This window comes from Chiloscyllium punctatum, chromosome 12, assembly GCF_047496795.1.
Source record: "Chiloscyllium punctatum isolate Juve2018m chromosome 12, sChiPun1.3, whole genome shotgun sequence".
In the NCBI taxonomy this organism is placed as follows: Eukaryota; Metazoa; Chordata; class Chondrichthyes; order Orectolobiformes; family Hemiscylliidae; genus Chiloscyllium; species Chiloscyllium punctatum.
The window spans coordinates 25,089,653-25,161,741 of NC_092750.1; positions in this window are offsets into that span (position 1 = coordinate 25,089,653).

The window sequence follows — 72,089 nt, forward strand, 5'->3', positions numbered from 1 at the left end:
ATATATCAAAGCCTATTGCTAGGTAGTAAATAGGAGACTGGTTACAGAGTAGGAAAGTCTAAGGAGTCTTCAGAAAAGGAAGCATTAAGAAACGAGAACTTCAGCAGTGGGACAAAAAAATGTTTCCTTTAAATGTGTTAAGATGGGAGAGAGGCTCAGGACAGTCATGAACATTCTTTTTCAAAAGGAACATCAAGCCATTGGAGATTCTAAGTATTACATAAGAACCTAACAATTAGGAGCACAGGCAGGCAATTCAGCCTCACAAACAATCCTAACTGATCTCATTTTGGCCTTAGCTCCACTTTCCTGACTGTTGCTTAAAACCTTTTAACCCGCTAATTAAAAGTCTATGTATCTCCTTCATAAATTTACTCTGTGTCCTGGGGTCCTCTGTGGTAGCGAGTTATATATATTCATGACTTTATCTTGATTTGGGAGATGTTTCCTGATGCTTTGCGGTAAGGAGGTAGATTAGTAAAATTATTGGGAGACTCTTGAGCAGGTCAGCCATTGATGCTGGCTCATAATGCAAATTGCCTTCCAGAGGTTTTGATTAAGGGGAGAAAAGATCATTTGAGATTACATGGAGGTTACAAACCAGACCAATTGTACACAATTGGATTAAAGGTTGATTTGGTAAACAGAGAAATGATGTTTGGAGTGAAACAAAATCCTATGGAAGGAATTGACAATTTTTCAAAATGATGCTTCAGCAAGGGTGATGGAAAACCAATGAAGGTGAAAGAAACTGAGATGCTCCATAAGGAATATCCAATGTTGTTTTCTGAGTGTGTTTGTGACTAAATCCCAGTCCAGTAAAATCAGCCAGGAAGAAAAGGAATCTATGAAACAGGTGGCTGATTTGGGAGTTCAGTTACTGGATATAATGTTTAAACATTTAATAAAAAGAACAAAAGCATAAAAAATGAGACCGAGTTGTTTAGCCCACCTTCATTAGTAGAAATACAACAAACAAATTTGGAATTGAAAGAGTTGTGTGAAACAGTCTACTCAGAAACAGAATCAAAATGAATACCTGAGCAACATTGTTTAAAAAACAAAATATTAATGAGGATATAGAGACCATAACTAGCAGCAATGGTAAAATCAAAATAAAACAAAATATGAGCAATCAAATCAAATTTTAGTTTGGGATCCAATAATATCATCAGCTGGGATGATAATAATGAAGAAGGTTGCAAAACATTTTCCCATAAATTTATTGTCCAGGTCTGATTTTAAATCCATGATTTCTGAAAGAGTGCATCAATTTACCCAATGTCCATCATTGGACTTACACCTTCAGAATTTGTAGTGCTTCTCAAAGCTATTATTATGTGCCTGGGCAAAAATACATCATTTATTTCAAGAAGACTTACCTTTCAAATTAATATGGTTCTATATTTATATTTTTCATCCAGCTTTAACCAGTTGCTGCTCAATTAGTTAATGAAATTATTAGGAATACGGAACATAGGAGCAGGATTATGCAGTTGGCTGTTCAAATCTGCTCCTGCAGCAAAGGATAATGTATCTGAAGGAGTTAATGTTGGAGACCATGTTAGGCTCTATCGGTTCTGATGGCATCATATGTCCTTGGATGGACAAGAGAGTCCAGCTTTTGTTGCTATTGTTATTATGTAATAATCTACATCTCATTGTTCAGACAAGGTAACTCTTTTTGAGCCTGATGACAGTCATGCTGTCCACTTAGCCAAACAGTCCCTCAGATACATACAAAATGGAGGTTTGGAGGCAGCATTTTACCTTAACCACAAGCTGTTAGTCATTGGTTTTGTGGATATATGACAACTCCACCATTCTATTTGTCCCTCAATAACCTTTGACTCCTTTGTCTATCAAAAATCTATCTAATTCTACCTGAAATATATTCAGTGACATAAACTCTATTATTCCCTGGGGAAGAGAATTCCTCACAAACTAGTGACTTTGTGAGTGAAAACAAGTTTTTTCCTAATCTCCATCTTAAAAGAGCAAACTATTTTTATTAAACTGTGTCCCCTGGTTCTAGTCTCCCCCACAAAAGGGAAAATCCTTCCAGTATACCCCAGCTTTTCCCAATGCTGCGTGTTCTATAAAGGAGAAAGAGGAGTAGGAAAATAACAAGCAACCCGTGTTAAATTCCACACAAAATATGGTTGTCAGCTTTAAAATGTCCAATTAAATTCAGCTCAAATTTCAGAACTGCATTGCATTTCTTTTTAGCAAGGATGTTATCATCAAAAAGGTTAAAACTATTAGCAGAGATTAAACAATTTGAATTTTTTTCACTGGACCAACTAAGGCTGAGGTGTGACCTGATTGAGATTTTTACAATTCTTCAGCTAATTAGTAGGATGGACATTGAAAAACAACATTTCTCTTTGTAGAGCAGTCATAAAGTAGGGAACATAAATATGATAGGCACTAAGAAATGCAACAATATACTTTGGAGAAATCTCAATACCTGGAGTGATAAGAACGTGGTGCTTGTTATCATCTAGAGTAGTTGCGATGGAAAACTTGGATATATTTAAGTCAAGCTAGATACGTATATGAGGAGAGAACTAGAATGAATAACTGATAGAGTGAAATGTTACGAAGTTCATAACGAACATAAACATCATAGAAACCAGTTGAACCAACCAGTCTCTTTCTGTTCTATATATCCTAAGTAATTTATTTTCAACAATGGAACCAGAATGGCTCCATTCTTCATTGTGTCTGCTTTGTTCACTCTTAATTTACCTGTGGCACAATTGATAAACTGGTGAGCTTTTTTTATTGTGAATATTCCCTGGTATGTTAAAATGAATGACATTTTGCTTTGTGCATGCATCATTTTCACAGCTGCTTCTATTTATTAATGGCACATGGTACAATAAAAGATGCCGAGGACTGTTTTTCTCATCACCTCAACTTTACATCCGGCGCAGTACCAAGATTAGAGAGATATAAAGGAGCACTACTGTTTGGTGACTGCACCTCCCCACATCAATAACAGTGAGTGTTGCTGAGAGCGATGAGAGTTAGGAAAGGATCCTTCCTGCTTTTAATTGCTGCTAATGTACATGTGCTTTGAAACAGATGACTCACATTAATGTACTTCTACACAGGGATTAACAGGACAATGGAAACAGTTTAATTCTGTTTGCAACTGAAGCTGGTGGAGAGAGTTCAAATAATATTACTCATCTTGTGTCTAATATGCATGCTTTAGACTTTTACTGGTTTCAGTGGATAAACAAGGTACATTATGCTCGAGATTACAACACTTTATCTTTTAAATCCCAGTTAATTGCTCTTCTGTTTGTTATGACAACTGTACTTTACCATTCACAGTTGTGTCCATCCCTGCTAAAAGTCATCTACTAAAGACTTTTTGCTTTCGACCTTTTCCTATTTTAGGGAATGCTTGCCAGTAAAAGCCCCCTCCCATCTATAATAGATTTCGTTGTTAGCCCTACTAAGATATGTGGGGTGCCTTGTCAAGTGAATAATTTCTGTTATCATTTTTCAATCGCCCATTGTTTTCTAAAAGTAGTGGCAGGCCAATTTAATTCAAGTGTACACTTTCTTATATTTACCAATCATTTTCCACAGTGATTTTAATTATAGTGAAGTCTTTTCATGTTGCCAGGTTTAGCACGACTGACTTTCGGTATTGTAACATGTTTCAACAATCGTGCCGTTAATAAATCTAGACTGGAGCCAGGCTATTATATTTACTGTACATTTTCCATGTCGTTTCAGCACGTCGTGACTGAATTCACTAAGCTGTAGTGTTGTGTGGGTGTACAATGAGGAGGAAATAAATGGAAAATTGGCATTTGTTCTAGTGAATGTGTTGGCGGATGGCAGACTGCAAGGGTGATGCTGAAGCAGGATAAATAACATAAAAGGAATCTCTTACTTATCTTCTTGGACATGTTAAAGATGGAATTGCAAAATCTGTAGCTGGCATACATAAACAGGGAAATCTCGTGCTCTCCTTACACAAATATCACCAATCTTGTGATAATTGTGTTAATTTTTCATTGACGTAGAATAACATTAACATTTTTAAAAAGTAATCCAATTTTAAAGATAAAAGCATACTCAAAGTCTGTAGTAGTTAACATGTATACTATTTTCAATAGGTCCTTGGATACACCATCAATTTGTGACACTGAAAAACTAGATGGTTTCTCTTCTTCTGTAAGTAAAGATATCCTTTTGTATCCATCAGTATAGTCTGTCACAAGCTTTTAGAGACAGGCAGCCTAATATCTTGCTGCTCTTAATTACATAGATACAAATTATTCACGTATTCTGCAGTGCTAATAGCAAAGCATGATTTACAAGTGGAAAAATACAGATTTATTTATTGCTGCTGAGCATGAATTAATGTGGTTAATTCTGGTATGACCTAAAAATGCTTTAAAACAAATCAGTGGAATTGTGACAGTGCCAAGAGCAATGATACATTATAGATTAAACAATGGAAAGAGTTGGATATTATATCTGCAGAAATATCTTAACAACATTGCTGATCGACGAGAGGGTGCTACATTGTTCAGTTCACATTAACCTTTTCCAGCTCCACATATTAATACAAAATATGAAACCTGTCGATGCCACAGTACCAGCTGTTGTGATATTTAATGCCCTGCGCTTTGGATGGTTTATTAATGGAGTTCCTTTGCCAAGGCTTGACTGAGGTCAGGCGCATCTGTGGTCTGCGAAGGCTTTCAGGGCACTTCAGGTCAGCCACAGTGGTTGGTTTGCCTGGCATTACTGACCTGGCTGTGCTAGCTGTACTGCATCTGGCTTCTCTCCAGTGTTGCCTGTTTTAGGTTTGATGACTGGTTTCCCTGCTGTTTGAACAAAGCTGGAGACTATTAATAGGAACATGCTTGTGGGCAGATTGTTCAATCACTACCGTTGTGTTTCCCTTGTTGCTGTGCCCATAGATTTTCTGATCTAATCTTTGGACAGATTTCACTTTTGATCCAGGTCTCAGGGTTTTCTTGTGTTAAATGGTCTCCTGCGTGCATTGAGTACTTTTATTCCAGAAAAGATGTAAGCAGTGTGTGATCTCCCAGATAGCTTTTGGGCAGAACTTGAATTTTATGTGATCTGGTTGACAAGGATCATAGTGTAATAATCACCTTTGAGCATGGAATCTTTTTATTTGTAGAATCACTTCTTCATGTAGCAAGTGTCCAAGTACTGGATTAGAAGCAGGAAATCAAATTAGCTTTGGAAAAGTAGACCCAACCCAACACATGACTCCGCATAGAGAATGTGACAAGACAGAACTTGAACTGAAATCAGAAATCTCTCCCAGGCTTAATGTGGTGCTTTGCCCTGTAGCTGATTACCCATTTCTTTGATGTCAACACAGTGAAGGAAGCCCTCCTGAAATTTAGCATTCTAATGTTTGATGACCATTGAAGTCAGAATCGCAATTTAGAGTCAGAAAGTTGCACTCACAAAGTGAACTTTTACATTCCAGAATCCTAACTTATAGGTTTGGGCAATTATACCTGTTTTTGTAAGCTGCCAAATTCAACGACCTGCAAAGTTTCCCTATTTTTGAAGATGTCACAAAGCAAGTGCATGAACTCCAGTGCGCCTCTTCACCCATCTGCCTCTTCACCCATTTGCATCTTCACCCATCTGCCTCTTCACCCATCTGTGTCTTCACCCATCTGTGTCTTCACCCACCTGCGTCTTCATCCACCTGCGTCTTCATCCATCTGCCTCTTTATCAACCTGCGTCTTCACCAATCTGCCTCTTCACCCACCTGCCTCTTCATCCATCTGCCTCTTCACCCATTTGCCTCTTCACCCATCTAGGTCCGCTATTCCAGAATCCTCTCCTTCATCCCTTCCAAATCTCTACTATTCTGTACTCCTTTAAGATCTCTATTGAAAATTAGCTCCCAAACATTGGCCACCCTCCTGAATAACTGCATCACTGGTCCAGGGACCTTTGCTTCCCCTTTTGTAAAGCACATTGAGACATGTTATTGACGATGCAATTGCAAATTTTTCTTTAATCAACTACTTGTGGACTTGTTTCATCTGTCCCTTCTTTCAGTGTTATTCATCCAATTAAAAGATGTACCACTGGAGTTTCCTATTATAGCATGATACTGAAAGATCTGATCAACATTCTACTGTTGTGGCTCAAGTTGATTCTCCAATCACGTTATCTGCACTATCTTTAGCGAACTGTCTGATGTGTTTTCTTTCCAGTTGGTGAACTGTTTCGATGCTGTGTATGTGCACTGCATCATTCTTTGTTCAGATATCTTGTCCTGTAAGACCTGATGGCTTCTCCCCAATATGCACTGGGAATTTTGGCAGACAGTCTAACAACAGCAATGGGTATGCTCTGGCAAGTGGAATCCAGTCAAAGGGAAAAGGAAGAGCAACTCAGGCATTGGCTACAATTTATTCTCATTCCAGGAGCTCAGTCTTCAATTCTAGGCGTGGCTGTCTATCCCTTGACAAATTCAGCTGTCTAAGATTTATGACATTTTCTCAAGTGAAGACATAAGTAATAGCCCCGCCTGTGGTATGGTTAACTTCAGAGTCATCACTGATATTTGTCACATTATAAGACATAAGGACTAGGAGCAGGAGCAATCCTTCTGGCCCGTTGAGCCTGCTTCACCATTCAATAAGATCATGGCTGATCTTTTTATGGACTCAGCTCCACTTACCTGTCCAACATAGAACATAGAACATAGAACATAGAAAAATACAGCGCAGTACAGGCCTTTCGGCCCTCGATGTTGCGCCGACCGAAGCCTACCGAACCTACACTAGCCCAATAACCTCCATGTGCTTATCCAATGCCCGCTTGAATGACCATAAAGGGGGAGAGTCCACCACTGATACTGGCAGGGCATTCCATGAACTCACAACCCGCTGAGTAAAGACTCTACCCCTAACATCTGTCCTATACCAACCTCCCCTTAATTTAAAGCTGTGTCCCCTAGTAACAGCTGACTCCATACGCGGAAAAAGGTTCTCACTGTCAACCCTATCTAAACCCCTAATCATCTTGTACACCTCTATCAAATCTCCCCAAAACCTTCTTTTCTCCAATGAGAACAGCCCCAAGTGCCTCAGCTTTTCCTCATACGATCTTCCTACCATGCCAGGCAACATCCTGGTAAACCTCCTCTGCACCCGTTCCAGTGCCTCCACATCCTTCCTATAATATGGCGACCAAAACTGTACACAATACTCCAGATAAGGCCGCACCAGAGTCTTATACAACTGCAGGACCTCAGGACTCCGGAACTCAATTCCTCTACCAATAAAGCCCAGTAACCCATATGCCTTCTTCACAGCACTATTTACCTGGGTGGCAACTTTCAGAGATCTGTGTACATGGACACCAAGATCCCTCTGCTCATCCACACTACCAAGTAGCCTACCATTAGCCCAGTAATCCATCTTCTTGTTACTTCTATCAAAGTGAATGACTTCACACTTAGCTACATTGAACTCCATTTGCCACCTTTCTGCCCAGCTCTGCAATTTATCTATATCCCGCTGTAACCTGCCACATCCTTCTTCGCTGTCCACCACTCCACCGACTTTCGTATCATCCGCAAACTTGCTCACCCAGCCTTCAAGCCCCTCCTCCAGGTCATTTATAAAAATGACAAACAGCAATGGTCCCAAAACAGATCCTTGTGGAACACCACTAGTAACTGCACTCCAAGATGAACCTTTACCATCAACTACTACCTTGTGTCTCCTTCCAGCCAGTCAATTCCTAATCCAAACCTCTAATGCACCCTCAATGCCATACCTCCGTAATTTTTGCAGTAGCCTACCATGGGGTCCAGTCACCTTAACCCTTAATTCTTTCACTGTTTAATATCTATCTATTTTTGGTCATCAGTTTTGGGAAAACATTCTCACTGTTTTCTTCGTAGAGGTGAGGTGATAGGTGCACCACATTCTCATCCTACACCAGGAAGCCAACTTTCTAAAGATACAGCACCACATTGATGACACAATCCCAGGATATTTTTGAATGGGAAAGGGTTTCACTCCCTAACAATAACTCTGAACCCACTTACAGTGCGCTTCTGCAGTTCAATGCTACAGCTTGGGTTGCACTAGCAACTATCACTGTAACACTGCAGCAAAGACACTTTGCCCTCAATAGGGTCCACCTATTGTATTCTTGGCTACATTCTCCCCAGCCCCACCCCCTTTCCCATTTATCTCCCCACCTCAGCCCGAAACATTGATTCTCCTGCACCTTGGATATTACCTGACCTGCTGTGCTTTTCCAGCAACACACTCTCAATTTTTTTCCCTCTTAGCCAATGATACCAAGCAGATAGTGTGGCTGTATTGCTATGCTATTTAGCACAAATACGAAGCCAGGGAGCGTGTTACAGTTATTAGCATCCTCAGACAAATCAAGGGAGATCACCTTCACCTTCAATATTATTCCAGGGGCTTGGAAATGGTCAGTCAGCTGCTCAGGAGCCAGGATCCTCTCCACGTAATAGTTGAGGAGCCAATTACTGGACAATTCGCCATCCATCTGGACTCACCCTGCCTGGTCCTGGGATGTTTACCTCCTGAGATAATTCTGAGGCAGGTATTATGGGAGATGAAAGTGGGTGGCACAGCTGTTGCTGTTGGCACAAGTGGGGATGGGTCCCAACCGAGTGATTTGGCAGCAGGGATGGCATGTAAGGTTAGTAGTATCATGGGTTCAGGGTCAGCGAGAATCAGTGAGGGATGTGTCTCCACTCAATACTGAAGGAGTTGTAGGGCATGAGCCTTGGTGGGACGTTGGCACAGTAGCAGACAAACAGTGAGCGTGGCATTGGTAAGAAAAGTGTGGCACTTACCCTGGCAAAGTGAAGAAGAACATTGACTTTTTCCTCCATTGTTGTGCATTTCCCCAGACAGCATTGACCTGGATAGCAACCTTGGTCCAGGCTGGCACGGCATGGCCTGGTGTCATGGTTATGGGGCATGATTTGATAAGTCACCTTTGCACCAGTACGTCTGCCACGTCTGGAGCAGATGTCAGGGACAAGGCATGGCAGCCCCAGACTGACAGTAAAAGCAAAACACTGCGACAATTGGAAATTTGAACTGAAAATAGTAAATATGGGAGATATTCAAATTCAAATTTTATTTCTGTTTTCAATAATGCTGATGAGCTTCTCCAGCACTTGCTGTTTTTATTTCAGACTGACAGTGCTTGGCTGAGTGAGCATAGACTTTTAATGATAGTACTGGCAGCTAGGCTGCCAGTCAATATGGGAATATCTGCTGTATTGTGAATCGTTCCTGGAATGGTGCAGAGTAAGGTGGGGCTAGAGTTGGAAGAGAATTAGATCCATTGGGATGAGGTAGGTAGTTCATGAGGCACATTTAATAAAATGCTGTGAAAAATCTTGCTAAGCTTCGCAGTGAAGAACCTCCCAAAAACTCAATGCAACAGCCAAATAATGTAATTTTCAGCCCCTTCATTTCTGTTTCTAATTAACTGTGAAATTCCTACGGTCATCCTGATACCTTTGACCTTGAAATGCTTGATGCTGTGCGGTGCCATTTTTGATGGTCAATATCTAGGAGAATGGAACAGAAAGGGGATTCACATTATGCTATTGTTATACAAAGCCATGGTTCATGACATTTACACCTTCTGCTTAGGGAGAATACATTAGATTTTGAGGGCAGTTTTGAGGGGATGCATCGTTGATTTATCAGAATGATAATGGGGATGTAAAGGTTAAAACACAAGGAGTGAGTACATAAATCCAATTGTACTCTGTGAAATTTGGTCAAAGTTTTCAACATAGTAAAGGATTTGGTGGAACTATACTTGCTCTTTGAAGCACAAGGACTAAAGAACACAAATAATAAAAAAAAACATTTTTTTTCAGGAGCGAACACTTCACCAGTGACACAGCAAAAGTGATAGAAGTTTGAAAGTCTGGTCTGCAAATTGATACTAGCTCAATTGCTAATGTTAAACCTGAAATTGATAGAGTTTGGTAAACCGAAAATACAAGGGATATGGGGCAAAGAGTTCTGTTAGGTATCACACAACACCAGATTATTGTCCAACAGATTTATTTGGAAGCACTAAGGTTTGGAGCACTGCTCCGTCACAACCATCTAATGAAGGAGGAGTGCTCCAAAAGCTAGTGCTTCCAAATAAACCTAGTTACAAATCACACAACACCAGGTGATAGTCCAACAGGTTTAATTGGAAGCACTAGCTTTCGGAGTATCGCTTCTTCATCAGGTGGTTGTGGCGGACACAATTGTAAGACACAGAATTTATAGCAAAATTCTATAAATTCTGTGTCTTACAATGGTGTATTCCACAACCACCTGATGAAGAAGCGACACTCCAAAAGCTAGTGCTTCCAATTAAACCTGTTGGACTATAACCTGGTGTTGTGTGATTTGTAACTTTGTACACCCCAGTGCAACACCGGCATCTCCAAATCATGCCAAATAAACCTGTTGGACTATACCTGATGTTGTGTGATTTTTACCCCAGTCCAATTCCCCCACATCAGGTTAGGTATGTTAGGTTGCAGATCAACTGAATTCTGCATCAGGTTTGGGGGGTTAAATAACTCACTCTTGTTCTGATTTATCTGTGTTCCATTAGCTTTTAAGGTCTTTGGTGTCAAATTGAATGAGAATGGCCAAACTCAGTATGTTTTGATCTGAAACTGGAAAAACAGGTAGGACTTGCTGACTAGTTATTAGAGACAGCCAGCAAGGACACAATGAACTGAAAGCCTTTCCTTCTGTAATTCTGTGTGCTGACTCTATGGCTTTCACTAAAGAAAATTTATGAATCCTTTTAACGGCATTTAGATAGTGGGCAGTCAAACAAATGGGAATAAATATTTAATGCAATGGGTTCAAGAATTTTACTGCATCACTATGAATTTGGTTTGATGACAGCTGAATAGTCAGTATTTTCAGCTGAATGAAAAAGATAAACTGGTTATGAAGTTGTGTAATAGTTTGACTAAAGACAACAGTGTGTAAATACATTTAAGGTGAAGTGTTCAGGATATTGTTATGCCTGACCTCAGAATAACTGTTTCCTCATTGTGCCAGTTGGCTGATTTTTATTTGTTCAGTAAGCACTGTACCACCCATTTACAGCAGAAAAGAAATTTGGCCAAAGATTTTTAGGCAAGAAAGATAAGGATTGTTTGCAGTTTATTTAACTATCCTTAACTATAAGGCACATGACAGGCATTTATTTCGATCAATTTTTCACTTTGTCATGCAAGATATTAATTATAATTTTGTACCAATTTTTCCCTGAGTACTCATTGTATACTCGACCCCTATGAGGGATGTTGCTTAACTGTCCAAAGGGGTAGGACGGGGAAAAGAAAACACTAATACACATAAGACTTACAATTTAAGCATCATAATTATTAATTTTGGTACATGTAATAAAAATTCATACCTTAATTGCTTTCATGGCCCTTAGGGAATTATATTGATTGGATTTCAATGGATTAAATAATAAATATTGAAGCAAGCTCTGTCAATTTCTTTTTATAATTGTGTGTATTAACAAATGAGTGGAATTTATCATTGCTAATTTGAAGTCAAAATGCACGACATCTGTTAATTCTGCACAACACTCTGCATATGGAAAGAATGATGTGAATAAAAGCATAGTGTTACTTTTCATATTAGTGTTGATAACACCCAATCCTATCTTAGCACCACCTCTCTCACAACTGTTACCATATCATCAATCTGTTTATCCAATATCCTGTACGAGGTGAGCAGAAATATCCTCCAATTAAATATTGGGAAAACTAAAGCTATTATTTTAAGGTCCCTTTTCTAAATTCTGTTTCTTAGCTTCTCACGCTATTCCTGGTTCTGTTCATAATCTTGGTATCACAATTGATTCCAAGGTGAACTTGTAACCTCAAAGTTGTGAAAACACCTCTGTGACATTGCCCAACTTCACCCCTGTCTGCGCTCATCTCTCTCATTTAGGCCTGTAGTTACCACTAGACTCGACTGTGCTAACATATTCCTGGCTGTTCTCCACATCCTTCACTCCATAAACTTGAGGTGATCCAAAACTTTGCTGGCAGTGTCTTAACCCACAGTAAATCATGTTCCCATATTACTCTTGCACTCATTTAGGTGATAGGTCAAGCATTGCCTATATTTTAAAATTCTCATCCTTCTTTTCAAATCACTCCAAAGCCTTGCCCTTCCTTATAACTGTAACTTCCTTCAGCTTTGTGACTCTCTGAAATATTATTGCTCATCTAACTATAGCATCTTAAGAATCCCTAGTACTTATTCTTCCACCATTAATGGCAGTGCCTTTAATTGCTTTGGCTCAACACTCTAGAGTACCCTGCATGCACCTCCCTGCCTTGCTTTCATGAAAACGGTAACATGAGTACGCAATTCGGCCTCTTGCCCCTGCCCCAATATGATCATGATTGATCTTGTCTTTGCCTCAACTCCATATTGCTGCATGCTCACCATTACCCTTCAACCCATTGTTAATTAAAACCCTGTCTGTGTGTTTCCACCAAACTCTGGGTAGTGAATTCCTTAGATTCATGACCTTTTGAGAAAAGTAATTTCTCCTAATCTCTGTTTTAAATCTGTTACTCCTTATCCTAAAACTATGATCTCTTATTCTAGATTGCTCCACAAGTGGAACATCCTCTCTAAATCTATTTTGTTAATCCTCTTTAACATCTTGCATGTCTTAATTAAATTTCTTCTCATTCTTCTAAACTGTAGAGAGTATGCGCCGAAACTGCTCAATCGCTTTTCATAAGACAAACTTCTGATCTCTGGAATCAATCTAATGAACCTCCTCTGAACTGCCTCCAAAGCAACTACATCCCTTTTCAAGTAAGGATATCAAAACTGCATGTAATACTTCAGGTGTTGTCTCACTAATGCATTGTACAGTTGCAGAAACAGGTCCCTAATTTTATACTCTTTTCCTTTAGCAATAAGTGCCAAAACTTCATTTACCCTCCTTATTATCTGCTGTATCTGCATACTAATTTTGTGTAATCCATGCATGAGGACACCTTGATCTCTCTGCACTGAAGCATTCCAAAGCTTCTCTTCATCAACATAATATGTTGCCTTTCTATTCATCTGATCAAAACAGATAAACTAACATCTCACCACATTAAATTTCATCTGCTAAACTTTGACTATTCACCTAACCTATCCATATCCATTTGTTTTTATTTCATTATTGCAACTTACTTTCCCACCTATTTTAGTGTTTTCTGCAAATTTAGCCATAGTACATTGTATTCCCACACCCAAGTCATTAACTAGATTGTAAATAGTTAGGTCCTGAGCAACAAACCATATGTCATCCATTAGTTACATCATGCCAATCCAGAAAAAGACCAATTTATCCCAAATCTCTATTTTCTGTTGGTTAGCCAATCCTCCGTTTAAGTTAGTAAATTACTCCTAATCCTATGTGATCTTACCTTGTGCATTAATCTTTTGTGCAGCACTGTGTCAAATACTTCCTGGAAGTCCAGATATACTACATTTATATGATAAAGTGAGGACTGCAGATGCTGGGGATCAGAGCTTAAAAATGTGTTGCTGGAAAAGCGCAGCAGGTCAGGCAGCATCAAAGGAGTAGGGGAATCGATGTTTCGGGCATAAGCCCTTCTTCAGGAATGAGGAGGGTGTGCCAAGCAGGCTAAGATAAAAGGTAGGGAGGAGGGACTTGGGGGAGGGGTGTTGGGAATACGATAGGTGGAAGGAGGTTAAGGAGATGCTGGAGGAGAAAGTAAGGACTGCAGATGCTGGAGATCTCAACACATTTTTAAGCTCTGATCTCCAGCATCTGCAGTCCTTACTTTCTCCTACCGCAATTTCCCCTCAGATGTGGTTGACGATACTCTCCACCACTTCCTGCTCCACCGCCCTTGAACCCCACCCCTCCAATCGCCACCAGGTCAGAACCCCACTGGTCCTCACTTACCACCCCACCAACCTCCAGATACATCGTATCATCCTTCATTGTTTCCGCCACCTCAAAACAGACCCCACCACCAAGGATATATTTCCCTCCCCTCCCCTATCAGCATTCTGGAAAGACCACTCCCTCTGCGACTCCCTCGTCAAATCCACACCCCCCACCAACCCAACCTCCACTCCCGGCACCTTCCCCTGCAACCGCAAGAAATGCAAAACTTGCGCCCACACCCCCCCCTCACTTCTCTCCAAGGCCCCAAGGGATACTTCAATATCCAATCAGAAATTCACCTGCAACTCCACACACATCATTTACTGCATCCGCTGCACCCGATGTGGCCTCCTATACATTGGGGAGACAGGCCGCCTACTTGCGAACCATTTCAGAGAACACCTCTGGGACAGTCGCACCAACCAACCCAACCGCCCCATGGCTGAACACTTTAACTCCCCCTCCCACTCCACCAAGGACATACAGATCCTTGGCCTCCTCCATCGCCAGACCATAGCAACACGACGCCTGGAGGTGGAGCGCCTCATCTTCTGCCTAGGAACCCTCCAACCACAAGGGATGAATGCAGATTTCTCCACCTTCCTCATTCCCCCCCCCCCCCCCCCACCTTATCTCAGTCCCAACCCTCAGACTCAGCACCGCCTTCTTGACCTGCAATCTTCTTCCCGACCTCTCCGTCCCCACCCCCTCTCCGGCCTATCACCCTCACCTTAACCTCCTTCCACCTATCGTATTCCCAACGCCCCTCCCCCAAATCCCTCCTCCCTACCTTTTATCTTAGCCTGCTTGGCACACCCTCCTCATTCCTGAAGAAGGGCTTATGTCCGAAACGTCGATTCTCCTACTCCTTTGATGCTGCCTGACCTGCTGCGCTTTTCCAGCAAGATATTTTTAAGCTACATTTATATGATCCCCATTATTCACTTGTTCCATCTTCAAAGAGCTCTCACAAATTAGTCAAACATGATTTACCCTTCATAAAACTATGCTGATTCTGATGGTTGTGTTCTGACTTTCCAAATGTCCTGTTATTACTTTCTTAATAGTAGGTTCTAACGATATCTCAATGACAAATGTTAAGCTAAATGGTCTATAGTTTCCTACCTTCTGTCTCCCCCCTTGTTTGAATAAGTGCATTATATTAGCATTTTTCCAATTCACTGGAATCTTTCCTACATGAGGAAATTTTGGAATATTATAACCAATAAATCTAGAATCTGCTGTCACTTCCTTTAAGATCCAAGGATGCTCCTTTGAGGCACTTTACAGAACCTGTCTCTTAGATCAAGATTTTGATCATATGACATAATCTCTCCTTCTGTGGCTCGGTTAGTTCTTAGTTTTAAATACTTTGTTTTAAAAGACTCTTCATTTTGTTAGCGGCATGACACAAATATAAGTTATTATTGTCTTCAAACCTGGACAGAGTCAGGGGCTATGCTTTTAAAATAAAATGACTTGTAGCATGTTTATTAAGATGCTAGCTTTACACAGACCTATTTGAAGGTAACCATGTTTTAACATTGAACCTGGCACGGTTTCACTTTACCATAGCTAGAGGTTCACGAATGAGGGACCTCTTGCTTCAGGGAAAAAAAACTCACTCGTCTGTCAAAATTAATAGCTAAAGCATTTCCTTTTTCTGGTGATTCACTGGCATCTCCTCAAGTCAGAGTCAAATGTGAACCATTAAACTTGCTGTTCCCAACAGCAAAGTGAAAACTTGGCTCAGCTCCAAGCTTGATTTAACCATTCATTATTTTCACCATTTTATTCCATGACATCTGTGGAATGTAACTGCATTTATTAATGTTAACGTTGATATCTTGGAGGTGTTTTACTTTGTTGGCATGGATCACTAAGAACTTCAGCTATCTATATTTGGATTTGATATCTATAGCTAATTATCTTTACTGTGAGGTGGACAAATTTAGAAATATCCATTCCCATATCAGTTGTATTTATCTGAGCAGGAATACAGGAATGTTAAGGCCATTGTGCTTCTTCTCGACAATTCAAAATTTCAAAACATATTGCAGCATACACTGAGTATGGGATTGGATATGGGCTGGAATGCAACTGGTAACATATCAACTGCCTGTCCCTGACTCTGCCTGACATTTGGTTACTTAGACTTCAATCACACTCAATATTGGGGATGTTGCAAAATTGTCAGCCAATGCAGCTCTGTCTGTTTTATAAATGCAGCCATATCCAATTTCAGCTTCACTGTCTCATACTGCTCTAACTCCTTGCAATGAAAAGCAATTCTGCTTTAAAATTTTCACCAATGAACTCTTTAATTTATCAAGATTCAGTGTTCTCCTCAATTGTTCTACACACCCTTCATTCACTTCAGGCAAAGCTTTGCGTGATAAAACCTTAGCCTCCTCTTTCTAATGTTCTCAATCAGTTAGTTTTAAACCTTGTCCTCAGCAAGTGACTTTAACTTGAGTCAGTCAAGATGACAAATGTTAGATAAACTTTAGATGACAGGTCTGTCGGGTTTATTTTTATTGCACAGCCACATATGGTTAATTCAAATTGGCTGTAAGGACCTTTTTGCATTCATATATTATTATTTATCCACATTGACTGCCACCAACTCTGGGGTTAACAAGCAGTTTCAATTAATTTTACTATGTTTGGCTTCAGGTTTGAACTTCATAGGTTCAGGTGACATTATTTATGTAGGGAAACTTGACACTTGCATTGAGGCAAAACTCTTCAAGCTCCCCCACTCTCATCTGTAGGATTAAGATGCTCTCAAAAACTGGTTTATAATTGAAAAGAAAATTTGTTGTTCTGCTGATTGCTTCTTTAGGAGTTAGTTGAGTTTTACTTACCAGTAGCTCTTTATGTACTGTTCAATAAATTACACTTTTTTGAAACGGACTGTCTTGTTTTTGATAATTTTTTCATTTAATCTCTTGAAGAGTAATGCTCATATCTATTTATTTGATGCAAAGCTCAACTAATTAAAAATAACAGGTATATATCCAAAACATTAATGAAACTGAACTAGTAAGATGCAATTTACCAACTTACAATGTTTCAATAAACACTATTTATAATATCCAAAAATGGTTTTCCAACATATGTTCATTATGAGTTAAAAGAGGGACAATTCACCAGTGACAGCAAGTTACAGATGTTCCACTCACGAATGTGCACACCAATTATTTGGCAATCCTTCACAAAATCTGGAGTATATTTAGAGCTCACCACCATTGGTGACATATTCCATTTGCTCTGCAGGTGTGCAGCTCTGACAGAACCTTAATAATATATTTAATAAGGAAATGAATACACTGAATTGTTACAGTTCAGAATATTTCTTAGCCTCTCTGTCATTCCTTATTACTGTGATTCAAAAATCTAGGCTCATTATTACACTTGTCATCATGATTCTCTGCACCGATCGCATTGAAGTTGGGAATAGTTGACTAGGATAGAATCCTTCAATCATAATGTCATGGAGTACTGTGTCATAGAGTCATAGAGATGTACAGCACAGAGACAGACCCTTCAGTCAAACTTGTCCATGCTGATCAGATATCCTAAGTTTATCTAGTCCCATTTGTCAGCACTTGGCCCATGTCCTTCGACACCTTTCCTAATCATGTACCCATCCAGATGCCTTTTAAATGTTGAAATTATACCAGCCTCCACCACTTCCTTTGGCTGTCATTCCATACATGCACCGCCCTCTGCATGAAAATGTTGTCCCTTAAGTCCCTTTTGAACATTTCCCCTCGCAACATAAACATATAGCCTCTAGTTTTGGACTCCCCTACTCTGGGGAAAGATCTTGTCTATTTACCCTATTCATGCCCCTCATGATTTTATAAAACTCTATAAGGTCACCCCTCAGCCTCCAATGCTCCAGGGAAAATAGCCCCAGCCTATAAAGCCTCTCCCTACAGCTCAAACCCTCCAAACCTGGCAACATCCTTGTAAATCTTTTCTGAACCCTTTCAGGTTTCACAACATCTTTCCTATAGGAGGGAGACCAGAACTACCCACAGTATTCCAAAAGTGGCCTAACCAATATCCTGTACAGCTGCAACATGACTTCCCAACTCCTATACTCAATGACTGACCAATAAAGGAAAGCATACCAAACACCTTCTTCACTATCCTATCAACCTTCGACTCCACTTTAAAGGAGCTATGAGCCTGCACTCTAAGGTCTCTTTGTTCAGCAACACCCCCAGGACCTTAGCATTAAGTGTATTTAAAAATGCAGCACCTTACATTTATCTAAATTAAACCCTTTCTGACACTCAAAGCCCATTGGCCCATCTGATCAAGATCCCGTTGTACTCTGAGGTAACCTTCTTCGCTGTCCACTACATCTCCAATTTTGGTGCCATCTGCAAGCTTACTAACCATATCTCCTACGTTCACCTCCAAATCATTTATATAAATGACAAAAAAGTAGTGGGCCCCAGCACCATCCTGTCACCACTGGTCACAGGCCTCCAATCTAAAAAGCAGCCCTCTGCCACCACCACCCTCTGTCTTCTACCTTCAAGCCAGTTCTATATCCAAATGGCTAGTGCTCCCTGTATTCCATGTGATCTAATCATGCTAATCAGTCTCCCATGGAGAACCTTGTTGAACACCTTACTGAAGTCCACATAGATCATGTCCACCTCTCTGCCTTCTTCAATCCTCTTCATTACTTCTTCAGAAAACTCAATCAAGTCAGTGAGACACGATATAAAGCCGTGTTGACTATCACAAATCAATCCTTGCCTTTCCAAATAAAATTCTGCCCCTCAGTATTCCCTCCACCAACTTACTCAGTGTTGATGTCAGGTTTCCTGGTTTTTCCTTTTCACCTTTCTTAAAAAGTGGCACCACGTTAGCCAACATCCAATCTTTCAACCTATCTGGCTATCGATGATACAAATATCTCAGCAAGGGACTCAGCAATCACGTCCCTAGCTTTCGACAGAGTTCTGGGGTACATCTGATTAGGCCCTGGGACTTATCCATCTTTATATGTTTTAAGACATCCAGCATCTTCTCTGTAATGTGGACATTTTTTGAAATGTAGTTATTTATTTCCCCATGTTCTATATCTTCCATATCCTTCGCCACAAAAAACACTGATGCAAATTACTTGTTTGGTATCTCCCATCATTTCCTCACAGGCAGCCTTGATGATCTTTAAGGGGCCCTATTCTCTCCCTAGTTACCCTTTTGTCCTTAATGTATTTATAAAATTCCCTTTCGAGAAGTTGCATACAAAATGATTGCTTTTGGTTATCTTCCAAGCAGCAATTGTGATGTGTAATAAAATCCTCTGGTAAATTTAAGGTTGTTTTTTTAAAAATGTTTATTGGGGTTTTGCACTGCATAAAACTTACAAAGCATGAAGGGAGGAAATTGCAATAGAATACAAATGAAGTAATAAATACTAGTCATAAAGTTAGCCATCTTCCCACTCTGCTAGCGGTTGTGTTAAAAACAGTCCAAAAGAAAATAAAAATAAAATGCTGGACCTGCAATTATTAGGACATTCTTTCTCACTTTAGGCAGCTGTCGTGAGGGATTAGATGTTCCTCAGGAAGTCTATTGCGGATATAACTAATTCCATACCAGTCTGACATGTGCTTCCATTGCATTTGAAATGTTATGAAGATCTCCTTTCCATAAGTACTTGCAGGCAAATTCCACAATAACATGATCCCTTAAAATAAATTCTAAGTGGTAAATGAAGGTCAGCCTATCCATGTGCAGCACAATATTACTGTGGCTAAAAGCATACAATAATGTGCTTAATTTACACTTGAGATAAGGAAACCAATGAGTACACATACCTCTTCTTCAGCTGATTTATTCCCTGCTCACCAAGCCTAATCCCTCCCTAGTTGTCTCAATCACAGAGTCATAGTCATACAGCACGGTAACAGACTCGTTGGTCTAACTCTTTTCATAGAACATAGAGAACATAGAACATAGAACATTACAGCGCAGTATAGGCCCTTCGGCCCTCGATGTTGCGCTGATCAAAGCCCACCTAACCTACACTAACCCACTATCCTCCATATACCTATCCAATGCCCGCTTAAATACCCATAAAGAGGGAGAGTCCACTACTGCTACTGGCAGGGCATTCCATGAACTTACGACTCGCTGAGTGAAGAACCTACCCCTAACATCAGTCCTATATCTACCCCCCCTTAATTTAAAGCTATGCCCCCTTGTAATAGCTGACTCCATACGTGGAAAAAGGTTCTCACTGTCAACCCTATCTAACCCCCTAATCATCTTGTACACCTCTATCAAGTCACCCCTAAACCTTCTTTTCTCCAATGAAAACAACCCCAAGTGCCTCAGCCTTTCCTCATAGGATCTTCCTGCCATACCAGGCAACATCCTGGTAAACTTCCTCTGCACCCGTTCCAGTGCCTCCACATCCTTCCTATAGTATGGCGACCAAAAACTGCACACAATATTCCAGATGCGGCCGCACCAGAGTCACTGACCAGACATCCCAAACTGACCTTGTTCCATTTGCCAGCATATGACCCTTTCTATTCATATACCTCTCCATATACCTTTTAAATGGTGTAATTGTACTCACCTCCACCACTTCCTCTGGCAGCTCATTCCATATATGCCTTTGTGTGAAAACGTTACCCCTCAGGTCCTTTTTAAATTTTTCCCCTTTCTCCTTAAACCTTTGCCCACTGTTTTTGGAATTCCCCCACCCTAGGAAAAGGCCTTGGTTATTCACCCTATCCATACCCCCCATGATTTTATAAACCTCCATAAAGTCACCCCTCAGCCTCTGATGCTCCAGGGAAAACTGCCCCAGTCTATTCAGCCTCTCCCAAAACTCAAACCCTTCAGTCCCGGCAACATCCTTGTAACTATTTTATGTACCCTCTCAAATTTAATAACATCCTTCCTGTAGCAGGGAGATCAGAATGGTATGCTGTATTCTAAAAGTGGCCTCACCAATGTCCTGGTAAGCCTCAACATGACATCCCAACTCGTATACTCAAAATTCTGACCAATGAAGGCAAGCATGTCAAATATCTTCTTCACCCCTTTAAGTATGTTGAGATCTATAGGTTTCCATGAACACATTGGGAAAAAAACTCTTCATTGCACACTCTTGGGTTGTCAGCAAGCCTGGGGAAACCCATTGCTTGTTGTCTATGAATGATTTACTCTAACCTTCCATATGATGTTAGTGTTTGCTTTTTCTAGAACTCCACCTAACACCTTCCTCCCAGTCCTGAAAAAAAATGGTTCTTATTACATCTTGTTCTCACCAAGTCTATCCCCAAGGGCGGCATGGTGGCTCAGTGGTTAGCAGGGCTACCTCACAGCACCAGGGTCCCAGGTTTGATTCCAGCCTCGGGCAGACTGTCTGTGTGGAGTTTGCACATTCTCCCTGTGTCTGCGTGGGTTTGCTCTGGTTTCCTCCCACAGTCCAAAGATGTGCAGGTAAGGTGAATTGGCCATGCTAAATTGCCTATAGTGTTAGGTGCGTTAATCAGAGGGAAATGGGTCTGGGTGGGTTACTCTTCAGAGGGTCGGTGTGGACTTGTTGGGCCTGTAGGGAATCTATGAGGAGAAAGTGAGGACTAGAGATCAGAGCTGAAAATGTGTTGCTGGAAAAGTGCAGCAGGTCTGGCAACATCCAAGGAACAGGAGAATCGACGTTTCGGGCATCAGCCCTTCTTCCTGAAGAAGGGCTGATGCCCGAAACGTCAATTCTCCTGTTCCTTTGATGCTGCCTGACCTGCTGTGCTTTTCCAGCAACACATTTTCAGCTCTGTAGGGAATCTAATCAAGTAAAGGACAACTTGTGGATGTCAAGCATCAGTTATTACCGTGCAATGCCTAATATCAAACCATGTCCCTGAACAAAGCCTATACCTTTAATAATAATTATCTGGATCATATTTCTTAGAAACCCCTGACTATCCATGGAAAAAAAATACTGAACCTCAAATTGATCTCTGTATTACTAGGAATGATTGTGATCCCTTTTCCCAAGGAGAAAGTGAGGACTGCAGATGCTGGAGATCAGAGCTGAAAATGTGTTACTGGAAAAGCGCAGCAGGTCAGGCAGCATCCAAGGAACAGGAGAATCGACGTTTCGGGCATAAACCCTTCTTCAGGAATGAGGAAAGTGTGTCCAGCAGGCTAAGATAAAAGGTCCTCCCTACCTTTTTCATTTTCATCCCTTTTCCCAAAGCTTTTCCAAAGTCACAATGCTATTGTTGTTATGGTGAAGGCTGTGGAGACAGTATAGGGAATAAAATTAGACTAGAGCCTTATTTGATTCTATTATTGTTGTCTTCTCATTTTTAATGAATAATCTGGTTAACAGAGAATGATCACTTCAAGAGCTTTCCTACTCTGACAGTTAGCATTACACAACTCTAACAGATACAATGTCCTTATTCTTAGCACCTACATGCATAACTGTGCACTTTCCTAATTGAAAACATCTCTCAGCAAATCAATCACAGATTATTTTTTCACAGCACAGAGGAGGCCATTCAGACTCTTATCTCTGTACCAGTTCTCTGAATAATCAATTCATTTAGTGCCATTAGTATCATTCATCCATCATCTTCTGTAGCCATGGACAGTGTTCTCACTGATAATTATCTGGACCCTGTGAAGAGAGGACCTCTCTTCTCCTGCCCATTTCCAGTACCTCTGTAGCTGAATCAAAAAAACTTGGAAACCTGCTCTCTGCCTCATTGCATCACCTCTATCCTTCTGTAGGTCAGACACTCTTCGACAACGCTTTTCAGTGTCTATTCCAGTCAGAGTGCACCTTCCCTTTAAGAGCTGCAGGCTGACATTAGGTAATGCACGCTGTCTTAAAGTGGAGCTAGCTACATCTTTCAAATTAATGGGCAGCACAAAGTGGGCATGCTGCCTGCATTACTTTGAACAAACACACATTAATTGCACGTCACAACCTCTGTGTCCTTTTTTGGTTGTATTTGAAGCTTTTGCCAGACTTGATACATTTTCATGACTGTAACAATGTAATCAAGCCTTTGCTAATAGAAACAGCTTTGCTATTCATTCCTTTATGAAAACCATACTCGCTAAATAATGCAGGAAGTAATCCACTCCATTGTCTTGTGCTCTCAGTTGCTAGAATAAGCAACGATAGCTTTAACGTATATTTTAAGATTGAAATCATGAGCTAATAAATATGCACAAAGAACACATATACTGTTTTACAATAAAAATCAAATGGTCCTCTGGATGAGTACATGAATAGGAAGAGGGACATGGCCAAGTGCTGGCAAATGGGATTAGATTAATTTAGTATGTCTGGTCAGCATGGATGAGTTGGACTGAAGGATCTGTTTCTGTGCTGTACATCTCTATGACTCTATGATTCTATGACATGAAAGCTCCACTAGCCCACTTCTGCAGTTATAATAGATTTTGATAATTTTGTTATTTTAATACTATTAAATGAATTCTGACACATGCTGTCTTCATATTGACCCTGACTACTCAAGTATTTAGTATTAATTAAAGGTCACTTGAATCAAGCAAATAGTGTACCTCAAAGTAGAAGAAATATTCAGGATTGTTAAGACTGGAACTTTATAAATCTGATGAGTAGACAATCAGGAGCCAGCGATGACATGTCTAAGCCCATTCTGGATCTCTAGCTAAACTCCTCGGCTCAGCACCCAAGATATTATCAGATTGGATGGCACTTAATACCACTCCAACATTAACCCTTTTAGAGCCATCACTTTACACAACAATTATTAAGAGTTTTTAGTCAACAGAAGTATAGAGAAGATCTACTGCTCAATAAAAGACATCTGTTTTTGAACCACGATTGGTATAATGTCTTTGATGCAGTAACACTTTTTAAGGTGCTATACAGGGACCATGCACAGTCAGCCAGAAATTGCCAAAATGTCATTAAACTTGACCAAGAGGCTCCAATGGCACCTGCTAAGAAAGCTTGTCTACATCGATTGTGTTGTGCTATTTCCACCAGTTTCAATGTCATTCAGTTGAGTATAATTGACAACATAGTAATTACAAATAATTTGGACTGCTTTAAGTTGGGCTTTTCTCTTGTTGCTTCATTAGTCTCTTGGGTCCTTGGCTTCTACATACTACTACATCATTTGTAACTATGCTGGGTTCACCAGGCTGAATATTGTGTCTGCCAGAGGCTATATCTGTTTACATGGTGAGCTATGATTTGGCCACAGAAATGGAATAGTCATTAGTGTGATAATTTAGAAAATTTATATCATATATAAAGAACATTTTACATTTATTTTTAGTTGGTTAACAGTTGTGCTGTTCAAAGTTTGTGAGAACAGTTGTGCTATTAATCTTCCTACCATCTGAGTGTAATTTCAAAATTACCTGGGTGGAGGAAAACAATTAACAAACTTCTCCCAACAGTATGAGGTTATCCTTTGAATACAATCTATGTTAACTATCGGGGTTTATATAAGTTTATTTTGCAATATCTTTAGGTAATATCCAGAGACATTGCACAAAGTCATGTCATTTTCATGTTTACCTGCAGTAAAAAAACAATTTTAACAATCCAGCAACACTGTTCCCGTCATCTAAGAACAACTAGTTTCTAACTGTCCCAGGTAGGAAAGTGAAATATTCCTTTTGAGTGCAACCTGAAGTCAGAGAGAAACATTTGGCCATTCTCACACCCATTTTGCTTATATCAAACCATGATCAAATTTCTTGCAACTATTAAGATTATAAACCATAAGAAAATAAGAGCATGACTAGACCAGGCCAAGCTTGCTCCCCTGTTCAATAAGATCATGGCTGATCTGGTTGTAGCTTAATTTCCACTTTCTCCCGTAACCACTCCTTTTGTGAGGGTAACAACCTGCCAAGCTCACCCTTGGTTATATTCAATGACTTAGCCTTCACTGCATTCTATGAAAGAAAATTCCAAAACCTAAAAAAACTAAAAAAGAAGAAATTTCTCACCACCTTCATTTTAAACAGGAGACCCATTAAACAGTGCCACCTGGTTCTGAGTGTCATATGAAACACAATTTTATTCAATTTTCATGAGAATGTGTCTGATTATAAAATTGATGTAAACAATTTGGTCTCAAGGGAAATGCTAAAAACCCAATAGATATTCCTTTATTTTATGCATGAGAAATAAAGTCTCAATTCATTTGTCTATCAGCTGTTTGGTAGTTCTGAACTTGACTGTTATTGAAAAGGACACATTTTGTGAAAGTTTTTCAGCTTGCACCTTTTGCAAGAATACAAATTCAAGACAATAACCAACTGCATGAGAAGAGCATGTTGATAGGATAGCAAGTGAACTCTGAGTGGTAGAGTCATTGCCATGGAGAATGCACTCATTAATGTCAATTGGCAGTCAACAAACATGGTATTTCAATTTTAAACGAGGCAAGTTGACCCTAGTTGGTCAGGGCATGGTCCTGAGAAATGAACTGGTGAATGACTGACATTTATTTTGTTGAGTTGAAGCAGTGTATGCACATGTTATTTGTGTCTGCACATATTAAAATGTTTATGTAATATCACCCTGCCAAGCATGACCTGCATTGTCTCCATATGAATTGTGAAGGTGTAATGGAAATGAAAAAATGACCAAATACACAAAGTGGGCTAAGTAGGTGCTCTTTTCTGTCTGAGTATTTGTGAGTCATGTGAGGCCCTTTAATGGGCTATTGCATTAATTAGATACTTACACAATGGAAGTTGAAGACATCTATGATCTTAGCACCTGTTTGTGCAATGCATGCAATGCCTAACTGTATTGGCTATTAATCCTGCTCACAAGCAATCTTGACCATGTCATTGGCTACTACAGACTGTAGAAGTCAAAGTAAAAACATGGCAACCTTGAAAGTGTGGGCCACCCTTCACAAAGACAATGATAGATCTCATAGGCTGCACCAGAGCACAGAACTGAGTATTCACCAACATATTGTTTTGTGTAATGTTGTCTTTCTTGGGTGATGTGGGATGTGAAGGTGGAGCTATCAGTAACCCTACAGTGCTCACAATCTTGTACCGTACTTGAGTGATGTGGCTTAGATTGCATACATCAGAATAGGGTCCCTATTCATGGCTGTCCTTGTCTAGGTCCTCCATAGCCCACAGTATGAAATACTATGCTCAATCAGCATTGTGTGTACTGTGAATGCTGGGTTGCTCGCATTAGCAAAATCTTCTTCTGTTCCCAATATTTCCCACACAGGTTCATTGGAAATGTGACAAATGGAACCAACTACAGCAAGAGTTAATATCACACTGGTACAATGATCATTCATTCTAGATTTATCATTACTTGAAAGGCAAGCTGTTTTAATCTGTTTCCAGAAGCAAATGGGACTTTATTTTGTTTGGTTTTTTTTCTCCAGTTTTGTTATTGTTGAACAAAAGTAAGCCTTTTTAATCATTTAAAGGTTTTGCCAGTACATGATGCTTCCACACTGAGCAATGAGGAAATGTGATGCTACACTGGATGTTAGGGAAACAGCAGGGTTCTGAGACAAGGTTCTTGGATTTTAGGGCACTTAGGATGGATAACCTCTGTACTCTGATTCACATGGGTGCAGTTACTATAGTAGACAATCAAGCAGGTGGTGATGTAAAATAGCGATACATTCATGAGTGTGAGCTTCTATTTCCAACAGTGTTATCCATGCCCCTTAGATACTCTCAGAAGTATTTCTTCAGTATTCCTCTCACTCTGTGTGCACTGTTTAGGGCAGCTCCTGGCTGACCGTGTGTGACTTCATGCAGGACTGGCCTTTAAATACAGCACAAGAGCTAGAAATCCTGGGTGATTACCCCAGCCATTGATGAGAGGGAACAAAGCACGAACAAGGTGTCATCGAAGCATGGTACATACATAGTAAAGTGAGCCGCAGAGAATATCATGTTGAAACTCACTCAGCATCACAGAGATAAACCCTCCATGAAACTCCCTACAATTTTGAGTCAAATTTAGACCAAAATGGTCCTTTTTAAGATTAGATGATGAGATAATGAGAATTGCATTTTTGGTTAACTTCAGTGAGGCCTCAGCTTTAATGTTCGAATAATGGACTTTTTTAGAAGGTAAAATTCACAGAATAAGTTCTAGTAAGATTCATGACCTAAAAAGTAAAATAATCATAAATTGATTCATATTAAAACAATTATAGCCTTATGGCACCAAAACTGAGACACACATTACAGATTTATAAATAGAATTTAAATTCCATTCACTACCATGGAGAAATTTTTATTTAATTCTCTTGTGGGACATGGGTGTCTTTGGCTAGCCAGCATTTATTCCTGACCCTAGTTGCCCCAATCTTGCGCGAATAAAAAAAAGACCCATCATGGTAGTTAGTGGAATTTAAATGTGAACGCACATTTCCCCAGAGGTTTAATTTGACCCTCTGCATTTCTCACCCAGTGATATTCCCATTGCACCAGTCCATGTCAACCGACTAGCAGTCATCCTCCAAGGAAAATAAACTTATGTTAGTGTGAATTGTCATCTTTCTGAAGTTCTCAAAACCTTTCAGACCCCATAATCCCAATATCCAGGTTGGTGAGGAGTGAGTTATTAAACTGAATTACTTTCGACAATAGAATCAGAAGAGAAGAGAGCGCCCTTACCATTTAAGTCCAATCCATTTATGTTCTAGAATGAGCTTGTTTTGGTCATCTTTGGTAGCAGGCTAGTTTGCGGAGGAACACTGTCAGACAGCAAGCATACCCTTTGTATAAAAAGATTCTAATTGCCAGGATCAGAAAGAAAACATATCTTGAGTGCATAATATCTCTCACTCTTTGCAAGCTTTTGTCATTGCAGGCAGTTTCTTTCATACAAAACCAAGTACCTGCTGACTCCAGGAAAAGTCAGACACTGTCCATCAATATTTTAAACATTTTAACATTTTGAGGCCCTGCAAAAAAGTTCATGGAGTTAGGTAGAAACTCTAGGTTTGTAATCTCGGGATTACTCCTTGTGCCATGTACTAGTGAGGCTAGGAACAGGAAGCTGGTACAGTTAACTATATGGCTTATCAGCTGGTGTAAGAGAGATGGGTTAAGTTATATGGATCATTAGGATGTCTCCCAGGGCAGATGGGACTTGTACAAAAAGCATGGGTGACATCTGAACTGGAGGGGCACCAATATCCTGGCAGGGAGAATTGCTATTGCTGCTCTACCAATGTAGCAGGGAAACAGGAACCAGAGCAGTCAGTCAGCAAGTAAAATGATCAAGGAGGAGTGAAAGACTAAGGCCAATAAGGCTAAAAGGTTACTGAACATGATAAGACTGGCTGTCTGAAGTGAATTTTTTTTAATGTGAGGAATATGCTAGGCAGATGAACTTAGAGCTTGGATTAATATATATAACTATGATGTTGTAACTGTTGCTGAGAATTGGTTGAGAGAGGGACAAGACTGGCAACTTAACCATCTGGGATTTAGATGTTTCAGGCATGATTCAGAGGGACATCCAAAAGAGGCTATAGGGAGAGAATGGAAAGGGAGGGCACGGGTGGGATCCCCTTGGGAGTGTCGGTGCAGTCTCGATGGGTCAAATGGCCTTTTCTGCACTGCAGGGATTCTAAGATTCGAGGTGGCAGAGTTGCGTTATTGGTAAGGGAGAATATCACAGCTGTACCAAGAGAGGACACCTTGGAAGACATCTAAACCAGCCAGGCCAGATGGGTAGAGCTCAGGAATGGGAAGTGTGCAGTCACTTTGATAGGGTTGCACTGCAGGCTTCCCAAAAACTGGCGGGTGATATAGGAACAGATCTGTGAGCAGATTATGGAAAAATGTAAAGACAACAGTGCTTTTATGTTGGGTGATTTGACTGCCCCTACATTGGTTCTCCAATGGTACCAGGACCTTGGATGAGGGAGAAATTGTTAGGTGTGTCCAGGACGGTTTTTAGAAACAATGTGTAAATAGTCCAACAAAGGAAGGGGCTATACTAGACCTGGTATTGGGGAATGAGCCTGGTCAGGTGATGGAAGTTTCAGTAGCGGAGCATTTTGGGAACAGTGACCATAATTCTGCAAATTTTAAGTTACTTGTGGATAAGAGTATTAAAAGTACTAAACTGAGGGAAGGCTAACTACCAGAAAAGTAGGCAACAGCTGGAGAATGTAGATTGGGTGGCTGGTTGAAGGTAAATCCACATTTGGGAATCTTTTAAAGACCAGTTGATTAGAATTCAGGACCAGCATGTTCCTGTGGAAATGAAGGATAAGCATGGCAAATTTGGGAACCTTGGATGACAATAAAAATTGAGATCTTAGTCAAAAAGAAAAGGGAGGCACAGATAGCATTTAGGAAACAGAACCCTCGAAGAATACAAAGATAGCAGGAAAGAATTCAAACAAGCAGTTAGAAGGGTTAAAAAGAGCCATGAAGTGTTATTGGCAAACAGGAAATAAGGAAAATAGTTATGAGAAGCGACTGGACAACCTTTGTTTGTTTTCACTTGAACATTGAAGGGTGAGGGGCAACCTGATAGAAGTTTACAAAATTAGCTTGGATAGAATGGATTGTCAGAGTCTTTTTCCCAGGGTAGAAATGCCAGTTACTAGGGATCATAGGTTTAAGGTGAAAGGGGCTAAGTTTAAATGAGATGAGAGAGGCAATTTTTTTTACACAGAGTCTGGAATGTGCTGCCAGAGGAGGCGGTGGAGAGGAATATAATAACATCTTTTAAGAGGGAACTTGACAGATACATGAAGAGGCAGGGAATAGAGAGATATGGACTGCGTAGAGGCAAAAGAGTTTTAGTTTAGAAAGTCATCATGTGTCAGCACAGTCTTAGTGGGCTGAAGGGCCTGTTCATGTGTTGTACTGTTGTTTGTTCTTTAAATTATCTCAGCACAAAATCCTGTAATATTACAAAACCCAGCCAAGTCAGGAGTAGTATATGATCTTTCATATGATCATACTGTTCTTTCTAGTTTTGTGGGTGTCATTGGATGGGTGAGAGTTTATTGCGCATCCCCAGTTGTTGTTGAGATGTTGGTGGGGAGCCAATTTCTTAGACCACTGCAGTTGATGAGATGTAGATGTTTTGACTGTTTTGCAATGGTTTGATACAATTGCATTACTAGATATTCCATTTAAGATTAATTCACATTACTGTGCTTCCGACGTCCCATGTAGGCCAAGCAAGGTCAAAGTTCCCTCCCTAAAGTGGGAACCAGATGATTTATAACAAACAACAATAATTTCACAGTCACCATTACTTAGGCTAACTCTTAATGCCAGAATTTAAATTCTGGTCAGATTTCAATTTGTGTCCTCAGGGAATAAAGCACTGTCTCTGGATTGCAAGTCCCATGATATTGCTATGAAACCACTGCTTCCTCCTTGACACCACCAAATCTGCCGTCCTTGTTGGTAACTTAGATTCTGTGAAGGAGAATTAGTGTGTCTCCATGGCCTTACCAAACCATAGAGAGAGAAGTGACTGGTGGTGATTTAACCTGAAGGCCACCAGACCTCAGGCAAGGGAAGAAATTGAGAAGGAAAGTCCTTCATGGTAACCTCAAACCAGTGATGGGAATGGAACCCATGCTGTCAGCATCACTCTGATCTGTAAACCAACAATCCAGCCAACTGAGCGAAACTGATTCCTGATTTTTATGCATAGAGTGGGAGATTCAATAAATATTATCTCTTTTTCTTTGAAAATCTAACACTCCTTGTCCTTATACTGTGGCAAAACAAGCTGTCCTAAGCATTGTTACATGAAACTCATTACAACTATATGAAAATAGAAAATCAGATGATCCTGAAAGGAACACCCAATGGGATTAGTGCCATTTTATTTCAGAACACTATCTCTATGCTGTCACTGGGGAAAAAATAGCCTTTTAAATTCTTGAACTTGATCCACACGTCTGCTCTCCAGTACTAAGCTTTAATTTTAACAAATGCACCACAGTGTTGAGCTTTTTTGTGCCCTGATTCACAGATTATACTTAGCATCACTATTAGTGCTGAGACAAATTGCATGAATCAAATTTAGTCCGTAGTATGTCCATTGAGTGAAAGCTGAGCACCTTGTATGAGTTCTTATTCATCTACTATGGGCATCGATAACTCATTTCCTTGATCTTGTGTTGATGTCACAGTAATCCTCTCTGCTCCTGGTATCAGACCCTCGATTACACTCTGAAAATAGCAACATCATTAAAATTCAAGAAGTCAACAAGCCATTTCCTGCCAGTGAGGCCCCTGGTGCTATGTTGCAAAAAGTAATTCTCTGAGAGAAATCAGGCAGCACCATGCACTTCTAAGGGCTGTAAATACCATAATCACTCATGCTTAGTGGGTTATAAAACAATACTTTATTTAATTGTATCAGATGTTAGCTGACATAATACAATAAGGTGGCACAGTGGCTCAGTGATTAGCACTGCTGTCTGATGGCACCAGGAACCTGGGTTTGATTCCAGCTTCGAGCGACTATCAGTATGGAATATGTATATTCTCACTGCCTCTATACAGATTAGGTGGATTGACCAAGCCAAATTGCTCATATTGTCCAGGGATGTGCAGGCTAGGTGGATTAACCATGAGAAATGTATAGGGATAGGTCTGGGTGGGATGTTCTTTGAAGGGCTCAGTGTGGACTCAATGGACCGAATGGCCTGTGTCCACACTATAATGATTCTATGATTAAGTGGCATCCATTAACATCGATTTCTAATCTAAGCTTTTGCACTGATTTCTTTGTGTGGATCAGACATTTGATGGCTTAATGATTAAAATAACACAGAGAGAATGGATGCAGAAATTCCCCAGATTAAAAATTGAATTGATGTTGCAGAATGTTAATTTCTTTCATGAGGTTATCTCATAGAAAAACTATTTTCTGAGTCATCCGGCAGGATTACCAATAAGTGATTATTTCTTAAGTCGTAGATGAGCTCACTTAAATCTCTAAATTAAAATCCAGTAATACTGATAATTTCAAGAAAACACCATCGTCTCTACTCAAACTTGGATTTAGCTAATGAAGTGTTTGGGCAGATCTCCTGTGGAAACTTACAATTCACTTCAATAAAGGAGATGGCTACAGGTTAAATAAATCATCTGGGACCCATGAATTAGAATTAGAATCCCTACAGTGTGGAAATAGGCCCTTTGGCCCAACAAATCTACACCAACCCTCCGAAGACTAACCCACCCAGACCCATTCCCCTACTCTATATTTACCCCTGACTAATGCACCAAGCCTACACATCCCTGAACACTATGGGCAATTTAGCATGGCCAATTCATCTGACCTGCACATCCTTAGAGTGTGGGATGAAACCGGAGTACCTGGAGGAAACCCACGCAGACACAGGGAGATTGTGCAAACTCCACACAGAGAGTCGCCCAAGGCTGGAATCAAACCAAAGTCTGTGGTGCTGTGAGGCAGCAGTGCTAACCACTGGGCACCAAGCTTTGTTGTCCCATACTGAGCATATTTCCCAGTGACACTTTCTGTGATCTGAGGGAGAGAGAATTCTCATAGATAATTTTGTTGTGAAGTCTATTGGTTTCTTGAAGTACAATGGGAAGAGCCTTGATGTTTTGCAAAATTACTTGCACAGATATATTTGAGTAAATGTTACCACATTAAAGAGGCATCACTTTTATCAAGATGGGTTTGGCAAATCTTTTTTTTTGCTAGAAATCTACAAATTGTGCCATGCTAAAACCAGACTTTAAAAAAAAATACATTCATGGAATCTGGTGTCATTGGCTTGGCCATCGCTGATTACCTTTGAGAAGGAAATGAGTTGCTGTCTTGAATTGTTGCTATCAATGTGACGTAGGATCATCCATAGCACTTTTAGAGAGGGAGTTCCAGGAATTTGACTGATTGATAGTGAAGGAGCAGCAATGGTTTGCGATTTGAAGGAGAACTTGCAGGTAGTGTTTTCCTGTACCTATTGCTGTTGTCTTTCCAGATGGTAGATGTCATGTTACTATATCTCTTGTAAACAGCACATACTTCTGCTCCTGTGGTGGAGGAAGTCAATGTTGAATGTGATTCCGAACAAATGGACTGCTTTGCCCTGGATGGTGTTGAGCTCCTTGAGTGTTCTTGGAGCTTTCCTGATCCAGCCAAATGAGGTATATTCCATGCATTCCTGATTTGTGCCTTGGTGGACAGAGTTTCAAGAATCTAGAGGTAAGTTGCTCCCTGCAGAATCTGCAGCCTCTGATTGGTCATGTAATTACAAGAGGTGAAAAGGCCAATCCAGTTCAGTTTCTAGTCAATAGCCCAGAATATTGACAATAGGGGATTCAGTGATCATAATGCCATTGATTGTCAAGGGTAATAGTTAGACTTTCTTTTGTTGGAGGTCATCATTGTCTGATACTTGTACGGCATGACTGGGTATTTGCCATTAATCATTCTAGGGTTGGATATCGTCCAAGTGTCCAGGTCTCGTTGCATATGATACAGACTGTTCCACACACATCTGTGGAGTTTGCAACTGGTGCTGAATATCATGTAATTGTCAGTGAAACCTCCACTTCTGATCTTATGATAGAGGGAAGGTCATTGATAAAACAGTTACGATGGTTGAACCAAGAACATTACTCTGAGAAACACCTGCAGAGATGTCCTGGATCTGAGATGGCTGACATCCAACAACTATAACCATCTTCCTTCATACCAGAGATGACTCCAACTAATGAGGAATTTTTCACTGATTCCCATTGACTCCAAATTTTGCACTTTCATGGCTGTTCAAATGCAGCCTTGATGTCCAGGGCAGTCATCCTCACTTTCCCCTTTTGTCTATATTTGAACCAAGGCTGCAGTGAAGTTAAGAGTTGAATTCACTTAGGAAACTCAAAGTAACATTGAGCAAGTTATTACTGTGTAAATACTGCTTGAAAGCACTGTCAATGATACCATCCAGCACTTTGCTGATGGTCAAAAATAGATTGATCAGCAGTGTTTGTCCAGGTTGGATTGATCCTGCTTTTTGGAGACAGGACAAACCTGGGCAAATTTCTAACTGCCAGAAATTGCTGGGACACATTGGTTCTGGAGCACAGGTCTTCAGTAATGTTGCTGGAATTTCGACAGGGTCCATAGCCTTTGCTATATCAAGGGCTTTCAGGCATTTTCTCACATCTGGTGAAGTGAATTGAACTGGCATCAATAATACTGGATCATCTGGTCAGCACTTTGGTTAAAGATGGATGCAATTGCTTTAGTCTTCAGTGTATTTTACACTTGTGTACTAAGCTCCCCTTCCATTATGAGTGGAAATATTTACTCAAATCTCTCCTAAAGTAAATTTTTAAATTGTCCACCTCCATTCACAACTAGATGTGGTGGGATGGCAGAGCTTAGATCTGATTTGTTGGTTGCCGGATTATTTAGTTCTGTCTATCACATACTGATCCTACTTGTTGGGCTTGTAAATTGTCATGTGTTGTAGCTTCACCAGGTTGATACCTCATTTCTAGGTATGCCTGGGGTGCTGCCAGCATGCTCTCATGCACTTGTCAATGAGCCAAAAGTTGATCCCTGCTCTGATGGTGACAGTAGATCGGGGAATATGCCAAGCCATGAAATTTCAGGTTGTGATTGAACACAATTTTGTTGTTGCTCATGATTCATTAGCTGATGATTCTTTGATCCATGATTCATTGGCAAGGAGGAGTTGGTTGGTCGGAATCAGCAGGAGTTGTCCTTGTCCATGTTCAACCTGCTGCCATGCCACTTCATGGTTTCCAGAGCTAATTTTGAGGTCAGTCAGTGCAACTCCCTCCAGCATGTATACCATTGTGCCATCACTTCTGCTGGGTCTGTCTGGCTGGTGGGACAGGACATAGCCAGGGATGGTGCTGCTGTATGGAAGCTATGATTTAATGAGGATGACTCTGGGAATAATTTCACTGCTTTCCCTCAGAACAGCGTCATGGGATCTATTATGCTTGCCTGAAAGTGACCTCACTTAATGTCCCTATGGATTTTTAGGAGCAAAGGAAAATAGAGGAATGTGGGGTTATCTGAATTTTGTGACCCTGGAAACTATAGTTAGAACTGGAGAAAGAATGCTGAGTCTGAATTATTCTTCTTGAACTTGTAGTAAGGTAGAAATTAAGTATGTAAATTGACAGTAGGATTGCAGTGCATATTAAAAAAACACAGAATGCAAATTTATTAAATTGTTCACTACTGACTTAAAATATATGGTAATATGCAAATAGAAATACTGTGAGCTATTAAGATTGGCATATCCATGGACACAAGCTGATAGCTATATTGCAAATTATGCTGTATTGAGATTGTCTTTTCAGGTTTGCAATGCATGCTTTGTTTTTCTTTTACAAATCTCTTAAAATAAATTCTGAAATGCAAAGCTACAATTGCCTTAGCAGACGCTCATGCATTTATTGGAGGTAAAATGAAAACTATGGCTGCTAAAAATCTCAAATGAGAGCTGAGAATTATTTAATAACAAAGCACATTAGCAACAGAACCTGAAGAGAACAATTTGGCTTATTTATTTGTAATGTCATAATCTTAAATGCCATGCATTTAAAAAGGCAACACCTTTCTCAGTGGAGCCTGTTTTTTTAGATATTTTACATCAACCTGTTCGGATATGTTATGAGATATTTGGGGCAGCCGATGACTCTTGACCCCAGGTCTGCTGACCCAGAGGTAGGGATAGCATCAGCATGCCATAACAGCCCTGAGGAGTTAGGGCTCTATTATGCATCTTTAACAGGTGATGGAGCGGTGTGGTAGCATTGTCACTGGATTCGCAATCCTGGAGTAGGGGCTAATGTTCTTGAGAAATGGGTTCAAATCTTAACATGTTAGTTTATGAAATTTAAATTCAGTAAATAAATATGGGACTGTGTGATCATGAACCAATTGTAAAAACTCATTTACTCACTGAGGAAAATTTGTCATCCTCACCTGGTTTGTCTAATATGCAATTCCAGAACCATAGCAGTGTATTTGATAATTAAATTATCTCTGAAATGGTCTCATAAAGCTCAGTTTTATCCTGACACTATCCAGTCCGATGGAACTGGAAAGACTCCCCCAGCATTAACCAAGGAATTGGAAATGATAGTGGCATGTACAGTACTGTCAAATCAGCAAATGCATCCTTGGTAACCTTTGGGGGTTGCACCAAAATTGGAGAACTGAACTAGACTAGTCATTATGGTTCCAAGAACAGGCCAGTGGCTTAGGATTTTGTGGTGGATAACTAACTTCCTGCCCCCACAAGGCATAAGTCAGGAATGTGATGGATTACTTCCAGTGGCCTGGATAAATACAGCTCCAACAATCCTCAAGGAGCTTAACACCTTTCAGGACAAAATAGCTCCTTAAGGGATAAGACAACCTGATTCCCAGAGCTATTCCCTTGAGGACTATATGGCCATGGTAGTGATGAAAATGTTGACTCACGTTTTTTACCCATTTGGTCTACCAATTGAGATATGGTCAGATCTGGGTTCTAACGTTTCCAGGAAATCATTAACAGTTTGAGTTTAAAGTAACTTAAATCAACTGTGTATTGTCTGCAAATACAGGGAAATTTGGAGCCGCACCATTAAACTCTCCAAACTGGATTATATAAGATTACATCAGGGGAAGAAGGATGAATGGATAGAAGTGTTGTTGCTTTTATTGTTACATATTTTGTGATGCAATGCATTTTTAAACTAGTGTTTCATCATATAAAGCCTGTAAAGATCACTTTTTTTTATTGAGTCCTGATGAAGGGTCACTGGAACCAAGACATTAACTTTGCTTTCTCTCCACAGATGCTGCCAGACCTTCTGAGTTTCTTCTAAGTGTCTTTTGATTATGGACTGAAATGGAAAAAGGGTGTTAGTTTAAAGAAACAAGTTGTTTAAAACAAGCTGTCAGCACTTATAACAAACCCTGTTCACACTGTTATTTGTTCAACCAGTGCAGAAAATTTATTTGCAGATGAGCTAGAACCAGGGAGTGTGTAGAAAATATGATGTGTCTGGTAAAAAAAACCAAAAAAAAACGTTGGTTCTATCGGTGGAGTGAAAAACAGTTGTTGATAATAAAGGCCTTCTGTCTCCTAACAAATATGTGATTGCCTCCAAGGCAACTGAACAGCTTGTGGGCATGATTGAGGTAGCAGAAGACTCTGCACCTTTGGACAGGATGTGCTTTCTTTATCTCAGCAGTTAAAAATATCTAAAGGCTGAAGAAAGCCAATTTTCTTGCTCTCATTAGTTGCTGTAAGCTGTTTCTTTTATCTAATAAGTCATAGACTTTATAAGTTAGGAATCTGTTGCTTTGTGCCTCTTGCAAGCAATAAAAAGTACCTGGAAATGAGCAGCAGATCCTGGCAAGCCAAAAGGATCATCTCAACAAACCCTGTGGACAAGAACTGTTTTTCCCTCCACCCATAGCACCGATTCTTTTTTTGTGTCTGTCAGTGTCTACGCATGTAGGTGAATTTTTATAGTGGAGACAGAATTTTAATCAGTAGATACATATGCTAACATTCATAATCATTTACCTGTAGCTAGAATCTATTTATTTGTAAGTAACAGTAATTCTTGTTAAGTCTAGAAACCTTGTTTATGCTTTCTGTCAACCTGGATCTAAAAGATAGAGAATTAGGTAATTTTGTGTACTTTTCTGAAATCTTAATTTTTTTATGACTGAGAATAGAGGAGTTCGATTTCTAATGTACTACCATTGATCCACTCCCTTCACTAACAAAGCACAGTTGTAGCAGTATGTACAATCTGAAAGATATACATCAGTAACTCATAAAGGCTTCTTCAACAGGAATGTGAAGGACAGGGCAGCAGATGCATAAGAGACACGGAATGCATTGCCTGGAAATGTGGTGGAGGCAAGTTCAATCGAGACATTCAAGACAATCATAGACTCTCTACAGTGTGGAAACGGGCTTTTTGGCCCAACAAGTCCACACCGACCCTTCGAGGAGTAACCCACCCACACAATTTCCCTTCTACTCTACATTTATCCCAGACTAATGCACCCAAACTACACACCCCTAAACCAAACCTGGACAATTTAGCATGGCCAATTCACCTAACCTGCACATCTTTGAACTTGGGAGGAAACTGGAGCACGTGGAGGAAACCCACGCAGACATGGGAAGAATATGTAAACTCCACACAGAAGTGGGAATCGAACCCAAATCCCTGGCACTGTGAGGCAACAGTGCTAACCAATGAGCCACCATGCCACCCCTTAAGAAGGCATTAGTTTTTTTTTGGATAATAATGGTGTGTAGGAATAAGGGGTAAAGGCAGGAAATGGGCTCTAGATAATAGAGCCTGACTATAGTAGTGCAGTCATGACGGGTCAAATGGCTACCTTCTGCAATATAATAATTCTGGGATTGTACACACAGCACCTACACCTTGCCTTCCAAGTCATACACCATTCTGACTTGCAACTATACCTTGATTCCTTCACTGTTGCTGACTCAAAGTCTTGCAGCAGTGTTGGTGTATCTACACACCAAGGAGTATATTGGCTCAAGAAGGCAGTCCACTGATGGTGTAATTAAAGTGCTAGCCTAGCCAGTAACATCCACATTCCATGAATGAATAAAATAAGTTAGGAAGTTAACTTCAGAAGCATTTAATGTTCTGTGGTCATGAAAGGTATTCAGTAGAAATAACATCATAAAATGTTTACAGTACAGAACAAAACCAATTGGCCAATTTGTGCTGATATTGTCTTTCTGTAAGAGCGACATATCTAGTTCCACTCCCCTGTCTTTTCCCTGTACCTGCAGGTTTTTTTTTTCTCTTTAGATATTGACTCATTGTGTTTTGAAAGTCGCAGTTAAATTTGTCTCTACCACACTCTCAGGCCTGAATGCACCACATTCCTGTTCACTGTATAAAACAGATTTTTCTTGTGTTGCCGTCACTTCCTACACCAATCATCTTAAACCAGTGCATTCTGGGCAAAATTGCTGCTCCATTCTTTATTAGCTGATGAAAGGATATCACCCTATCCAAGAGACTTGTCACAAATCCTATTCGCACAATTACAGACTCTCCTCAATTTCCTGGGTGTTTCCCGGAAAAGATAATAATCTTCTGAATGCTGCTGCCTCTAGCCTTGAAACAAAACTGTATCATTCCATTTTAACGACAGTTCATCAAGCAGTTGAGAGATGAATTTTAGCATTCCATTTCCAGTCTTTGCATGTTAAATTACGTTTGTTTTTACTGTTTACAGTTAGATGTGCAAAATCCCTGTTCTTGAGCTGTTGGGAAAGGTAATCATTCTATGTTCTGTTCAACTTTATCTTTTATCTTTTTCAAAGAGTTTGAAAGAGCCTATTTTCTTAAATAACAAAAGAATAGTCAACATTTATTTTTATATTCTTTGTTTTTTTTCCACTAATATTTTCACAGGCTGTTCTAAGGACCAATTTTCTGTTTCATGTCCCCTTTTGAGTAATTGAACAATTATTGTTGCACTGGTAAAAGTTATTAGATGGGTTTTATCACTCATATTTATATAAGTGTCTGTATTTGCATCATAAATTGTGGGCTGCATCATTAACACATACAACCATTGCAATAATTTGAGCACATTTATTCTCTAGTCTCTTTTCCTTCCTGAAATATAAAAATAATAAGCAGCTGGAAATGTTCACTGTGTCTGGAAGCACTTTTCAGACAGAATTGTCCTTCAGTTGTGAAAAATTCAAAGAGGTCTGGTTTACAGATATTTTCTACTGAATTCTGAAAAAATGTTGGTAAACATTTGACTTCAGCAATCACTTTAAAAACACTGTACAGTCATCAGAAAACATGCATTTTTCAGCTATTTGGGTGAAAATTGAATAAGGTACTTTACAACAAAACTCTAAGGGAGACTGAGAATTTAGTTGACAATGAACGAGGTTTATCATAATTTTTCTTTCATTTTTTAATGGTGCCATGGCCACACAGATACCCACCCTCTTCAATTTCCTGGGTGTCTCCTGAAATGAACATTGATCTTCTCATGTTGCTGCCTTTCGCCTTGAAGAAAAATACCATCACCTTCTATCTGAGTATCTGATGGCCTGAAATTGAACCATGCATCAATTATGTATTTTTTGTAACTTTACTTTGAAAGGTAAGGATAATTCATTGGTAAGGATCCACAGTTAAATAGTTGTAGACACTCAAATGGTGCAAGCATAAGTGAAGTACTTGAAGATATTGAGTTTTTTTTCTTTTCCATGGCTATAGCAGTCGAAAACTTTCAATAGCTTCCTCAATGTTTCAGAAACCAAGGGATTCAAAATCTCTGAATGTTCCCCTAAAAAAATCCCTATTATTTACGCATGTAATAGCATAATGACTAATAGTATCACGCAGTTTTTTTGTGTTTTGTTTTGTACTGTACATGCTAAAGATGAGCTTGTGTTTATACCAACCGTGCCATGATTAGCATTGATGATGATGTAGGGAAGGCCAAAAATAAACCAATTCCTGTTACCTCCCCATTTCCCACCCTGAATGTATTGTCAAAGGCATTACATACCTAATCTTTGCCACTGGTCATGTTTGGTTATTCACAAGACATTTGAATTAGTATGATCTAATGATCTCAGCTGCAGGCTAGCCAATCACTGGAGATATACTGTAAACACCATCTGTAGCTGCCTCATCTGCCAAACATGAAGCAAGTAATGATTCAAGGCTGGTTAAATAGATTAGCAGGTTTAAAAATGCCAGTAGGAAGTACTGCTACACATGCTCAGTTGATAATATAATTAATGGGACGTGTTTTAGAAATCAGAGTGTTCCAACTTCACTAAACCTCAAATTTATTATTGTAATTGGTCCCTGAATATTTAGTATCATCAGTATGGTTCACAGCTAACAAATACTGTTTCATGTTAGATTTTTTTAAAAACTAGTAACGAAAAGAGTGTAAGAAAGATTAATTGCAAGTATATATTTATGTAGAAAGATTGTGCCTCTGGTCCATTTTGCTTAAGTTGGTGTTTCCTTACAGCATTTTAGCAGGATATCTTCCTATTACATCTTACTCATATAGCATTCCATTTGGCTTTTTGCTCCTACCTTGTCCAGAAAAAAAATCATTATCACACAGTGAATTGTCATTGTACAATACTTGTTTTTACCAGGTTAATTGACTGAAAATCAGTCAGGAAACTGTGAGAAGATGGATGAATAGCCATTTTGGACTTGTCAAACATCTTGGCAAAGTATGATTCTTAAATTTTATTTGTTTAATATGCATTTAATATTTACACAAAATCTGCATTCTTATTGTATATTTCATTGAGAAAAGGGAGTAATGTAATGCTGATGTTAAAATGCCTGGCAATTGCTAAGTTAAATAATTTGAAGTGGCCACTTGCTGTAATTGGCATTCTGGAGGAATATCTTTAAATACTATATGTAAAATTGTATAGAAGCCAGGTTTGTATTAGTATTGCCTATTTTCTTCAGAATTTTTTTTGAGAGTGGTACCTGCATTTACACATGGGCAAGTCTGTAGCTGTGAGCTGTACTGCTGGCTTTGCAAATTCATCATTAAATCCAAACTGACAGAAAGTGCAAGATTCATTCTTGCCTTTTCTGTTGATAGTATCATGGTGCATTGCAGAAAGGAGTAGTCCTTCAGAATTTCTGCAACTATGGAACACTTGTGGAGGTTATCAGATCTCCTCAAGCCAAACACTTTTGACTAGCTATTATGCATAATACGGCATCCATATGGAAGGCCCAAAGCTGGAAGCACTGAATCCATACTTTCCACATCTGACTATCTGCAAGTGAATTTTTCCATTTGTGTGTAGGGTGGGGGAGGTGTTTAAAATCAGAAAAAAACCTTAGAAACAAATGAGTTATGTGAATGCAATGGACTATTCTGGTGATAACAGCATGAGTACAGTGTTTTGATTCTTGATTTCACCTCAGTTTCAGAAGACCTTGTTAATCTTCGAGCCTAGATTAATCTTCACGTTAATGGTAATAAAAATTATCTTGTTTTCTGGAGAAAAATCATAAAGCATTTCATTGTGAAGGTTTCTTGTAATGAAATAAATTCCTAAGCAGTCCTGAAAATTATGAACTTTTAGATTGAGAAACTTGAGTCTATGGTGAAAAAATGAATTCATCATTCACTGTGCAAGTGGTGTTATACCATGTTAAGTCAGCAGTACATTCACTGGAGCATCATGATTTGGAGGTGCCGGTGTTGGACTGGGGTGTACAAAGTTAAAAATCACACAACACCAGGTTATAGTCCAATAGGTTTATTTGGAAGCACTAGCCTTTGGAGTGCTGCTCTTTCATCAAGTGCTCCGAAGCTAGTGCTTCCAAATATACCTATTGGACTGTAATGTGATTATTGTGTGATTTTTCACACTGGAACACCATTATGTACCAGAAACAGCAATCAAAAGTGGAGGATCTCTTTGGCGTTAGACTGGGAATTTGGTTACACAGCACACTATAAGAGGACTTTGACCGCTTGGACACCCAATTCTAAATTCAAATCCACAAGCAGCAGGAACACTCTGGTTTTCTGTAATTCCAGAGCACCATAAAATCACTGAACGATTGAAACCAGAATAGTGACAATGTTCATGTTGCCTCAAATCTTCTTAATTCGGTTTTTACTTTCATTTTCACTGCATACATTTAGTGTGATGTGCACACCAAGTGAAAAATGGGTTAATGTGTTAAAATTCACAGTGCTCCTGTGCTGATCAAAGATCAGAGGAAGGGATATGGAACCAGTGAACCTTGTAAACCCATGAGTAATGATAAAGTTCTGCTCTGTGGAACATTATGATGAGAGACTGGGAAATGTTGATATTCAGAGAGAACTGGATGATATGTTTAAGTAGAATTAACACATAGGCACAGAGTTCAGTTAGGTAACCAAATGGCATGTTAACCTTTTTTTTCAAAGGTTTAGAAGTATGAAGAAGTCTTACCAGAATTGTACTGGGCTAGGGTGAGACTAGACTTAGAGTCCTGTGTAAAATCTTAGCCTCCTTCTACAGAAAGATGTATTAACATCAGAAGGTGTGTAACAAAGCTCCGCTAGACTATACCCCTTCATGAGAGGATTGTCTTATGACGAGTTGTGGAACACATTGGGACTAAATCTCTGGACCTTAGAAGAATGAAACATATATTCATTATGTTTAGGAAAATAATTGCTAAAGGAATCAATAGGATAGATGCTCAAAGAACATTTTATTTGTTGGGGAAATCTGAGAGTCTCCATCACAGAATAAGGGGTTGGCCATTTAGAATGGAAACAAGAATACAGTCCTTCACTTAGAAGGTTGGGATCATTGGAATTCTCTATCCAAAAAGGCTGTGCATGCTCAGCCATTAAATTATTCAAGAAAGGGATTGATTTTATTTGAGAATTAAGACTTATAAGCAAAACAAAATAAGACTACAATTAAAGTTAACAGACATGGTACGATTGGGAATAGTTGAATAACAGACATCTAATGAGAACATTTTGCAGAAGTAAGCACATATTTGGAACTTATATAAATGATCAATTGTATCAGACAATTAGGACCTGAAAGTGTTGACCAACAAGGCAAGTTCTGCCCACCAGGATGTAAAGATTTGCTAGCGAGGTGCCAACCAGATTACGCTTTCAAGTCTAATAAGTTAAGGTATGCACTGAGGTGAAAGGCTTTGAGGTGGAGGGTGGAGAAGACAGTCTTGCAGTACATCATCTGAGGTGCTATTGGGTTCTTCCTCGGGGGTGAAGAAGAAATTGATGTTCAGTGTGGCTGCTCTCTTCAGGGTTGAGGAAGTGTTGCAGCAGCTGGTGCCTGTAGAATTGAGGTAGAAATCTGAGCATGCTATGAATATTTTTGGCATGGTGAGAATGGGAGAGCACTGCAGCACAGCACAGTGAAGCTTATTTGGCTGATGGAATGTGGAGTTTTTGACTTCCAATCAAATGTGCTCTCTGTCCTCTCCCACTAACTCAAGAAGATTCTCTTTGAAAAGAGTGGCCATACTAATACCCATCTTTGCTCTTCTAGCCATATGGTGAGAGAATCTTTCTCCTGCAAAGAGACAAAGGTTGGGATTGAGTGAGATGAAAATGGCTGGATGAGCTGTTCATGTTAGTGCAGGACCAGGAAAGGTGATGAGGTGTTCCAAGGGAGTGACTGGGAAGAAGGGAGGAAGGCTTAATACTTTGGGAGGATGAGGTCCATGTGAGTGGTTGAGTGAAGATGCTGCATGCAACAGTGAGAATGGTAGGCTATGACCTTTGGAGGAAAATGTGTACGACGGTAGAGTCAGAGTGAGTATGAGGTAGCAATGAGAAAATACTAGCATTTTACAGCACAGAAGGTCATTGACTAACTTGCAGCATTTTTGTGCATATCTCTGCATTATGGTCACCACATTGACAGAGGGATTGCTATCCTTGACCAGGCTGGAAATATTTGATGTTATGCTCTCCTCTCGCAGTCCCAAGGGAAAAATGTAGCTCTCTTTTCCATCAACCCATCCACCAGGACCTCCAATAGTTCCTCGCTTTCAGCATTTGATCTTGTTCATACTTGGGGTTTAGATGTGATGTTAATAACATTCAACAGCAATGGCAGCTCTGCCTCTGTGAGCACACAATTCAACAAGATGCTGGGGGAAGCTAGTCATACAATTCATAAGATGCGTGGTGCTGTATAGGTGAGAAAAGTTGACAGGTTCTCAAAGGCAAACCCTTCATTAAACTCCTTGAAATTGGCAGCCAATAGATGAAAACATTTAGCTCCATTTTTTTCTGACGGGCAAAACTTTTTTTTATTGTTTGACTGAAAACTTATTTATCTAAGAACCATTATCAGTGCAACACTATGCCTTTTCAATGTAAAATAGCACCAAACGCTTAGAGTAAATTCTGAAAGGGTGTGAATTGTCCACTATCTCTTAAAAAAAGTGTATGAAAACTCCAAATCATCAGGAAAACATCACCCAGTTCAATGTCCTTCTCTATCTTTGGAGATAATATTTATTCTTTAAAGTACTTCATTAATATTTGAACAATTAAAACAGCAAAACAAAATAGTTTTGAAATATTTTAAACCTTTTCAATTGTAACAGAAATTAAGAAACATTTCTGAAAAGTAACTTAAGAAAATAGAGGCTGAAAAATCTTCACGAAGACGCCAGAGTTCTTACTGATAAAGTCTTATTGCAACCCGTCTTCTATATCTGGTTATTTTAAAAACAGGACAAGCTGTGGAATTCTTCCTGAAGAAAATGCAAAACACTGAATAAATCAGTTATGTCTACAAAAAAATTTTAAAATTCCTGCAACAGCTTTCAAGGAAATCATTTAAATAAGTGACGCAATGATGGTTAACTGTAATGACAATGAAGAAAGATATTATACCTCTAAGCAGATTTAAAATCACAAAACCCTCAGATACAGAATTAAATTGGGCAATGTGGAAGAAGCAATTCATACAATATAGATCACACTAATGCAGGAAAGGGAAACAATTCCACAGAAAGTACAAAGATAAAAAAAAACTGCTGACCCACCAAACTCATCTATCAATCTATCAGAGATTGATAGATTCTTGTTGTTTCGGGGAATTTAGTGCTACGGGGAGAATGCGGGTAAGTGGAGTTGAAGTGCCCATTGAATGGCGGAGTGGACTCGATGGGCTGAATGGCCTTACTTCCACTCCTATGTCTTATGGTCTTATGGTCTTAAGTTATTCTCACCTGCACAAAGAGGTTAACATCTTACAGCAAAGATCTTTGGAAGAAACCCCAGTGTAACAAGGACTACCTTTATTAGCACACGTTATTATCCATTCATATATCACCTTTGGAAGATACAAATCAATAGATCAGTGGGGTAATAGGTGTCTCATCTGAACCAGGTATGACACAGATCACACAGGTTAATGGTCATCAAACTAGTTTCAACCTTGACACTGAGGAGGTCATTATTATATTAGCTGAGAAAATCTCTTGGCTGGTGAAAATGAAGCTACTGATAATGCAGAGAGAACATTACTTAAATCAAAAGGAATGCAGCAAGCAGTCTTAAAATTCAGAGACCAATGCTGTTTGGAGACGTTGTACACCATCAGAGACTGGCACTTCTCACTTCTGAATAGAAACTCATGCTTTGGTTTTAAGATTCTACAGTATGCTGAAATACTTCAATCAGCTGGAAGCTGAATACTACTCAACATTACTTTACTCAACACGAGGAAGACTTTATGGGTCTTTGAAATGTTTTGCTGAACCCAAGAGAAAAAAATACACTACTTGAGATGAATTATGTTACTTCTGACACCTGAACGATCAGAAGGTATTGTCACAGGTTTGGAGGAATTATTCAACTGTCTTCCAATCGCAGACGAATCTTCAAAATCTGATCATCAGATATCCTGGACATCACAAACAGCAGGAGTTAGGAATAAACTCTTAATCAATTCAACTATTTAGAAGAATCAGCTCATAGTCTTGTATTGAACTTGATAAAATGATGTTGTTATCCAAAATAACACAACAAGCACTGAAGGATCACATACCTCATTACAACAATAAAAGAATGAGATTAATTCTTTCAAAAACACAACCAGCTTCTCTGACGTGATTTGAAGAAACTAGACCCTCCAAGGGAAATAAACCTTCAACAAAGACTTTGATGCCAGACCATTTCAAAATCAAAGATTTACCAAGGTTTCAGTGTGGTGACAAACTATGCCTGATTATCTTGTCTTCAAGCAGTAGACTTTTAACCCAGTTAAGTCATTGGTCATTTATGAGGTCAGAGACTTGGGGAGAGAGGAGGCTGTGGTAAACCTACTAATTTGAAATAATTGCATAAAGAATTCAATAGAGTCATAGAGATGTACAGCATGGAAACAGACCCTTTGGTCCAACCCATTCATGCCATCCAGATTTCCCAACCCAATCTAGTCCCACCTGCCAGCACCCGGCCCATATCCCTCCAAACCTTTCTTATTCATATACCCATCCAAGTGCCTCTTAAATGGTGCAATTGTACTAGCCTCCACTTTTGTTTTCAGAAAACTGAAAAATGCACACCATAGCTATAAGGTACACTGTCATAAAATCATAGAAGCCCTGCAGTGTGGAAGCTGGCCATTCTGCCCATCAAATCCACACTGGCCTCTCCAAAGAGCATCCCAACCAGACCAAACCTCCTACCCTATCCCTGTTAGCCTGCATTTCCCATGACTAATTCCTGATGAAGGGCTTTTGCCCGAAATGTTGATTTTCCTGCTCCTCAGATGCTGCCTGACCTGCTGTGCTTTTCCAGCACCACTCCAATCTTGACTCTGATCTCCAGCATCTGCAGTCTTCACTTTCGCCCATGACTAATGCGCTTAACCTGCACATCCCTGGGCAACTTAGCATGTGCAATCCATTTAGCCTTTGGACTCAATTCTCCCGAAATCAGTTCAAAATGATTCTTCACTGCTGAGGGGTTTCTTCTCTTTACTTTGTTAATCTGATAACATCTAATGGGGATGTGTGGGAGGCTGACTGGTTATGCTGCTCTAACCTTGGATGCCAGTACAGGAATAGCCTGGGGAAGGTCTGACTTCACCTCACCCAGTCTCACTTCCACAATTCACCCCCTCCTCCACTTTATGTCCTGCTGCTATTGTGTCCCCATCCAACCCACCCCCAACAACACTCCCCCACCCTCAGCCCTTTGCTGCCCTTGTTTTGGCACCACTGTAAATTGCATCCATTTACCTTTCATTCAGTTCCCTACTCTTTGGTTTCTGACTGCATTCAGTCAGATTGGTTGGTGATGGGGTTCTCTTTCACCACACTATCTTGCCCCCACACTATCTCACCATCCCCAAACCCCACCCGCCAGATGCGAGAAGGCCCATCACCAGACAATGCCCCCTACAGTGTCAGAGTGGCCATTCAGAACAGGGAAGACCAGGGCAGGGTTTCCCACAGACTTTGCCTGTGGTAGGACAGAATATCATGCCACGTCCTGCCCAAAGCATTGGCAAGAGAATTGAAACCAATGTTGAACATATCCAGCAGCAAGAAAACATGTGGTTAATGCCGACTAAGATCAGTTTGGATGTGTGGGTGTTCCTTAATGTCTGAAATAAACCTGAGGTGTTTGTATCTGTAATTAGCACCTATAGGTTCAAACTAAATGCTGTTGTTATAAATTCCTTCACACTACCATTTTTAGACAAACAGCAAAACAAAATCTTTGAAGTTGCCAGCTGGGTGAAAGGACCCGATAAGGCGAGTCTTTTCGGATTCCTTGCTGCAAAATTCTAGTCATGACGCTCCTGTCATTTGAGTCCCTTTGCTGCCTATCTACTAGTCGAGGGGGAGATTGAGACATTTTGTAGGTAACTAGACCTAATCACTTCATGATCACTGGTTTAAAAAAAACAGTCAAAAGCACAGTGGGGTAACATGGTGGCTCAGTGGTTAGCACTGCTGCCTCACAGCACCAGAGACCTGTGTTCGATTTCACCCTCAGGAGACTGTGCGGAGTTTGCATACTGTCCACATGGGTTTCCTTCGGGGGCTCTGGTTTCTTCCCACAGTCCAAAGATGTGCAAGTTAGGTGGATTGGCCATAATAAATTGCCCATAGTGTACAGGAATGTGCAGGCTGAGTGGATTAGCCATTGGAAATGTGGGAGTACAGGGACAGAGTCGGGAGTGGGTCTGGGTGGGATGCTCTTTACAGGGTCAGTGTGGATTCAATGGGTCAAGTGTAGGGTTCTATGATTTCAGAAAAACACCTTTACACTAAAGGAATCAGTTCTTCAGATCCATCAATATTCTTCTCAGACATCTCCTGCTTTCAAAGGTGGAAATTGGACCACTCGACAATGTTAGGATATCGTGTTCATTGGGCCAGCAAAGTTAATCTTGAAATGTTTAAATTCTTCAAACCAAATGAAAACTGCAGACCAATTATTGATATAAACCTTGATTTCATTTGAAAAAAACAAGCTCAGTGATGTCAATGGTACTTCACAATATTAGATACTACTTCTTAAAACTTGCCAAAGTCCCTCTTAGAACGATGGTTGCCAAAATGTACTGCACCAGGGTAGCCAATGATTCAGTACTTGATTGCATCTAAAACATAGACTCTTCGTTGTGTGGAATGACCTGCTGATTGATGCTGATCTGAGGCTTGTGCAATACTTTGCTTTGCTTTGCAGTTTCTCTGCCTTGAGGATGTGATTATCTCAGCACTGTATTGCATGCTTTGAACTCAATGTTTCATTAGAAGAGAAGCTCAAGCAATAGTCAGTACAAATCTTCATTTCATGGTCTCGAAGGGATTATGTGCAAAATAGACCTTCAGATCATTTCCAGTTTCAAATTGCCATGTCACTTTATAACTTTTCCTCATCCCTGGGAGCAATGACTCATGCCTTCACATTATTCCAGCCTTCTGGTATCTCATTTAAGTGATTGTGAGTGAAGTTAGGCAACAAGGTTACAAAATGCGCTGAATGTTAACATTTTTTTGACTAAGTGTGAGTTTCGTCCAGTTTCACAGTGAGTTTCCCACCACAGGGCTGGAAAGGAGCAGTTACCGACGGAAAATATTTAATTGGGGAAAAGGAAATTATGACGCTATCAGACAGGGGTCGGGAAGTATAGACTGGGAGCAATTGTTCCACAGAGAGGGCACAGTAGACATGTGGAGACTGTTTAAGGAGTAGTTGTTGCGAGTGATACACAAATTTGCACAAATTTGTTCCTCTGAGACAGGTAAGAAGGGGTAAGATTAAGGAACCTTGGCTGACAAAGAACAAAGGAGCTTCTGGATTAGTGGTGCTGGAAGAGCACAGCAGTTCAGGCAGCATCCGAGGAGCAGTAAAATCGACGTTTCGGGCATAAGCCCTTCATCAGGAATAAAGGCAGAGAGCCTGAAGGGTGGAGAGATAAGCTAGAGGAGGGTGGGGGTGGGGAGAAAGTAGCATAGAGTACAATAGGTGAGTGGGGGAGAGGATGAAGGTGATAGGTCAGGGAGGAGAGGGTGGAGTGAATAGGTGAAAAAGAAGATAGGCAGGTAGGACAAGTCCGGACAAGTCATGGGGACAGTTACTGAGCTGGAAGTTTGGAACTAGGGTGAGGTGGGGGAAGGGGAAATGAAGAAACTGTTGAAGTCCACATTGATGCCCTGGGGTTGAAGTGTTATGAGGCGGAAGATGAGGCATTCTTCCTTCAGGCGTCTGGTGATGAGGGAGCGATTAGAGGATTACAGGCTTGCTAGAAAGGAGCTCAGAAATGGACTGAGGAGAGCCAGGAAGAGGCACAAAAAGGATTAGGGAGAACCCAAAGGCATTTTACTTATATGTGAGGAATAAAAGAATGATCAGGGAGAAGATAGGGCCGGTCAGGGATAGCGTAGGGAACTTATGCGTTGAGTCTGAGCAGATAGGGGAAGCCCTAAATGAGTTTTCTGCTTCAGTTTTCATTAAGGAAAAGGACCTTGTGAATAAGAACTTTGAGGAGCTGGGATACAGGCTTAAACAGATCAAGATTGATGAAGTTGATGTGCTAGAAATTTTGGCGAACATTAAGATTGATAAGTCCCCAGGGCCAGACCAGATTTATCCTAGGCTGCTCCGGGAAGTGAGAAAGGAGGTTGCTAAGCCGCTGACGAAGATCTTTGCCTCCTCACTCTCCACGGGAGTCATACCGGAAGATTGTAAGGAGGCGAATGTTGTTCCTCTTTTCAAGAAGGGTAATAGGAAAATCCCTGGCAATTACAGACCAGTCAGTCTTCCATCTGTGGTCAGCAAGGTTTTGGAAAGAATTCTGAAGGATACGATTTATGACTATTTGGCAAAGCATAGCATGATTAAAGGCGATCAGCATGGCTTTGTGAGGGGCAGGTCATGCCTCACAAATCTTATTGAGTCCTTTAAGGAGGTGACAAGATAGGTCGATGACAGTCAAACAGTGAATGTGGTGTATATGGACTTCAGCAAGGCATTCAATAAGGTTCCCCATGGTAGGCTCATCCATAATGTCAGGAAATTGGGATACAGGGAGACTTGGCTACATGGATTCAAATTGCTTGGCTGAAAGAAGGCAGAGAATAGTTGTAGATGGAAAGTATTCTGTCTGGACGTCAGTGTAGAGTGGTATTCCACAGGGCTCTGTTCTTCAGCCTCTGCTCTTTGTAGTTGTTATAAATGACTTGGATGCGGAGATTGAGGGGTCAGTTAGTAAATTTGCAGATGGCACAAAAGTTGGAGGTGTCATTGATAGTATCAAGGGCTACTGCAGGCTGCAGCACAACATAGACAGGATGCAGAGCTGGGCTGAGAAATGGCAGATGGAATTCAACCTGGATAAATGCAAAGTGATGCATTTTGGAAGGTCGAACTCGAATGCTGAACATAGGATTAAAAATAAGATTCTTGGCAGTGTGGAGGAATAGAGGGATCTTGGTGTTCAACTATATAGATCCCTCAAAGTTGCCACTCAAGTGGATAGGGTTGTTAAGAAAGCATATGGTGTTTTGACTTTCATTAACAGGGGGAATCGAGTTTAAGAGCCACAAGGTTTTGCTGCAGCTCTACAAGTCCCTGGTGAGACCACACTTGGAATATTGTGTCCAGTTCTGGTCACCCTACTATAGGAAAGGTACAGAGGCTTTGAGAGGGTGCAAAGAAGGTTTACCAGGATGCTGCCTGGACTGGAGGACTTGCCTTATGAAGAAAGGTTGACTAAGTTTAGACTTTTCTTTCTGGAGAGAAGGAAGAAGAGAGGTGACCTGATTGAGGCATATAAGATGATGAGAGGAATGGATAGAGTCAATAGCCAGATACTTTTCCCCAGGGCAGGATTGACTGGCATGATATTAGGAGAAATATATCAGGAGAAAGGTATAGAGGGGATGTCAGAGGAAGGTACTTTACGCAGAGTTGTGAATGCATGGAATGCTTTGCCAGCGGTGGTGGTGGAAGCAGAGTCATTGGGGACAATTAAGTGACTGCTGGACATGCACATGGATTGCAGTGAATTGAGGGGTGCATCGGTTAAGTTATTTTAGTTTACATTCGGCTTAATCCTCTGCACAACATCGTGGGCCAAAGGGCCTGTTCTGTGCTGTATTTTTCTATGTTCTATGTTCTTGTTCATATCTCTCCATATCTCACAAACCTCATTGTGTTAATGTCCTTCCCTGCACCATGGCATCCCTCACACCCAATTCTAGCCTCATTCTACCATTCATTCCACGAGGAACAACGCTCTGTTGTCAGGTTATCTTGGAATGAGCCAGCATTCCTGGTGCTGGGACCAGCTTTAAAAGGCTGTTATGCACCCAATTGAGCGCAGTGAGTCTGTAGCGGCCCACATGGTTCCTGGGATTTGGCTCAGACCTGGTGGTCGAGGCCACCCCACTGTGTGCGAGGTTCATATGGATGGGGTGCTGCAGATTGTGAACGCCCTCTTATTCCAGGCCTGGCAGTTGTAGGCCACAACAATAGATAGCTTGGTAAGCGCAGTGTCACCTGTCTGAGGGAATGCCCTGCAATGTAGCAAGAAAGTCATTGGCATTCTCTACTCTGCCAGTGCAAGTGTCACCACCTACTCTCTGATACCTTACATTCGTGCTCTCTCTACTACTTCATTCACATCACCAAGGCTCATGCTCTTAGTGTTGCCTCCAGCATCTTCCCTTAGTCACTGTCACCCACTTCAACCCTTGTAGCTAGCTCGTATAACTGTGGAAAGTGTGTATATGTTCAGCTTCTGACAGAGCATATTGCAGCACTGAAGAAAGAACTAGATGACCTCAGGGTTTTCCGAGAGAACGAGATCTTTCTGGGCAGGACCTTCAGCGAGGTTATTACACCGAGCATACCAGAAGAGAGTAGAAGGGAGGAGGCGATGAGGAAGGCAGAGATGAGACAAGTGCAAGAGACCCTGGGGTAAGTACCTGTCAGGAACAGGTTGAATCTCTTGGAAACTGTAGAGAGAGACGTCACTGCCAGTCCGAGAGGCGGTCAGGTCTGCCAATCAGAAATTGGCATGGAGGCAGAGCTAAGGAGTCAGACATCACACAGAGCCGTGGTAATAGGGGACTCCATAGTGAGAGGGACTGAAAGGGGTTTCTGCGGCATAAGGCTGGATTTGAGAATGGTGTGTTGCCTTCCTGGTGCCAGGATTAAGGACATCGCAGACAGAGTGCAGGAAATCCTTAAGGGCGAAGGTGAAGAGCCAGACGTGGTGGTGCATGTCGGCACAAATGACGTCGGGAAGAGGGGAAGGGACATTCTACAGCGGGACTTCGGAGAATTCGGAAGAAGGCTGAAAAGCAGGACATCCAGGGTGGTTATCTCCGGTTTGCTTCCAGTTCCTCGGACTGGAGAGGCCAGGAACAGGGAGATAATGGACTTGAATGTGTGGCTGGGGAGCTTGGTGCAGGAAGTAAGGATTTAGATTCTTGGATCACTGGGGTATGTTTAGCGGTAAGGATAAATTATGCAAGAGGGACGGGTTGCACCTTAATAGGTGGGGGAGCAGCATTCTGGCAGGCAGGTTTGCCACTGCAACACAGCTGCATTTAAACTAAATAGCGGGGGGTGGGGGGAGGTGACAAACAGGAAGTTTAAGAAGGAAGTTAAAGGGAAAGTTAGAACAAGAGAAGTCAAGAAAAACAATGGAATCACTGGAGCAGAAAACTCAAAAAAGGATCATGCCGTAAGGTCAAGTGAAATAGGGATTGATAGGAAGGGTGAGGGGAGTAACAAATTAAAAATATTATATATGAATGCATGAAGCATTAGAAATAAGCTGGATGAGCTTGAGGCTCATTTGGAATTGACAGTTACGATGTTGTGGGGATAACGGAGACGTGGCTTCAAGTGGACAGGGCCTGGGAAATGAATATTCAAGGCTATATGTGCTATCGTAAGGACAGACTGACGGGCAAAGGGGGTGGGGTAGCTCTGTTGGTAAGGAATGATATTCAGTCCCTTGCACGGGGGGACCTAGAATCAGGGGATGTAGAGTCAGTATGGATAGAGTTGAGCAACTCCCTAATGGGAGTTATCTACAGGCCCCCAAACAGTAGCCTGGATGTAGTGTGTAAGTTGAATAAGGAGCTAAAATTAGCCTGTTGCAAAGATATTACTACAGTTGTTATGGGGGATTTCGACATGCAGGTAGAGTCAGGATGGTACTGGACCCCAAGAAAGAGAGTTTGTGGAGTGCCTCTGAGATGGATTCTTAGTTCAGCTTGTGCTGGAGCCTACCAGGTAGAAAGCAATTCTGGATCTGGTATTGTGCAACGAACCGGATTTGATCAGGGTCCTCAAAGTAAAGGAGGTAGTGACCATAATACAATAAGCTTTAATCTGCAGTTTGAAAGGGAGAGGGTAGAATTGGAAGTGACAATATTTCAGTTGAATAAGGGGAATGATGGAGCTATGAGGAAGAAGCTGGCCAAAGTTCAATGGTGCAATACCCTAGCAGGGATGGCATTGGAACAACAATGGCAGGTATTTCTGGGTTTAATGCAGAAGATTCAGGATCAGTTCATTCCAAAAAGGAAGAAAGATCCTTAGGGGAGGCAAGGGTGGCCGTGGCTGACGAAGGAAGTTAAGGACCATATAAAGACAAAAGGGAAAAAGCATAACATAGCAAAGATGAGTGGGAAATTGGAGGACTGGGAAGCTTTTAAAGAACAACAGAGGATAGCTAAAAAGGAAATATGCAACTAAAAAATAAGGTACGAAGGTAAACTGGCCAAAAATATAAAGGAGGATAGTAAAGGCTTTTTTAGGTATGTGAAAAGAAAAAAAATGTTTAAGACCAAAATTGGGCCCTTGAAGACAGAAACGGGTGAATTTATTACGGGGACCAAAGAAATGGCAGAAGAGTTGAATTGGTACTTTAGATCTGCCTTCACTAGGGAAGACACGAGCAATCTCCCAGATGTAATAGTGGCTGAAGGACCTGAACTGAACAGAATTTATATTAGGCAGGAAATGGTGTTGGAGAGACTGTTAGGTCTGAAGGCTGATAAGTCCCCAGGACCTGATGGTCTATATCCCAGGGTACTGAAGAAGGTGGCTCTATAAATCGTGGATGCATTGGTGATCATTTTCCAATGTTCTATAGATTCAGGATCAGTTCCTGCAGATTGGAGGGTGGCTAATGTTGTCCCACTTTTTAAGAAAGGAGCGAGAGAGAAAGCAGGGAATTATTGACTAGTTAGCCTGACCTCAGTGGTGGGAAAGATGCTGGAGTCTATTATAAAGGACGAAATTACAACACATCTGGATAGCAGTAACAGGATAGGTCAGAGTCAGCATGGATTTATGAAGGGGAAATCATGCTTGACTAATCTTCTGGAATTTTTTGAGGATGTAACTCTGAAGATGGACAAGGGAGATCCAGTGGATGTAGTATACCTGGACTTTCAGAAAGCCTTTGATAAAGTCCCACATCGGAGGTTAGTGAGTAAAATTAGGGCGCATGGTATTAGGGACAAAATACTGACATGGATTGAAAATTGGTTGGCTGACAGGAAACAAAGAGTAGTGATAAACGGCTCCCTTTCAGAATGGCAGGCAGTGACCAGTGGTGTGCCCCAGGGATCAGTGCTGGGACCGCAGCTTTTTACAATGTACATTAATGATATAGATGAAGGTATTAAAAGTAATATTAGCAAATTTGCTGATGATACAAAACTGGGTGGCAGGGTGAAATGTGAGGAGGATGTTAGGAGAATACAGGGTGACCTGGACAGGCTAGGTGAGTGGATGGATGCATGGCAAATGCAGTTTAATGTGGATAAATGTGTGGTTATCCACTTTGGTGGCAAGAACAGGAAGGCAGATTACTACCTAATGGAGTCAAGTTAGGTAAACGAGCAGCACAAAGAGATCTGGGTGTTCTTGTAGATCAGTCAATGAAAGCAAGCATGCAGGTACAGCAGGCAGTGAAGAAAGCTAATAGCATGCTGGCCTTCATAACAAGAGGGATTGAGTATAGAAGCAAAGAGGTCCTTCTGCAGCTGTACAGGGCCCTGGTGAGACCACACCTGGAATATTGTACGCAGTTGTGGTCTCCAAATTTGAGGAAAGACATTCTGGCTATTGAGGAGTGCAGCGTAGGTTCACAAGGTCAGTTTCCGGAATGGTGGGACTATCTTACGCTGAAAGATTGGAGCGAATGGGCTTGTATACACTTGAGTTTAGAATGCTGAGAGGGGATCTGATTGAGACGTATAAGACTATTAAAGGATTGGACACTCTGGAGGCAAGAAGCATGTTTCCGCTGATGGGTGAGTGCCGAACCAGAAGACACAGTTTAAAAATAAGGGGTAGGCCACTTAGAACAGAGTTGAGGAGAAACTTCTTCACCCAGAGAGTGGTGGGTGTGTGGAATGCTCTGCCCCAGAAGGCTGTGGAGGCCAAGTCTCTGGATACTTTCAAGAAAGAGTTGGATAGAGCTCTTAAGGATAGTGGAATCAAGGGTTATGTGGATAAGGCAGGAACAGGATACTGATTGAGGATGATCAGCCATGATCATAATGAATGATGGTGCTGGCTCGAAGGGCAGAATGGCCTAGTCCTGCACCTATTGTCTATTGGGGAGAAAGTGAAGACTGCAGATGTAGTCCTCCTGAATAAGGGCTGATGCCCGAAACGTCGATTCTCCTGTTCCTTGGATGCTGCCTGACCTGCGCACTTTTCCAGCAACACATTTTCATCACCTATTGTCTATTGTCTATTGTCTATTGACATCACTAACCCTGCCTGCTCTCTGTGCTGCCTACTGACTTGTCTGGGTCACTTCCTCTCTGAACTAAAAATAACCGACATGCCATCCACTACCAGCTCCTTTATTTCCTGCTTCTCTCTCAATCCAGGAGGAAAACAGGCCCCAATAGGCATAAAGAGTCAAGGTGGATGGTGTGCTGCCCAATATTCAGCTCCTTACCCCTTATTCAGACCTTCCTGATGGGTTGTCTGACCATGCCAGGTCCCTGGAATGGAATTGGAGGCTGCCCTTGATATACTGTGCTCAAACACCCCAGAGTGAAGGTGATCTCTCTTGTCTTGACCGCGGCTTGCCGACAATCTTCTTGCTTCTGTATGTGCGCTAAGCAGCAAGGCAATACACCAACACTGTGAGCCTGATAGTACTGACCAAGAGGTGAGGAGCAAAAAGGCAAAACAAGGCAATACAGTGATGCTGTGAGCATCCAGGCAGGCTCAAAGTAAGTGAGTGCTAAGAGAACAAATGAACACCCAGCTAGATCCAGATCAAGAACTGGATGCATGACTTGAGAGAGAAGTGTCCTTGCGGCAGCATTGCAATGGTAGTTGCCATTTTTCCCAAGGTGCGGCTTTGAAGGGAAGAACATACTGTGAGTAGATCACAGGGGTGCCATGGGTATTCTTAGAGGCCGTCAATTTCAGACGTCAATTTCCATAGACGTAGGATGCATATGGCTTTGGCTAGATGGATATGAATGTAATAAAATAAAGAACTACGGAAACTGGAGATCTGAAACAGACACAAATAGAAACTTCTGGAGAAACTCAGCAGGGCTGACAGCATCTGTGGGGAGAAAGCAGAGTTAACGTTTCGAATCCGGTGACCCTTCTTCAGAATGTTCTGAGGAAGGCTCATTGGATCTGAAACATTAATTTATTTCCATACTTGCTGCCAGACCTGCTGAGTTTCTCCAGCAGTTTCTGTTTGCGTCTATTTTAGAAATAAATGGAAGTCCGGCCAGGATAGACTTACTGAGCTGGGATATAGAAGAGAAGGCACAGAGGAGAAAAGTGTTAGTATGCTATCACAGCTCCATTGCTCTTTATTCATTCATGGGATGAGAACATCACTGGCTGACCAGGATTTATTGATCATTCCTAATTGCCCAGAGGGCAGTTACAAGCTGACTACATTGCTGTGGGTCTGGAGTCACATGTAGGCCAGACCAAGTAAGGATGGCAATTTCCTTCCCTGAAGGACATTAGTGAACCAGGTGGATTTTTCTGACAATCAACAATGGATTCATGATCATCGTTAGACTCTTAATTCCAGATTTTTGTTGAATTCAAATTCCACCATCTGTCGTAGCAGGATCCAAACCTGGGTCCCCACAACATGTCCTGGGTTTCTGGATTAACAGCATTAATACCACTAGACCGTCACTTCCCCCTAGGAAGGGTGACTATTTGCTTTCTCAGAGTCATAGAAACACAGAAGGAGAAAGAGGCCATTTGGTCCATTATGTATGTACCAGCTTTTCAAACAGCATTATGACTTACTAGCATTCTCTTGCCTTTTCCATATTTCCGTGTACATTGTTTCTGTTCAAATAGTCATCCAATGCCAGCGTGAATACCTTAGTTGGAGCTGCTTCCACCACACCTCCAGATATTGCATTCCAAACCTGTACCACTGGCTGCATGAAAAGGTTTTCAAACTTTACATTTGCTAGATTAGATTAGATTACTTACAGTGTGGAAACAGGCCCTTCGGCCCAACAAGTCCACACCGACCCGCCGAAGCGCAACCCACCCATACCCCTACATCTAGGCCTTACCTAACACTATGGGCAATTTAGTATGGCCAATTCACCTGACCTGCACATCTTTGGAGTGTGGGAGGAAACCGGAGCACCCGGAGGAAACCCACGCAGACACGGGGAGAATGTGCAAACTCCACACAGAGAGTCGCCTGAGGCGGGAATTGAACCCGGGTCTCTGGCGCTGTGAGGCAGCAGTGCTAACCACTGTGCCACCGTGCCAAATCTGTGTCCATTTGATTTCAACACTTCTATGAAAAGGAACTTTCCCTTGATCTACTCTGTACAGACTCTTGTGGTTTTGAAAACATCTATCAGATCTCGTCTTAATCTTCTTCCTAGCCTTCCAGGGAGAACAGTCTCAGCTTCTCCAGCCTATCCTCATAACTGATGTTTCTCTTGGCTAGAAGCATTCTTGTAAACCTTTTCCACTCCCTCCCCAACGCATTCACATATTTTTGTGGTGTGGCAGCCACAAAACGTACACAATACTCCATCTGAGATCTCACATGTATCTTGTATAAGTTCAGCATAATCTTGTTGCTCTTATACTGTTGCCCCTCCCCCCATTAATAAAGCTTTGGATCCTGTATGTAAAAAGTAACAAGAGAAAGATTTAGAATTACATAACCAACTTACAATGTGTTTCATGAGAGTCAATGAGACATGGCATGCTATGTGCTTTTAGGGAAAAAAATTATTAAAATATAAATACAGAATGTGCTGGAGAAATTCAACAGGTCTGGCAGCATCTGAGGAGAGAGAAACAGAGCTAATGTCTGGAATCCAAACACTTCTCCAATGAACACATTGTTAGAATTATATTGAAAAAAAGATTAACTATTGGTTACATGAAAATGTGGCCCTGGAGTCATTTGCAAGTGGTGCTTTGGAGATATTTTGTTATTCATTTTCCTGAGGTTATTTATGACTTGGTAGGAGAGTGAGACAACCAAAGAGACAGAGAGTTAGAATCAGCTCACAAAAACACAATGCTAATTAAATGGAAAAAAAATATTGCAACTCAATAGAAATTGAGTCCATCTGATCATATTTTGATATTTGCATCTCTTTTCTTGCATCAATAATCAATTACAAAACCATCTATGAACGTATTATCCCTTGAAACATAATGCAAATGACTAATGTTGTTCTGAAAAGTTACGAACAAAACTATCAGGTTTCAGCATGAACAACCTATTTTTTTGTCTGGGCAGAGGTAGTGTGGAAGAATTTAGCTTCTATTTCATTTCCTGAAATTTGAGCTTTTGAAATACTAGAACTTGTGCTCCAGTTCTACTGGGTGCAATGGAAAACTCCATTGGCTACTCTCCTCTACTCATTCCAATATGTTGAGCTTGCAATTGAAAACTCTACATTGCTTTGGAACTCAATGCAGAGCCTCATTAACAGCACAATGAAGGGCTACATCTCTGCTATCTTCAATCTTTCAAAGCCTCCATGTCAAAATGTTTACAACCATAACCTGCACATATAGCCTCCAATAGACTAATTACAAATGAGTGCATATGAACCATTAAACAGATGAGGATCAGATATTTTGCAAACATCTAGGGAAACTAATGTTCTAATATCAGGCACTGGATGCTCCACTGAACCCACCCCACCCTGTGTGATAGTCTGATTAGAAATGAAATGTTTTTTGACAGAGAAAAATCACACTGTTTCTGTTGCTCTCCCACCATAAGAGGTCTGTACCTGATGGAAAAAACAAAATTACTGTTTGCACATGTGGAAATTGAGGCAATTTCAGATTTTTGTTGCAGAGACATGAAAATAGCCCAATTGGAGTCTGTCACTTAGAATTCAGAAGGTGTTCATGTTACAGCTGTGTGGCAAGTACATCCATTTCTACATTGAAAGGCTTGTGTAGGGTTTAATTCAGGTGTACACTGCACTGTTTATGATTTGGAGATGCTGGTGTTGGACTGGGGTGTACAAAGTTAAAAATCACCAGGTTATAGTCCAACAGATTTAATTGGAAACACTAGCTTTTGGAGCGCTGCTCCTTCATCAGGTGGTTGTGACCTGGTGTTGTGTGATTTTTAACTTTGCACTGTTTATAATACACTATTATTAATCATCAGTCTATATTAAAAGATAGTCAATTCTATCTTTTCATTTTAAGGCAAATATGTGCTCCAAACCATGCAAAGCAAAGAATGATTGGGCACACCACGAGATATCACAATGCTCCCATCGTTTTTGGGTTGCTGCTGGCAAGGAAATGCAAATTATAACTTAGAATTTGGAAGAGAAACAGGTTTAGTCCCTCAAGCTCATTGCACCACTCAATGAGATCAATACTGATCTGCAACCTAAGTCCGTGTACCTGCTATTACCCCGTATCCAGTAGCACCTTTGGGTGACAAAAATCTAACTGACTCAACTGGTGAAGTTCCAGGCTTCAACATTCCACAACAAAATCTGGAAAAATCCTCAAACACTTGAAGATGGGCAAACAAAGATGTGGCCACTTCCTCCACAAAAGGAACATGATGAACAGCTCGATTTGTGACTGTGGCTGTCCAAGTCAGACCCATTGCCCACACATGCTGAACTCTTGCCTTGAGAAACTCATCCAAAACACTGTGCCGTCTAAAGCCATTGCATTAATTCTTAACCTTGACATTGAACTGTAACTACTTCCCCAGCAAATAAGTAAATGTGTAAAATTCACAATTAGTATAGCATTCCATGCTGTTTGCAGAAGTGAGTTCCAAACTTGAACTACCCGTTGTGTACAAATATTTCACAATTTCTCTACTGAGAAGTTTAGATGTAACCTCTGGACTATGCTCTCTAGTCCCAGACTCTCCAGTCAGCAAAAATGCTTTCTGCCTTTACTTCGATCAAATCAAAATCACCACTAACATTCAAAATTCCAGATGATGCAACCTAATTTATGTAAAATTATCTCTGGATTTAACTCTTGGAATATTAGATCACGCTCTATTAAATCTAGACTGTACTCCCTCTGAGGTTATGGATATTTTGATCAGCTTGTTCAGACATGTTATGGTGCACCTCTAGAGCAGGAGGAACTTGAAAATAGGGCTTCTGAACTAGAGGTAGGGACACTACATCTGCAACACTAAAGCTCTTCTTCTGAAGCCTTATTCTTTATAAAATGTGGTTTCCAGAACTGCTCACAGTACACCAGATTGGTCCAATCAAGAATTTGTGCAGCTAGAACATATTTTGACCACCCTCCCCACCCCTGTACACCCAATTCTCCTGGATATAAAATGTAAGTAAAATATCAATAATGAGGAATTTAATAGAATTAAAGAACAGACCAGTTAGGCTAACATCTGTTGTGAGGAAATTGTGGGAGTCTATAATCAAGGATGAGGTAACTGAACACCTTGAGAATTTCAATTAATCAGGAAGAATGGATTCATGACAAGAAGGAAATGCCTCACAATTGTTTTTGAATATTTTTGAAGAGGTGATTGAGGTAGTGGACAGGGGAATGTCCTTGATTGTTGTGTATACAGACTTCCAGATGGTGTTTAATAAAATTCCCATATAAAAGATAGTTAACTCAGGTAGAATCCCCAGAAGTGAGAACAAATTACCGTAATGGCTGGGAGATTGGTCGAGTAGCAGTTACAAAAAGTCTGGACAATGGGTAGGTACTCAACTGGGCAAGATGTGACCAGTAGTATTCCATGAGAATCTATGTTCAAGTTTCATTTTTCATGCTGTTTATTAACAACTTGAGTAATGGTATAGAAAGTCATATACCCAAATTTACTGATGATACAAAGTTAGATGGCAATGTCAACATTGTAGACGATAACATAAAATCACAAACGGATATTAATAGACTATGTGAATGGGCAAAACCATGGCAGATGGAGTTCAATGTCGTTAAGTGTGAGGATATCCATTTTGAACTGAAAAAAGGATAGTTCAGGGTACTTTTTAGATGACATTTTGTTAAATCAGTAGAGTAGAAAGGAGAGTAGCTTTTATTTGTCATTTCTATCATATACAACTGATACAGTAAAAACGAGACAGTGTTCCTCCAGGACTGAGGCTGCTAAATGGACAGCACAAACTACACATTCATATATGGCATAAAGTGCAAAAAGTACAAGTGACAGTGTAATAGTAGAATATTAAATAATAGACATTTTTCTAGCAGCAATTCAAAGTCGTGCAAAGAATTTCGGATGGGAAAGAGACCGATCATACAGACTCAAGGAGCCTGATGGCATGCGGGAAGAAACTGTTGCACAGTCTGGCCATGACAGACCAAATGCTCCAGTATCTTCTGCCATCTGGCAGAAGGATGAAGAGTTTGAGTGAGGGGTGGGTAGTGTCTTCCACAATGCTCTTAGCTTATCGGATGCAGCATGTGGAGTAAATGTTTGTAATGGAGGGAAGAGAGACCCCAATGATCTTCTCAGCAGAAGTCCAAAGAGTCTTGAGGGTTCAGGTACATAGATCGTCAAAATGCTATGGACATGTGCCGAAAATGTTCAAGAAAGCTAAAGAAATGCTGGCCTTTATATTCAGAGGACTGGAGTATAAGGATGCAGATATTATGCTGCAGCTATTAAAAAACCTGATTAGGCCTGACTTGGAGTACTATGTGCAGATCTGGGCAGCACATCCTCAGAAGGATATATTGGCCTTCAAGGAAGTCGATCACAGGTTTACAATAATGCTACCTGGACTTAAGAGGTCATGTTATAAGGACAGATTGTACAAATTAGGCCTGTTTTCTCTGGAATTTAGAAGATTAAGGAGTGATCTGATCAAAGTCTTCAAGATATTAACAGGAAAACACAGGATAGATAAAGATAAACTATCTCCATTGGGTTGGGGATTCCAGAACTAGGGAGGCATAGGCTGAGGATTAGGGCCAGACCATTCTGGAATGATGACAGGAAGCACATCTAAACAAAAAAGGATGGTAAAGATTTGGACGTCTCTTCCAAATGGTAGTTGATGCCAGATCTGTTGTTAACTTTAAATCTGAGATGGATAGATATTTGTTAAAACAAAGGTATTAAAGGATAAGAGCAAAAGCAGCTGAAAGAAGTTAGGCCACAGATCAGCCATGAGCTCATTGAATGGTGGAACAGACTCAAAGGGCTGACTGGCCTACTCCTGTTCCTATGTTCCTAAAACTAGTATTCTATTAACTGTTTTGTTTTAAGCCTGTTCATTGTTGAAATCAGTTCCAAACTAGTCAGTGAGACAGCAATGAAAACACCTTCATTTGTGGTCATGCTTATTAATGACTCAATCAGACCGAGCCTCCCATTCACTCCTTTTTTTAATCTACCAAGTCAACTAATTAATCAATTAATGACAAGAATCGGCTTAACTACTTGCTAAACTAACTTTCATTACATCGTCGCTCAGTCCCCAAGTTTCTTTGGAGCTGCACTGTTTCCAATTTTTCACCATAAAATTACCTGTTCACGTCTATGGTTGGCTTTCTGTTTACTTACATTGAAACTCATTTAGCAAAGTTTTGCCCATTCATTTCACTCATCACTATCCCATTGTACTTTTGTGTTTCCAGCTACTTGCTTACAATACCACTTAACTTTGCAGCAAAGAAAATTCTGGAAATTAATCTTTCTATTCCACGACTGAAATAAATATACTGGAAAGTTAAGACCCTAAAACGGATCCTTGTAACATTGCAATAAGCACATCCTGCCAATTAGAAGACATTGCACAGCTTGCGTAACATATTTCTGAATCATCTTCATTTATTAGCAGGACTGGGTTAGACTTTTAAAAACAATTGTTTTCAACACATTTTGTAAATATTCATAATCTAGTACTTTATTTTGAATTGCACTATTTTCAGAATTATGAAAAGCAACAGGAAAAGACAATATAGGTAAATATGTTAATTTACTTCAGTTCTCAATGGAGACAATGGGGACAAGGAAAAGGGAATACGATGTTTATATTGTTTGATTAATGACTGGAAGCAGGTTCCTTTCATGTACATGTTCCTGTTTTTATTCTCTAAGTGGTAAGTGGAACAGAATCGGATTAGTATTTCACAAAGGGGTTGTCTCCCTTTTTAGATAACTCACATCTGCTTGTGGGAGGAAATGATTCATTGTGTGAAAGAGAATTGCTCAGATTAATTGTGTTTCTTTGCACCACCTTTGTGTTATGAAAGGCATTCCTAGACCTTTTAACTAGAACAGACTTGATTCTAAACACCTGGGCCCAAAGCCCTGCACCTTCTAAAGGACATATTGCTCTAGCTAAGAGAGTAGTTGCCAAGTTTGATTCACATCGTCTTTTGCTGTCATGTTTGTCAGTGTCTATTTGAGCTGATGAACTATATTTTATGATTCCTGCAGTAGGACAGAGTAACTGCAAGTTTAACCTTGCCGCCGGGACATTAACCGCCTCAACCTGTCGACCCCACTCCAATCTCTCACCCTCACAATGCGCAGCCCTCCAATCCCTCTGCTCCAATCCCAACCTCACCATCAAGCCAGTGGATAAAGGGGGCGCAGTGGTAGTCTGGCGCACTGACCTCTACACCGCTGAAGCCAAACGCCAACTCGAGGACACCTCTTCTTACTGCCCACTCGACCATGACCCCACCCCCCATCACCAAACCATCATCTCCCAGACCATACAGAACCTCATCACCTCAGGAGATCTCCCACCCACAGCTTCCAACCTCATAGTCCAGGAACCCCGCACTGCCCGGTTCTACCTCCTTCCCAAGATCCACAAGCCTGACCACCCTGGCCGACCCATTGTCTCAGCATGCTCCAGCCCCACTGAACTCATCTCTCCCTACCTCGACACTGTCCTATCCCCCCTAGTCCAGGAACTTCTCACATACGTTCGAGACACCACCCACGCCCTTCACCTCCTCCAAGACTTCCGATTCACCGGCCCCCAAGCCTCATCTTCACCATGGATATCCAATCCCTCTACACCTCCATCCGCCATGACCAGGGCCTCCAAGACCTCCGTTTTTTCCTCTCCAGACGTCCCCAACAGTACCCTTCCACTGACACTCTCATTCATTTGGCCGAACTGGTCCTCACCCTTAACAATTTCTCCTTTGAATCCTCCCACTTCCTCCAGACCAAAGGGGTAGCCATGGGCACACGTTTGGGCCCCAGCTATGCCTGTCTCTTTGTTGGCTACATAGAGCAATTGATCTTCCGTAATTACACCAGCACCACTCCCCACCTCTTTCTCCGCTACATTGATGACTGCATTGCCGCCACCTCGTGCTCCCGTGAGGAGGTTGAGCAATTCATCAACTTCACCAACACATTCCCCCCAACCTTAAATTTACCTGGACCATCTCTGACACTTCCCTCCCCTTCCTGGACCTCTGCATCTCCATTAATGACGACCGACTTGACACTGACATTTTTTACAAACCTACCGACTCCCACAGCTACCTGGATTACACCTATTCCCACCCTACCTCTTGCAAAAATGCCATCCCATATTCCCAATTCCTCCGCCTCCGCTGTATCTGTTCCCAGGAGGACCAGTTCCACCACAGAACACACCAGATGGCCTCCTTCTTTAGAGACTGCAATTTCCCTTCCCACGTGGTTAAAGATACCCTCCCACGCATCTCATCCACATCCCGCACCTCCGCCCTCAGATTTCACCCCCCCCAACCGTAACAAGGACAGAACGCCCCTGGTGCTCACCTTCCACCCTACCAACCTTCGCATAAACCAAATCATCCGCCGACATTTCCGCCACCTCCAAACAGACCCCACAACCAGGGATATATTTCCCTCCCCACCCCTTTCCACCTTCCGCAAAGACTGTTCCCTCCGTGACTACCTGGTCAGGTCCACACCCCCTTACAACTCACCCTCCAATCCTGGCACTTTCCCCTGCCACCGCAGGAACTGTAAAACCTGCGCCCACACCTCCTCCCTCACCTCTATCCAAGGCCCTAAAGTAGCCTTCCACATCCATCAAAGTTTCACCTGCACATCCACTAATATCACTTATTGTATCCGTTGCTCCCGATGCGGTCTCCTCCACATTGGGGAGACGGGGCGCCTCCTAGCAGAGTGCTTTAGGGAACATCTCTGGGACACCCGCACCAATCAACCACACCGCCCTGTGACCCAACATTTCAACTCCCCGTCCCACTCTGCCGAGGACATGGAGGTCCTGCGCCTCCTTCACTGCCGGTCCCTCACCACCAGACGCCTGGGGGAAGAACGCCTCATCTTCCGCCTCGGAACACTTCAACCCCAGGGCATCAATGTGGACTTCAACAGTTTCCTCATTTCCCCTTCCCCCACCTCACCCTAGTTCCAAACTTCCAGCTCAGTAACTGTCCCCATGACTTGTCCGGACTTGTCTTACCTGCCTACCTCCTTTTCCACCTATCCACTCCACCCTCTCCTTCCTGACCTATCACCTTCATCCCCTCCCCCACTTACCCATTGTACTCTATGCTACTTTCTCCCCACCCCCCACCCTCCTCTAACTTATCTCTCCACGCTTCAGGCTCACTGCCTTTATTCCTGATGAAGGGCTTTTGCCCGAAACGTCAATTTCGCTGCTCTTTGGATGCTGCCTGAACTGCTGTGCTCTTCCAGCACCACTAATCTAGAATTTCAATGGCTAACCCTAACATAACTTTTAGGGAAAGCTTTAGTTAAGTGACCAAATATGTTGCTGGACTCTTTTATGCCTTCTGCAAGGTGGATGCAAAATCTGGTACAGCTGCATATCTGGTTAAGATGTGAAGGATGTAGTTCCTGAAAGGCAAGTGACTACATTGAGGATCAAAATATTTTTGCAGTTCTTAAAAAGACTGTGAGGGTTCAAAAAATATTTTAAAGCCTGTTCAAAGGCTTTAGTGACTGAAATAATTTATTATTAAAAATGTGTGTCTTGTAAACACCTGTGAAGGTAAAATTTGGAGTGTACTGGCAAGAAATATCAAACTTTCCTCACTGGTGGGGGCATTGCTGCATTAAGCTTGCATGAGCGATATTTGCTGTCAAGACGGCAGTAATACAGCCTACCAACTGATAAAAGAATGGAACCAGGACCAATACTTAAGGGGCATGCTGCAAAATATCATCTGCCCTCATCTAATGCTCTAAGCCTTTAATTGCTTACACAGTGTATCTGTCCTGGGACAGGGTATGCATTCAAATATTAACTTGCAACTGATATCATTGGAACCTTAATATAATTTTAAAAACTCTACTCAGCAAATCTCTACAGCACAACTTACCTGCATCCTGAACGGTCAGATACGGGATCAGTTCATGGTTGGACACTCCAAGTATTCTGTCAAGTCACATTTCTGGATCTCTTTCTTGCTTGATCAACAAGATTGCACCAAGTAAACAGGAACAGATCTAAACTAGAGAAGGAGCTTTGTGGGGGACTTTTAGATATCTGATTCCTGAGGAGACCTGAAAACCCAAATAACCAATATTTACCAAATTACTGCCAAATTAAGAAATTATTTGATAAGATTTCCCTTCTTGTAATACTAGCAAAGTAATATGGATGTAAACTAAAAACAGAAAGTGTGAGAGAAACTCAAAAGGTCTGCCTGCATCTTTCCAGAAGGAAAGTGAGTCAATATTTTTAATGTAATATTTTGGACTCGAAAGATTAACTCTGTTTTATCTCTCTATAGACACTGCCAGGTCTGTGGAGTTTAACCAGCACTTTCTGTTTTTCTTTTTTGTAACTTTAACATGAATCAAAACCAACAAAAGGAACAGGCAAGTCATTGTTGGTCAGGACTTTAAGTTACACTTGAAATAGCAACAAATCAGAGATTATCTCATGGAGTTAGCAGGCACTCCCCACAATTTTTCCAATCAGAATTTCAGTTCCTTTCCTTGAAGTGCTTACCAATTCTCCATAGGCAGTAGCTTCTGTATAAATAGAGTTCAGTCAGTACCCTTGCAGTGTACAGAGCCTTTTCAACCCTCAATTCCCATCAGTAATGAGTGGCATGAATCTACCAGAACCCTTCTCTCAAGTTTTCCCCTGTCTTCTCTGTGTCCTTGTGCTACTTGATCTACATATATTAACCTCTTTCTTATCGATAATGTCTTCATGGTAAGGGTTGTCAGCTCTCACACTTATTATTACACAAAAATTATAATTAATCTCAATAAAAGTGACATTTAAAACTCTTTAAAGCTCATTGTATTTTTAACAATGATTACTCACACTGCAAACATTTCAAATTAATCATAGATTTTTCTTACTGTTACTGGGTCAAAAGACATCGCAATGTTGCCTTTAAGAATATTAAGGGAGTGGGGAATGTAACTCTGGGCTTTCTCCAAATATAATGCTTCTGCGATCACTTCTCATAATGCTCTTACCCTGTTTCATTCTTTCACACACTCTCACTCAGACATCACAATCAAATTCTGCAAAGCAAATAATTTGATTAGATTCCCTACTGTATAGAAATAGGCCATTTGGCCCAACAGGTCCACACTGACCCTCTGAAAAGTAACCCAACCAGACCCATTCCCCTACCCTATATTTCCCCCTGACTAATGCACCTAACACAATGGACAATTTAGCATAACCAATTCACCGAACCTGCACATCTTTGGACTGTGGGAGGAAACTGGAACACCCAGAGGAAACTCACGCAGGCATGGGGAGAATGTGCAAACTCCACACTGACAGTTGCCCAAAGTGGGAATCAAACCCAGAGCCCTGGTGTTGTGAGGCAGCAGTGCTAACTACTGAGCCGCCGTGCTGCTCTATTAGATGTTCAGTCCTCAGAGAATGTGGGTTTTGGAAGAACCAGGAAACACAGCTGTTGTCCAAGTACTTTCGTCTTCATTTTTATTCCTAGAAGAATAGAATTAGGAAGTTGTGGTAAACTTGCATAGAAACCTGTGAGACCACAATTAGAGTACTGTGCTCAGATCTGACCTATGTATTATAGGAAAGCCATAGAGACACTGGTAAGTGCAAAAGAGGTGAACAAAAAGATGCTATTAGAACTGTGAAGGTATATTTATCAGGAAAAGTTGAATATTGGGCTCCTTCTTGAGAAAAACAATGCTGAGGCATGATGTTTAAAATAATCAGAGGTTGCAACAGGGTAAGCATCAGGATTTTTTTTTACTGATGGTTTAGGCCAAAAATAATGGCTGTATAAAATAAAATTGTCACCAAATATCTAATAGGAAATGCAGGAACAATTCTTCGCCTAAAGAGCGGTAAGAATACGGAGTCTTCTTCTGCAAAGAACAATTGAGGGGAATGGTATAGATACATTTCTGGAGAATATAGATGAACATATGAAGCAGAAATTAATTGAAGGATGTGCTGAAATATGAGATGAAGCAAAATAGGAGAAGAGTCAGGTGAAGCATAAATAGCAGCAACGATCTGTAATATACTGGAGCCTTTTTTTATGTAGTTCCATGTAATTCTATATAAGGAAAATTACTTGTGCTGTAAAACTGACACAAACACACCAGGAACAGTTTAGAAACTTCATACATATGTTGTCACATTAAAGTTACACATTATAACTCAAAGATAGTGCAGTTTATTGACTTCACATGGATCCAGTGGGAAAATTGCTGTTAATCCTTGCGTTACATACATAGGTTCCACAGTGGGGGAATGAGCCAGGTGCCAGAAAATCTGCCTTGACTCTTCAGTAAATTAATTGGCAAAACTTTATAGCTTTGAGTAAAAATAATCCTTGATCATAGAACAATGAATAATTGAAGATAAAAATCCAGAGAAAATGAACTTAGCTCTGATGACTGATTGAAAGTGACTTATCAATATTGAAAATGTTTTTTCCAAAGGGGAATGCCTTTAGTTACATAAAATGACAAGTGTCATTAATTTTCAGAAAAGTTTTAATTTGAAGCTCTAAAGGTATGAATTAACTATGATAATCAATGAATTAACTATGATAATCAAGAGATTCGTTATGTTCAAAGATGGTTATTAAATTTTAGCATCATGGGTGTAAAATTCAGCCTTGGCATGGGTAATTTTGGTGTTTTAATTTTGTTTAGCTTGTAACAAAATGGTATTTCCACTAGTCCGACACATTCCCAGGCAGCCTGCATTTGACATCATTAAGGGAATTAGCTTCTACAATACATACATGAACTGAAGACATGCAGATCATAATTGCAGTCAGTATCTATAAGATGGATATTTCGTATTTCACTGCTCCAGTTAACGCTGTATCACTTTTAAAAATTTTGTTCACATGATGTAGGTGTTGTTGGCAAGGCCATACAAATGATTACTTTTCCCGAGCTGCCCTTGAGAAAATAGTGGTGAACTGTCTTCTTGAACTGCAGCAGTCCATATGGTACAGGTATACCCACAGAGCTATTCAGAAGAACGTCCCTGTATTTTGACTCTGTGACATTGATGGAATGTAATATACATCAAAGTCAGGATTCTGTGTGGCTTGAATGGGCACTTGCAGGTCGCAATTGTTAGATTAATGATAACGGTCTAATAACCAATCACTCATCAGGAACTCATTAATTCTGTGGGTTAATTTATTCAAAACAGTTAAAACGTATTACATGTTAGGAAGCAGACATTGTAGCTACCAACTGATTTGTCTGTCTTGAGCTTGTAAACCCAAAGCAGACTTAGCAATAAGGCAGAGTTGCTGGATTAAAACAGCTGGATTTGCCATTGTCCTTTCCAGGACTTGGTTAATGCCAGGCTGCCTGTCTAATTTCATTCCTTCTTCTTGGACTTTGAAGCAATGGTCACAACTGAGTAGCTTGCTAGGCCAGTTCAGAGGGTATCTGAGATTTAACCACATTGCCATGGGTCTGGAGCAAAACATTCTCAAAGTGGTCTCCCAACACTTACAACTGGAGCAAAACTAATTCTCAGCTAAACGTAGAGACATTGTCAATAATGTTCAGGTTGCTTGATAATGATCTAGACTGGTATATGTTGGGCCAATGTCAAAGACTGCAGATGGCACCAAACTTGGAAGTATTGTGAACTGTTGCAGATTAGTGATAGATGAGACATGCGAATGATAATGGCCAGAAATGTAATTCGTTGCCTGAGTTGGTGGTGGTGGCAGAGAGATGTGCAGGAAAATAGGATTAGAAAGGGCATCTGGATGTCTTTGGGTCAGCATGAACAAGATAGACCTTCTGTGTTAGATCATTTCTGTAAGTCTATGGGCACAGATTGGATTGCAGATAAGGCATACACATGACAAATACATTTTAAAGTGCGTATGTGTGAAATTATTGCCTTTATTCTTCCTTCCTTCAAAGCAATGAAAAAGGAGGAATAAAACGTTAAAAGAAGCGTGCTGAACTAGAAAGTTTTGGAAATATATGTTATTAATCATTGACAGTTTGAGAAA